General features: G+C 42.1%; 1 protein-coding gene and 1 long non-coding RNA gene across 4 annotated transcripts; one reads left to right on the plus strand and one right to left on the minus strand.

Annotated features, from left to right (window-relative positions):
* Positions 1 to 29929: 29929 nt before the first annotated feature.
* Positions 29930 to 56250, minus strand: TFAP2B (transcription factor AP-2 beta). Of its 3 annotated transcripts, XM_032864543.1 has the most exons (9): positions 56122 to 56250; positions 55785 to 55921; positions 52614 to 52640; positions 50914 to 51372; positions 46072 to 46132; positions 38273 to 38492; positions 36497 to 36615; positions 34159 to 34300; positions 29930 to 31152 (listed from the first exon to the last, which is right to left on the minus strand). In XM_032864543.1, exons 2-9 carry the CDS (start codon positions 55863 to 55865, stop codon positions 30852 to 30854), a joined length of 1410 nt encoding a protein of 469 aa, XP_032720434.1. In that variant the 5' UTR covers positions 55866 to 55921; positions 56122 to 56250; the 3' UTR covers positions 29930 to 30851. The 3 variants fall into 3 exon arrangements, with proteins under 3 accessions (XP_032720434.1, XP_032720436.1, XP_032720435.1); XM_032864545.1 differs by lacking the exons at positions 55785 to 55921; positions 56122 to 56250 and adding an exon at positions 52833 to 53802; XM_032864544.1 differs by lacking the exons at positions 52614 to 52640; positions 56122 to 56250 and having other exon boundaries at positions 55785 to 56092.
* Positions 39093 to 39685, plus strand: LOC116871710. Its single transcript, XR_004383487.1, has 3 exons — positions 39093 to 39392; positions 39499 to 39568; positions 39645 to 39685. It is a non-coding gene; the product is annotated as an uncharacterized LOC116871710 (long non-coding RNA).
* Positions 56251 to 68865: the final 12615 nt, after the last annotated feature.

Genomic DNA, 68865 nt, shown 5'->3' on the forward strand with positions numbered 1-68865 from the left:
CTAAGCACTAGATTCAAACATTCAAATATAAACGATTACATATATATGGTAATCATCCTATATGAAAGAACTGCAAGGAGCAGGGAAGGAAACAGTTGAGTACAGAAGTTCAAGGTTATAACTCTCTGGACATTCCACTATCTACAGAGCATGTACATTTTTAAAAATATTCTAAAGCTTCTGGTTAGCTATGCAATGACTCAGAATTGGCACACAACATTACTAAAACCAAAGGATATGCTTTTGGTTTGAAAATTGGGTTTCTTGTGTCAGTTAAAATTCAGAAACACATTTTCTACTCCATGCCAACATCCCTCTACCCCCCCACACACTATTATGTAAAATTATTTTAATCAAATGAAACTATGTGGATCAAGTTTAACTTTTCACCAAATTATAAATCCTAAATTATAGAATGGAAATATTGATATTCCACCAGGGAAAGTGGAAGAAGGAGTTTTTTTATTATATTATTTTAATGAGATAGAAAGAACTCCTGCCCCCAAAATATTAAATTTAGTTCAAATTCAATTTAGCAAACATACATGAAGTACCTACTACTTACCAAGTGCTGAGTTGACAAATGTGAATAAAACACGTTATTGCCCTCAAGATGATCACTATGTAATGGAAACAACATCTATGAAACAACGTGTTAAGTACCAGTAATAGAGTTCTATATAGAACATTATAGGACCAGAAAAAAGGGTTTCCTAAGCTTCTAGAAAGGACAGGAGTGTCAGGGATTATTTCCTAAAATGGTTATTCTTCAGCTGAGTCTCTCTCTCTCTCTCTTTTTTTTTTAAAGATTTATTTACTTACTGGGGGCCGGGGGGGCAGAGGAAGAGGGGCGGGAGAATCCCAACAAACTCTCCGCTGAATGCAGAGCCAACACAGGGCTTGATCCCAGGACCCTGAGATCATGACTTGAGCCAAAATCAAGAGTCAGTCAACCAACTGTGCCACCCAGGCACCCCCCATGAGCTGAGTCTCAAAGGATGAGCAGAAAACAACCAAGCAAAGAAGAGGGAAGACAGACTTACAAAAGGGGCCTTGTGAGTAAAGCAAAAAGCAGAGCCACCATCCTGTATTTAGGCTACTGTAGAGAACTCGGGATTGTTGGAGAGTGGGGAGACAAAGGCGATGAAGAGTAGCACCAATACACTGATTTAAGTCCATACTGAACTATACATATGATGGATAACAAAGCCTTTCTTGATAGGATAGATGAACTTGGCATCTCAGAGTGTGGAGAAAGGAAAAACCAGTACCCAAAAAGAAGCTGAAGACATTAAGAATAAACATTGCTCCTTTGTAATTTTGGTTAGGCAGGGTCCTAAACAGTTGTAGAGACAGATAAACAACTTCCCCACTAACATCAAAAAATACCATCCGCAGATGATTAAGCTTGCCTACAACATAAACAACAAAGCCACAAACACATGCAGGCAAACTCAAAAATATCAGCAACGTTATGATTAGTCAAAATATTATTTTGACAACTCTATTTGTTCTAATTACCAAAAAACCACAAAGGTGAGTAATATCAAATACTTTTAAATTATTATAATGACACATATAATACCTAAGCATTAGATTCCCTAGTTGTTTTCAAAAGTAAACAAACAAAAACAATGACAATGTGCTTAACAAGTAATGCCTTCTTTCAAGAGACTTTCACTGTCAAATCTGATGTCTACTAATCTAGGAATGACCAATGGCAGGAAAATCCATTTTTTATCACCTTAAATTCTGGTAACAGTCTAATGAGGGACAGAACTGAAGGTACAGTGATATAACAATCTTTACAAAAAGTTCCACTGCAGATCAAACCTATGTCTGATAACCAAGAACGTGTGATAATTTTGCTTTCACCCATCTTCTTCTGTTTCTAGATTGGTAGTTCTGAATAGGCACGATAGTATCACCAGACAAATATGCAAATCAGGCAAGCATTATATCCTGGTAGTTAAGTAAAAGGTCTTGGGAATCACACAGCCCTGGATTAAAATCCATATTTTGCCATTTATTTACACCTCTTATCTAAGGAGATGTACGTAACTTTCCTAAGCCTAAGGAACAATGAAGCAGACACGTTTCACACATTTCAGAAGATCTTCAAAAGACCTGGCAGGACTCTGGAAAACAGCTTGGTGGTTCTTCGAAAAGTTGAAAATAGAGCTACCTTGGGACCCAGCAATTGCACTACTGGGTATTTACCCTAAAGATACAAACATAGTGATCTGAAGGGACACGTGCACACGAATGTTTATAGCAGCAATGTCCACAATAGCCAAACTATGGAAAGAACCTAGATGTCCATCAACAGAGGAATGGATAAAGAAGATGTGAGATATATATATATATATATATATATATATATATATATATATATACACATACATACATAGTGGAATACTATACAGCCATCAAAAGAAATGAAATCTTGCCATTTGCGACTACATGGATGGAACTAGAGGGTATTATGCTTAGCGAAATAAGTCAATCGGAGAAAGACAACTATCATATGACTTCCCTGATATGAGGAAGTGGGGATGCAACGTGGGGGGTTTGGGAGTAGAAAAAAAATAATTGAAACAAGATGGGATTGGGAGGAGACAAACCATAAGAGACTCTTAATGTCACAAAACAAACTGAGGGATGCCGGAGGGAAGGGGTAGGGAGAGGGTGGTTGGGTTATGTACATTGGGGACGGTATGTGCTATGGTGAGTGCTGTGAAGCATGTAAACCTGGTGATTCACAGACCGGTACCCCTGGGGCTAATAATACATTATATGTTTATTTAAAAAATAAAAAAAAAATAAAAAAAGATCTGGCAAGATCAATCCAAACGCACACCCCCACCCCCACCTAATGTGACCAAACATTACTGCATCCTATTGCATCTTTGAATTGGCTCTCCAGCTCCCTGTACCCTGTTCCCCTCTCTTGAATTCCAGCTCGCAGAGATGAAAACCTCAAACTAACTCCATCCAAACTGTCACGGGCTCTTCTTTCAAGGGACGCCAGCGAAGACGATGCCCTAAAGTAGCTGAAGCCTGTGGACGCTAACTACAGAGTGAAATAAAAAGTTCCCGGTTTCTCACCAAAGCAGACAGGTCCCCAAGGAAATGAGGTCCTTCTTCAATAGGCTGGAAGGGAAAGAGCGCTTCTGGATTTGATACGGCTCATAACTTCTGGGACACTTTGTGTCCTCCCAAGGCACCCCAGGGAGGCAGCAGCACGTGCCCTGTTCCCTTTCGGTGGCAGCTCCATGTCCCGAGTGCCCCGGAAGCACGCAGCCGCGCTGACGCATGCGCACTGCTGGAGGGACAAGGCGATAGACACGGCAACTCAGGAACGGTGGGGTCGGGAGCAGGAGGATGCGCACTTCCCTTATCTCTAGATGGTGCGTACTTAGTGATCATTCTGTAACAAACTTCCTGATTGGCCTTCCCTCTTTCCTGGTTTGGCACCAGCCAGTCACTCCTTTCTCTAGGGTTCGCTTCCCAAGTTATATGACCCATACCAAGCCGTTTTCTCAGCCTCTTTCAGGGGGATCTAGGCTAAGAAAACGCCTGTCAGTAGATTAGACTACAACAAACACCCTGGGAGAAGATCGTGGCCTCGGACTGTCCCAGAGAGTTGGCCTGTTAGACAACTGGATGGAGCTCTAAAAGGGCCAAGCCCATCAAGCGTCACAGTTACTGTTAAAAATACAGTAAAATGCCAAACACAGCAAAAATCACACGTAACATTTCAAGCACGGCATTAGTGACATACTCAAACGCTTTCTTTTTATAATCAAGTTACATAAGCCAGATTTATACTGAAGGCCTCCAGCAAATCTGTGGACCAAAGTGGAAAGTCTCATGGTAAGTGGCATTATTTTGGATGATCCCCAGCCTCGGTGAGATGTCATCCTTCCCACCTATTATCAACTCACATCCCTACCCGGGGACCCATGTTTAAATGAAGTAAACAAGATACACAACTGAAAAAAAAAAAATTGATTCCAATATGATTCTATAGATTTTATAGTTTTTGTACAGTTATCGTTAATATCAAAATTGTATGAGACTAATAAAATGTTAAGTGAGTTAGACAACGGGGTGAAATAGTAACGTTGAAATTTAAATACAGAAAAAGTACAAAAAAGGAAATGGTTTAGCAGGTAGTGGGGTTCTATGTTACCTCTGAACCACCAATGGAAAGCCCCTCCAAAAAAGTAGTCCATGTTTATTTACAAGCCATAACCAACAGAGTTGAATGAGTTTACACTCCTCAGTCAGAGATCTGTGGTCCTTTGGGAGGAAGGAAGAGAACTTTGGAAGCCACCAAATCTTGGTTTCAGCTCAGGTTGTGATCTCAAGGTGGTGAGTTCGAGCCCTGTGTTGGGGCTCCCAGCTCAGTGTGGGGTCTGCTTGAGATTCTCTTTTCCTCTCCCTCTGACCCTCCCACTTATGCTCACACTCTCACCCTCTCTCCATCTCTCCAATAAATAAATAAATCTTAAAAAAAATAATAGAAAAAGGTGGAAGTTGTTAGAAGTTCTGCCTACCAACATGGAAAATGTACTTGAAACGTACATTTAGAAAAGTAGCTGTGTGTCTGAATTGAATTGAATTACATAGAAATTGACTGGAATAGGCCTGACTTACCAATTTTTGAATATATAGAATTTGGAATTAAAGAATTAAAGCTTTTAATTTTATAAATTAAAGAAATTCTTTAAAGAGGATATAATAGGCAGGGTTGATATGTATCCTTAAAAAAAGAAAAAGCAAACACAAAAAGAAAGGCACCATTTCCAGAGACTGAGCAGGGAATTAAATTTAAGCTCAAGGTCTTCAGTGATTCTAACTGTAAGACCACTCTCCAGAGAATGATCTGGAGGGCTCTCCACTCTGAGCAAATCCTTTGGAGACAGCTCTGCATCTTCCTGCTCAGCTTCTTCCCTTTCTAAAAATGTCTCAGCTTGTCTTTGAAATATCTGTGACATTAAAATTCAATTCTATCTTTCCTCTTTCCTTTTCTCTGAACAGTAGTCCATAATTACTCCCTCCACCACCACCCAGAAACCCCTAGAATGTCTGCATGTATAATGAATCATGCATGTGCTCAACAGAATATGTTTTTTCTGTATAGAGAAAGCCTTGAAAATCTGACAAAGTCTTCAAGTTTCTATAACAGAATTTTAAGCACAGAATCTTTTTTTCTGCATTAAATATTGACCCCAGGCATCTTCTGTGGCTTTAATGTCTACAAAATTATTATTCAATTTACATTCTTAGGGTTACATGAATGCCAGTTCTTCTCAGGCATTGTGGTTGGCTTGTGCTGGGCTACTTGAGTTGCCTTATGCCCATTCCTCTTGCAAAGTTAGTCAAGACTTTTATGATTTTTATTAACCTCTTGGATGTTTTGTTTCACAGTGTACCTCATCCCTGCTCTAGAGCTCTAGAGTTACATAGTCACCTGCATCATTGACAGAAGAAACTTTGCTTAGGATGTTATGCCACTTGGGAAAACTCCAGATAGAGAAGAATTTATCACAATAATAATAACATGTGAAGTTATTTGCAAAGAAATATATTACCAGATAAATACCCAGCATGGATATCAGGGTGGATTAGTCCTGCATGCCATTTAAAGAAAGACAACTACTTTGTAATAAGAAAATTATTTTTATATCTCTGATCTCACCTCCTGCATTTCCCTTCCATTCTGCTGATAATTTCATACACTTTTATGAAGAGCAATTCCAGACTCCATTATTGTTCCAAGCTCTGACATTCTCAGAGAAAATGAAAAACTGCCATAACCTTCCCTCCTGCTCATAAAGTCCTAGAAAAGGTGGATCAGACCAGAGAATCTTCTGACTTAGGGTAAATTTTTTATTCTTTTACATAAATCCCCCAGGCAGGAATAAGGAAGAAGTATTTCAAACCCAATTCCAAATATTTCCCTTGGAATCTCTCCCTGAGAAGAGTGGAGCAGCTGCCAATTAGCATATCTGTAGATCTCCTGAACAAACTCAGTAATATTTTCATTAATAAGTTGACTGAACAGAGCCCCAGCTGTCACCTGGGTACATACCCCAACAGGAGAATTTAAAAAATAAAAAGAAATAAAGAGGGGGAAAGGCTGAATGATTATTATTTCTTAAAATGCCTTTGTAAGGCATGGAGTCACCAAACTGAAAAGGCCTATAAATTCCAGTTGGTCTACCTATGCTCTCTACTTTTACAGGTGAAGAAACTAAGGCCCAAGGAGCTTAGGAGAGGTGTACAAGGTCATGTGGCTACACAGTGACAGAACATAGCACTAGCGTTCACATATCTTGACCACCGATTGATCCAGTGTTGTTCTCACACCAATAACAGTAATCTCTAATATGCTATTACATTATTTTCATAGTTTATAGATGTAACATAGTTGAATTCTTTTTTTTCTTAAGAGCTTAATTATGCCTGTTGATCAGATATCATTCTTTCAGATAGCAACTGAAAAACTGTAATGTTACTAAAATAGAAAGGCCGTGTGGCATTTCCTTTTTTATCTAAAATGTGTTTGTCAGGATGGTTTCCCACTCATCTCGCTACAGGTGCCTCTTAGTGCTGCTTCTGTGTGAAGGAGTATCTTCCTCTAAGCCTTGCTTTTCCTTCTGTAGGCTGGCAGAGGATGGTGGAGCAGTCAGCACACAAAAGTGCTAGTGGGAATGGCTCCTGAGGGTGGTGCTTTTATAAGCATTGTGGGCATTTCACATCCACCCAGTAGGAATTGGTATACTGCACTAAGCACTTCTTCTCATGTTACCTCTTCTCCTGTTCTGGAGTGGGAGGGGTGTAGGAGATCCTCTGTGAGAGGGATATTCTCTCAAAGGAGGTCATGACTGCCAGAAAGAGAGGAGTCCCTTTTCCTTGATGAGGAAGTGCTGACATCACAGTCGTAAGGCTTCGTCTGTACTCTCTCCCAAATTCACCCATGAAGGAAATGAAATGACATGTTGGACCATAACAGCACTAGTGTTCATTGCTTTGTATTGCTCTCTGGTTATCTCACGGAAGCAGCATGTTTCCTCTTTCATCATGTCTTCATTTTTGTGCATTATCCTTGACCTGTAACAGGCATTCTTTTCCTATTAAAATAAATTGAATTCTTATACAAGACTTCCTTGCTGAGCAACAAAAAAAAGTAAAGGCTCATATTCAAGAATTTTTGAACGTCTCTTGAATGTATGAACATCAGAATAGATAGGAAGGGGCAGACACAGTGCCACGAAAGTCTTCAGAGTCACCATGAAACTTCAGCAGCCTCTCCAGCAAGTCTTACAGCAGCCTAATTTGGGGAGCCCATTTCAGATGAACCAGGAAAAAAACAAAATGAAGATGGCTCAATGAAAGAAAAGCTAGCAATTGAGACAAGTTTTATTGCTTTGCACTACCACTGAAAGCCTTTGCAAGGAAAAGGAAAAGGCTGGCAGCAAAAATGTATGATGCACCTCAACATAAGTCAAAAACAACATTTTACCCTACCCAGAGTTGCCCAGGGCACACTGAGTGGCCACTGCTCCCTCCCTCCAGAGAGCCTGTGAAAGAGGGAAAAGCCGACTAACCGCGGTACTGTCCTGACTCTGTCAAGTACCCTCAAAAATAGTAGCTTTAAATTCCAGTATTCTGGGGCACCTGGGTGGCTCATTTGGTTAAACGACTGCCTTTGGCTAGGGTCATGATCCTGGAGTCCCAGGATCAAGTCCTGCATCAGGCTCCCTGCTCAGCCTGCTTCTCCCTCTGACCCTTGGCCATCTCATGCTCTCTCTCTCTCTTTCATTCTGTATCTCTCAAATAAATAAATATTTAAAATTAATTAATTAGTTAATAAATTAATTCCAGTATTCCTAGAACATCTGAAACTAGATTGGGGTCAAAATAGGCCACCACCAGAGGTGGCTTTATTGGTGGAACATACAACTCTTGATCTCAGGGGTATAAGTTCAAGACCCATGTTGGGTGTAGAAATTATTTAAAAATAAAAATCTTTTAAAAAAAATCCCCAAAACTCTTTAAATAAACAAATATGCTCATATTACAGGAAACCATCAATTTGGTCTCCAGGTTTAAAAATAAAGGAAGTTGGGGCACCTGGGCATCTCAGTTGGTTGAACGTCCAACTCTTAGCTCAGTCCAGTAGTGGTCTTGCATGGGGGGGCGTGGATGCAGGATCATAGGGTCAGACCCTGTGTGGGGCTCTGCACTTAGCGGAGTCTAGTGGAGATTCTTTTCCCCTTCTTCTCCCACCACTCCTCCCCCACCTACTCCGCTTGTGTGGGCTCACCCTCTCTCTCTCTCTAAAATAAATGATTAAATAAAATCTTATTTTAAAAAGTAAAGGGAGTTATCTCAGGGAGTATCTTAGCTCAGCCTGCTATAACAAAAATAGCTCAGACTGTGGGGTTTTTAAACAACACAAATTCGTTTCTCGAAGTCCTGGAACCTAGAAGCCCAAGATCATGATGCCAGCATGGGTCAGGTTCTGATGAGATTCTTCCAGGATACAGACAGCTGACCTATCCTTATATCCCCACATAGCCGAGAGCAGAAAGGGGAAGCAATGACTCCTGTAAGGGTGCTAATCCCTGTTCATAAGGGCTCGACCTCCTTGAATCCTAATTATCTCTCAAACTCTCTACCTCCTGATACTATCATATAGAGAGGGGGTACTCTTTCAACATTTGAATTTGGAGGGAGTGTTCACTCAATTATGCCTATGTAATATGAAGTTCAAATACTTCAAATGAACTTAACCTTCTTAGTCACTTGAGTTCTTTGGGTGAAAGGGAAATCTCAGGAGATAAATTATCACTCTTTGGGAAGAAAATATACCATTTAATACCTCTTTGGATTTCATTATGTTTCTGTCCATGCTGTTTACTTTAGTTTTAAAGCATGACCAGATACATCTTTATTAACCACTTCAATCTTGTGAGACTTCAGATGTTGCCTATCATCGGCCCTAATTTGAAATGCTTTTACTAGTACTTGTCAGTGTATCAATAAAACTCTATCAAGAAAAGTTTTTCCTTCCTTTTTTTTAAATGCATTTGCCCCTCTAGGATAGAAACTCTATTCTATGAATACCACAGAAAAATAAAATTAAAATATGATATGGCTAATATCATATTACCAAAACCTAGAAAAAGGAAATATGTTGTACCACATTTCAACCATTTTACCATGATCTGTATTTAAATTAAAAAATGATATCTGTGAATTCTAATAGTTTCCAAATTACCCTTTGATGACAGACTTCAGAGACTGAATCAATTGGATTTTAGTAGCAGTAGGGAGTGCGATGCTGTGTTAATAGGAACAGTAAAGTGGTCCCTTCCTTTAACAACATCCTCTCCTTTTAACTTAGTGCCAAATAAACACGACTCCTGGAATGAAGATTTAATAGGAAAAAAAGGGAAAATTTCCCAACAAATAATAACAGCAGCACTTAAAGCACATGAGGACTTAAGATACATCTCTGCCACCAGATTAATAATGAATAAATAGGGCCCACTAATTTTTACTGTGCTTGCAGTAAAACAGACCACACAGGACTTCTCTTGTGGAATCTGGAAGTAGTACTTTAAAATCCTTACATGGCTTTAGCACCTGTAATGACTTAGGATGTTCAGGGATGTCTAAAGGAAAAGGTACTCAGCATTTTCTTATACCTATAGTTAAAAATAATTTCTTGAATGTTAGCTACTGTGACCCAGAGGACAGCTTCAGGCCCAAACACCAGGGGTATTATTCTCTACTCACTTATTATCTACATTAGCTTTTTTTTAATGTGACTCATCAATTACCCCTATATAAATTCATCCTCCAGCCCTGATGATTGATATAAATGTTCCCCATCCATGATAACATAATTTACAGTACTAACTTCCTTTCATCTACAATTCTGCATAGGTTTTTTGACTCATACTAAGATCCCACATCACTTTAATTTTTCATATTGAATTCATTTCAAGAGCTGCACCCCGGGATCCCCTCACATGACATCTCATTTTCAGGACAATCTGTAAACACTATGGCAATCTGTAAGCCAACCTGATAGGAGGTTACATTTCCGGAGACCCCAAGGAACAGCCAGTGCTGAAGGGAGAATCTTAGCATGTTACTGCCCCCACATTTGTGACAGCTCCTGCTAATAGCTGTGTTCTGATGGATGCTGGTAGAGAGCTAACTCAGATTCAGCAGAAATCACTCTTGGGTAGAGGACTGGATGGTTGTAGACAGGGATCAGGGTGGTTATACAGAAGTAGAAACACCCCATTTCTCCCTCCCCAACTCCCAAATCCCCACTGGCATTGTACTAGACTGTGTCCTGTGCTATGATGGAAATTTGACAGTAAAGAATTTATGGTGAGAGACCCACAGATTCTGTGCATTTGCCACTTTCTTTTTTCCTAGAGTTCCACTCAAAACCCGCTAGTTTTAAAAACAGCCATGTCTTTACAGATTGTAATCTGGATCCAGAACCTATGTCGTGGGAAACCCCACTGAAATCTCGGGGAAGCATGTATATGTGACATATTTAAGTGGCCATGAAACAGTTAAACAGCAAAAGCCTGTCAAGGCAGCCAGTGAACAGCTTTTAACCAAAGGCTGCTGATGTCATGCGGGGGTCGTTGATGGCAAAACACAGGAAGCAACAATAAAGTAAATGACTTCTGAGTAGTGGGGAAGACAAATTTTTAACTAGTGTTCAGCCTGAAGTTTCTCTATTTCCCACCCCTAAAGGCCAATAGAATCTTCAAAACCTCTTCGTCGCTACTACAAAGGAGAGATATTTTTATCTAGGCAGCTATGGAAGGACTATACAATTACCGAATGGGAAGTTAATCACATTTTCAGCATTTACATGAACCCATATAGTAAAAGATAGGAAGTAAATAGCTAAAGCCATGAAAATCAGCATATAAGTTTGCACTTCAAATACTAAAAAAAAAAAAAAATACTAATACAAAACTAGGTTGTGGCAGATTGAGAGACTAAGAATTCTCCAGAATTGATATATCACCCTGACATAAGTAGATTGTGCATATACTGGCCACTGTAAAATGGAATGCGTCCACATGGGCATGCATGGATCAATGGGACACCAGGTGATGAGAACAAACAAACAAACAAACAAACTAATGGCTGGACCTGACCCAGGGCAGAGATGTTTTCCTACCCCTATCTGCTGCTTCTCCTGGATTTGGTGATAAGAAACGGAGAGATAACATAAAACTAAATCATTATTTCCAAATATAACTTAGAATTTGTTTCATCTATAGCTGTGCTTACATTCATGATTCAGTAAGCACATCTAATTCATTCCATCATGAGCACTTAATTGTCCTTAATTATTATGATCTTTCTAAAGAATCTTTATAAAGACTTTAAGTAACTGCATTTGATCATTTTTAAGGAGAGTAAACTCTACTAAAATGTCCCAAATTAGGTTTTCAATCAAGATCTTTATCTCCAGGGAAGCATGTTAAACAAAATGATGTCCGTTCTAGGTCTAGCCCTGTGTGAATATATCTTCTATTATACCTTTAGGTGGAGGACATAACTATTATTTAACATATCGCAAATGGAGGAGCTATGTTGTCTGACCAACGGGCATCTTCAAAATGGACTGTTTGAGCCTAAAGAAATATGACATAATCTAAGCCTGTTGCTCTTTCTCACCAGTGAGAGCTGCTAGGTTACCAGTTGCAGAAACACTGCCCAAAAAACAGCCCAAATGCATAATTTGATTTCCTCTCCAACAGAAGGAAATCTTCTTTGAAAAGAAAATGCTTTCTCTACTTTTAAAAAACTTTTTTATGTAGAAAGATTTACAAAAATAGAACCAAGAACTTCTGTATTCACCTAGATTCAGTTCTACTACATTTGTTACCTTCCTCCCTCTCTCCTTCTCTCTTTCTGTCCTGAACTATTTGACAAGGAGTTGCCCATACCACACCCTTGTATCACAGTACAATTGCAAAATCACAAAACTTAACATTGATGCAATACTATTTTCTAACATGGTATTCATATTTAAATTTCATCAATTTCCTCAATAAATCCTTATAGCAATTTTTTCTTTGGTCCACATCCTATTATGGGATCATAATTTGCATTTGGTTGCATGTCTCTTTAGTCTTCTCCAATCTGAAAGAGTTCCTTGGCCATTCTTCATCTTCCACAACACAAACTGATACTTTTGAAGACCACATACCAGTTGCTACATATATGGTCCCTACATTTGGATCTATAGGATGTGTCCTTGTGATCAAATTCAGATGATGCCCTCCCTTTTTTTTGCAAGAAATCAAAGTGCATAGTGACAACACAAGTGACATTTTCTTCTCAGTATATCACGTCAGGAGGCACACAGCACTGGTTAAGATGCTGCTAACCAGATTTCTCCACTGATAAGTTAAAAGTCTCCCCTGACGTCCTCCATTCATATTCAGTTCAATAACAACTCCATCCCATTCTCCAAGGGTCAAAGAACACATTAGTAGAAATACTTCTCCTATATCCAAACAGTAAATAAATTGAAATCATCCTTTATACTTTGATAAAAAATCATTCATGCTATGGACTATTTTACCAGTGTATTTGTTTTAAAATCTTAAATTTACAATAGAGAATTGAAAACTTTACCTGGTGTTAAGAAAATTTCTGGCATCAAAAAGCAAGTAGAAGAGTTATTTAGGAGGGAGGAAGCCTTCTCTTGCCTCAGTCTTATTAAATGTCTGCCTAACTCTAATGTAAACATAATACTTTAGGGTCCTAAATATCAGGCTTTAGGTGAGAAAGAAAAATGCCATTACTAGCCATTTTATTTGCTCATTCCTTAATTCATTATTTATTTCTTCTTTCTGTCTATCTATCTTACTTTCCTTTCTATCCCTGTATTCCCATCATTCATTCCTTCCTTAGATCATCATTCAACTTACTTTTTGTCTTCCTGTGCTCCAAACTCCTCATGGTTAGATGCCAAAAAGCAGAAATATTTCTCAGAAATCAGTGCCCTCCTTTCCTCTCCTGCTTCTACCTTTGACCTGACACACAACTCTCCTTAGGAACAAGGTAATTGCACACACACACACACACACTTACAAGTCATCGAATTCATTATTTCACTATTCACCTAATTTTTTATAGTCAAATTGGTAAGTGTGTATTTTCTGTTACAATTTAGAGAACTCTAGCATAGTAGGATGTCTGTTGGCCTCTAGAAGACTTCCAGAGAATCAGCTGAGAATCTCTTCATTCCTTGTTACTGGGCAAGCCTATTAACTTTCAAATCTCCCTTTATTTAACCAACCCTATGAGGTCCATAATATTCCAGAGAACTTGGAAGAGATCGAATGAAACAGAATATGTGAAGGCACACTATACAGTGTAAAAAACTAAAAGCTATTGTTTTCATGATCCTTTTCAACAAAAGAATTTACTTGGAGTTGGCTTAAAGCTCCAATCTAATACCCATCATGCTTATGCACTGGTTCTGAAGATATTAATTAAAGGAGAAAAGGTGTCTCAGTTGGAATGATAAAATTTCAAGATACTAAAAGGACATTGGATTTCCTCTATGTATATCTTGGGAGCCCTACAACCGAAAATGAAGATTTGGTTAGCTCAGTGGTTCTATTTAATGGAGGAGAAGAGGAAGAAGGAAATGGAGAAGAGCAATTTATATAACTGTGTGTTTATCTATCTTCATTTTTATCTATACCTATATCTATCCTGCTCTCTCTCTCTATGTATATATATATATACACATATACATATATAAACATATACATGTATATATGTATGAAGTGGGGGAGGAAGGGAGAGAGAGAGAGCAACTTGGTTTTATTTACTAAATCCCTCTCAAAGAAGGAGGAGGAGGAGGAGAGGGGGAAAAAAAAGAGGAGAAAGAGAAAGAATAAGAAAAATTTTAAGAATATCCCTCTGTCAAACAGTTCTGACTAAAAGCTCTGAGGACTTGTCATATAATGGACTCAACTCTACCACTACTTCAATAGTATATGTGATGACCCAGTGTCTTTTGATGAATGTTAAGCATTAAGTTGTTTGTTTTTCTTCCCTAAAGAAAGAACCAAACGCATTGCTGGTGCTTTGCTTTCCTTAATGCCACTATTGTGCAAGGATTCGCTCAGCAAGCTAGGGGAATAGCATGTGGATATTGAATACAAAGAGGCAGCAGGTTCCAAATGCAGCCTCGAAAAGAGGAGGTTGTCCCTGTACCCTGCATGGGATATAATGAAACTGTGTTTTGTCCAAAATTAAAAAGCCTGACCTGCGGGTCCTTCGAGGAGAAAAAGATTTCCTACGAAGGTGACATCTGGATTCTCTCCCTGCTTCTGCTACTGCTACTGTTTTTACCACCATTTTCCATATTCCTATTTTTTTCACTGCAACTGTCAAAATTTAAGTTTGAAAATATTTTATCCAGCCCTCTTGTACTAAATAGTTGGGATGAGGGAGAAGCTTATGATTTCCCAAGCAGATATATCTTAAAAGGGTTAAAAGGCCCCACTACTTCTTCCAGAAATTTTAATAAGCATATAGAAATAGCCAGCTGGCTAATCCTGGGAATATCCCTCCTCCCTGCTCATTTTATAGAAAGATCCTGTGGTCAGGAAATATAAAGCTTTCAACACATTGACCACAGCTAGGATTATAGCCTCATATGGTAGAGCTTTTTCCCACTGTCTTTTTCTGGGTGTTGGCAATCTCCTGCCACCCTCTCACGGGTGTCCAAGTCACCTTCACCCTTCACTCACCGGGGAGAACTTCAAGATTGACTGCACTAATGAGGGAGTATGGAATTGAGACATTACATGGAAATCCATCAGTGTGATTAAACTTAGCATGCACACTGTGTGTGTTGGTACTTTCAAAGAGCCTGGCTATTAAATGGCTTCATATTTTTATACCTTTTGGCACCCTCATAAAAGGACTTAAGGAAACAGAATTTTTCCTCCACTGCTACAAATGGACTAAGGCAAATCTATACTAAGAAGCTATAAAATAATTTGAAACCTCTCAGGTTCATTGATAAATCAAGTCATTAGCTCTGCAGAATATTTTTAAATGTATGAAAACATATATTAATAAGGTCATATGTGCATGTAAAGGCAGACATGTGGTGGGAAACCTATTACATTGCAAATAAAGTAAAACCTCATTAATTCAGAGTCACTTAAATCAGAATTTCTGATCTAACAAGGATCTGGGCTGAGCGAAGTTTGCCTTTACCATATCAATGGATAAAAGACTTGCTGAACAAATTGCTAGTGTAAATAAAGATTACAGAGAGAGTATATAAACTGTTTAAGAGAAGACACTGTTTTCAGTATCCTCCAGCACTTGGGGAGCACCCATTTACATACAAATAATTGAGAGTATAATTACAAGGCAATCTTATGTATTAATCAAAGTTAGTACTCTAAGGATTTCTTAAAAGGAAGATTTAATTATTGCAGGTCCACTTCTATATACTCAAAAGAGGTAATACTGCATCCTTTTAAAATACTCTATGGTTCAGACTTCTCACAAATGTATCACACCTTTGTCCAGTTGATGTACATTAGTACACTATTAAAATATATATCATGCTATTATACATTCATATTCTAGCTTTATTATTTTGCATTTTAAATACTATAAAAAAGTATGTGTGCATTTCTATGGCATGTATGGATACATACTTGGATTAAGTATGGCAGTATGGAATGATCTAGATAAGAGAATCAAACTTATGTGTTCTGCCACTTTCCTGCAAGAGGAACTTGGTTTCTCAACCTGAGCCTAGGTTTCCTACCCACAAAACCAAGAGAGGTGTTTTAATACCTATCTTACATCTCAGACTTGTTGCAAGGATCAAATTAAATCTTGTTTCTCAAGTTGATGAAAATACTTCAAAAAGTGAAATGCAAATGTAGTTATTTTATCTACATGACAGATACTTTGATTTAGAAGGAAATGTTGATGAGGCACATCATATTAAAATATCCGGATACAAATTTCAGTTCATTATTACCTGAAAAATATACTATGTCCTGGCTTGGGGCGAAAGTAAAGAAAATTGAAGCAAACACCTACTCATTCTTTTTATCACCTACAGTGCAGCATTAAGGATCAAAATCATAGGTATTTTAGCAATTTGTAGAAATCTTTTAGATTTTAAAAATCTGAGATTCCTTACATGGGTAAGTGAAAATCTCACAAGTGGACAGAGTTTGGGACACACAGGATGGGCCAATTCAAAGAGCAGATAAAACAGTACGCCCCAACCAATAGACTTTGCAGCCCAGTTCATCAACTGTAATGTAGCCAAGACCTAGCGTAATAACTAGGACATAGGACATAGGAAGCCCTCAACAATAACCTATTGTATGATGATGTCTCTTGGCCAGTTATCAGCTAATCCTAGATAGATTCACAAATGCAGGATCGACATACTTGCCTTCAAGAACAAAAGACCACAAATTTTACAAGGTAAAAGACCAGATCAATCTTGTTACTGATGTATCACCAAATCCTCCAACTTAGTAACTTCTTAATAAGAATCTACTGGATGAATTAGCAACTACTATATGCCATATTTTATGTAAGTTGATTGAAACATGCCATTTACCCTTAAAGTTTATAATGTAAGGTGGCCGAGAGAGATTTTTATAATGAGACAATGAGGCAAGTGCCATATTTTGAAGAAAGTACTCTGAGAGCATAAAGCACTGATTTGTTATCCTGTGCACATTAGGATCGCCTGGGGATCTTGTGAAGCCGTACCACTGTCTCAGACTAAATACATCAGAGGATGGAGCTTGGACATCAGTATCTTTAAAAACTGTCTCTAGGTCACTTTAATGTGCAGCCAGGGTTGAGAACCATGGGAAGAGAAGTTAAAAAGTATAACAGTAGATAAAGGAGTCAGGAAAGTAATTTTTCTCAGATGAGGTCATGTTTATACCAGGCCTATTCATCCCTATGACCCATCAAGATCAGAAAAATGCTAAGATAGCTTCTGCTTCCAAATTTCCAGCGGTGTCTCCTCTCCAGAGAGACCCTGTGAGGTTCTAAATCCCAAGGACCTAAAGGGGTAACAGAGGATCTTAAGAGTCCTAAATAGAGTTCACAAGAGAGTAAGATTCAATATCTCAATCTGCAACAAGCCTGAAAGAAAAGGGAGGACAGGGAACTTGTGATTCTCAAGTAGATGAATTGCCTGATATCGTCTAATTTCTTCATTTTGGAAGTTCTTTATATGTGGTCATATGCAAGGGAATGTGTTTTACGATTTAATGAGAACTGGTATGATCTGAGAAGTCAAGGTATTAACTTTGTCGTAAGTTTCGGTCATGTTCATACTTGATGTTAACTTACACTCACTTTTATTTAAAAGTGAACAACCTGGTCCACCATATTAGGAAGGAAAACAATGGAGTTCTTTATCTTATAATCTTGACCCTCCAATCCCAATTAAGTTGGAGGAACGATTTTGACCCTCTTCTTATAATTAATGCCCAAAATTTCAATGCCAAAAGAGCATTATAAGAGATGTGTTTTTCAAAATACTGTACTTTAGTCATAGGAGATCTGTATTTTTTTTTTAAGCCTCTTCTTCAAAACTACTAAAATATATGTAGAGAAAAAAATCCAACAATCTTATCAAGAATAAAAATCAAAGCCCAGGGTGCCTAGGTGGCTCAGTCCTTAAGCATCTGCCTTCGGCTCAGGTCATGATCCCAGGGTTCTGGAATCAAACCCCTCATCAAGCTCTGTGCTCAGCAGGAAGCCTGTTTCTCTCTCTCCTACTCTTGTGTTCCCTCTCTCGCTGTGTCTCTTTCTGTCAAATAAATAAATAAGTTCTTATAAATACATACACACATACATATATACATGTATACATACCAAAGCCCTAAGACCTTCTATAGAGGAAAAAGCACTTTGGAACTAATTGTGTTCTACCAGGAGCTACAAGCATAAGGTTGGATAAGCCATTCTCTAAGCATCTGTAAAATGAAGCGTTGAGGTTGATGATGGTAGGAGAATCTTTTCCATGCTACCCTCCTGTCCTACTTTAAATTTAACATATTAACAACAATTCCTAAATGCATCCAAGGCAGGCAAGAGAATATCCAGAGGAAAGAAAAGGACAAGTCTCCCTCTAGTGTTTTCAACCTTTGTTTATTGATTTGAACATTAAAAAAAAAAAAAAAAAAATCACTCCAAGTTTGACCCACCATCACCATCTTTGGATGACACATCTTCATGTGTCATTCTAAGTATCTTAGCACCAAGGCAATTCTATCCTGACCTGATCATGGAAAATCTTGGAAGACTATAACTTTCGATGAGTATAGGCAGCCCAAATGGACTTTCTTGGTTGCAAGAAATTTATTTCTACATAGCTACTACTCATCTAAATGAAGAGTTACAGCCCCTGTGCCCTATTTCTCTGCATAAGTCCGGTTGGGTATGGATAAAGTGAAGGGGCTGTTAGGTAGTAAAAGGCAACATACAAAAGGTACTGTTATTATTACTGTTTTAGGTTTCATCATGCTTATTCAAAGACTGTAAATCAATGAGTAAAATGGATACATGAGTGGAATGACAGGACAGGTCGTCCGAAAGGCAGTCATACTTTCAAGCCCCCCACCACCAATGGATCCAACAAGTGTGTTCAACTCATCTGTACATTTACAGACCTAAAAAAGCCTGAAAGAACTCATGACCACTACTGCTTCTGTAAACTCAAAAAGGGTGTTTCTGAGGGAACATAAACCCCTCCCTTCATCATTATATATTTCATAGGTCCTTCTCCCATGTTAATGAGATTTTAGATATTACCTACAGGATCCCAAAGGCCCTAGGTATGTGAACTTTGTAGCCAGGGGCTCATGGACCCAAAGTCTTATCCAGGAACCAATTGGACAGAAAAGGAATTTAACATGTATTTGATCAGCATCGTGAATTATATTATTAAACTAACCCAGGGTATGAATCATGGCAGGTCCAAAGGAGAATTAAAATCACCCAAATCTTCCCCATAGCTGGGTAGGGCCACAAAGGACCTAACTGATTATAAGGTTAGAAATGACATTTTCAAGTTCCCATCTGGAGGCATGTTTGTTTCTTGCTGTGTCAGTTTGCTCCTGAGTTCTTCAATGGTCTGTTTTGAAAGGGTGAGACTGACTGAAGTAAATGCCTCTGTCTTAAGGACTTAAAAAAAAAAAAATCACTGAAAACAATGTAGGGATATAAACGTCTGTGCCCACAGCCAAGATAAAAAATGCAAAGTCTGGGCCACCTTGCCTTTAATTTTCTAACTGCTGTTTTGTAAGGCTGTGTCATGCTTCTCAGTTCAAACACGCTTTGGCTCTTTATTATTCATGGACCTTTTTCTCAGTCAGTGGTGTTGAATAATAAAACAGCCCAGGATCAAATGGGCCAATTCTCCACGCCTGACACCAACTGCTACTGTTCGCTGGGCTCTGCCAAGCGTTGCCTCTGATAATGAGTGGGATTTGGTTAAACAGTAAATTAATGAATAATGAAATATCCAGGTTGATCAGTTAGAGAGCACGCTTGCTTTGCCCTGGGCTAAATGCTTGGGGCAGAAATTACTCTCAACCGGCACTTGCCTGGCTGCTGGTCAGGATAACTATTTTATAGCCTATTGCTTGACAGAATGCTGGGGAGGGGTGAAACCAGTGGGGGAGAGAAAAGGAAGAAGGACAGAGTTATTAACAGCAAAAAAAAAAAAAAAAAAAGAGAGAGAGAGAGAGAGAGAGGAAGAATAACCTAGTTATCACCTTGTAGGTTTCTAAACTGCATGTGTAAGAACAAAGTCACAAATATGATCTGGAGAAGTCAGTTTCCAAAATTCCCAACACGTGTTTAACATCAAGGAGAAATGGTGAATGAAAACAGTCTTCTGTGTGTGCCTATGCACATATGCGATTAAATGTAGAACAATTCCACTACAAATTCATGTTTCCGTGTGTGCATTAGAGTGATGATATGCAGAGAAGCCATCCAGTGTCCAGTGGATGGGAAAACTCGAGCCTCACTTTAGAGTTTCATGCTCTAGTTCTTAAACACACACCCTTCTACAAATTTGAGAACATTAAAAATGTTTCTAAATGACCTCCGTTTAAAAAAAAGTGTCACTGCAGAGGTGCCTGGGTAGCTCAGTTGGTTAAGTGTCTGCCTTCGGCTCAGGTCATGATCCCAGGGTTCTGGGATCCCAGAGTTCTGGGATCAAGCCCCGCATTGGGCTCCTTGCTTGTCGGGGTCCTACTACTCCTTCTCTCCCTGCCCACTTGTGCTCTCTCTCTGGCTCTGCTCTCTTTCTCTCTCTCAAATAAATAAATAAAATCTTAAAATAAGAATAAAAAAAATTTCACTGCAACTGAGATTCCAGGACACACATATATTACATACAATATATAATAGTCCATATATAATATAGTCTATCACATAGTCATTTTTTGACTTTAACTTCACCGAAGAGTTTTAAATTGTTATGTAGCAGGGCACCTGGGTGGCTCAGTCGGTTGAGCATCTGACTATTGGTTTCACTTCAGGTCATGATCTCATGGATTGTGGGATCGAGTCCCACATTGAGCTCCTCGCTCAATAAGTAGTCTGCTTAAAAGATTCTCTCCCTCTGCCCCCTTTCTTCAACCCCCCTCCCTGCTCACACACTCTCTTTCAAAATAAATAAATACATCTTTAAAAAATAGCTATGTAGTTTTATGCATGGAGATATATATATATATATATATATATAACCTGTTTGCTCATTCGTATGAGGACATTCATATGTCCTTTACAAGAAACCACTTTGCATTATCAAAAACCCACAGCAGAGTGCCAAGAAGACAACACATACTAAGAAAACATCTTCTTTCACCCGTGACATCTGTTTGGGAGATAAATTTCTCTAATTTATTATCCCTAGAATATCTTATTCTTTCAGAATGTTGACCCTTTAAAATGGTCTCAAGATTGGTGGGTTTCACAGTTTTACACACTAAAAGCTAAAATACTTTTCAGTCAATTAACATGTCAAGTTGTTTGGCTTTGGCTTGGTGATGGTTTGTTCTTAGGTGGAAGAGAGAGAAAAACCTTCACAAAAGTGGTAGGAGAAGGAGTATGTATTCAGGAACCTAATTTAACAGTCTTTACAATTGGAAGAAAACTCAGAACAAGACTAGAGAGAGGAGAACATTATTTTCTTTTTGTGGTAGAGTTGACAAATGATAGGATTGTTTTTAAAAAATTTTACACAGGCTAACAAACAGAGGGGCAATATGAATTACCTATAACTTCAATGTACATATTACTATGCTCAATTCCTTAGGTAGGTCCTATCAAGCAACAGGCCTAGTGGCTGGTATTCCCCTAGTTTCGTCCTGTAAAACAGTGTCATAGACAAAATCTTTACCTCTCCACACCAGCAACCAAACCTCTCTCCCCCAAGAAAAAATAAAATGCTCTAATTGTCTTTATTACTTTCAGACACTGGCCACCAAACACAGATGTTCACTATTGAGAATTAAAGGAAGGGTAAAAGGTCAGAGGGACCCGGATCAGCTAGATCCTTCTTTGGATTATTTGGCCCCATTGTCTTGAATGGCTCTTATTTTTTTGAAGAAGAAAAGAATATTTATATTGAACATAAACGTGAATGAATCACTCATGTGGGCCCATTTTGTTGGTAGGGCTCTTGCCTGTGCTCCCTGCTTCTTAAAGACAGCAGAAGGGAAAGTGTGTGAATGCATTAAAAAGAGTAAAGAGTGCTTCTGCTTCAACTCTTAGAAGCTTCCTATCTATAGGAATCTCTTGTCAAAAGAATTTGGTCCTAAAAACAAGAGCCCTAGAACAAACTTTCCAACACACGGGGGTTTCATGGCAAAGAAAATTCACACTGGTAACTGTTTCACTGTGGCTGTTTTTTGTTTAGTCCAATTCTTGGGGACTTCCCATATTGTGAAGTGTGTGTGTGTGTGTGTGTGTGCGCACACACACGTAAATAGCCCTAACTATAATGCCCCCTCCCCCCCCAAAAAAAGGTCTCTCATCTAGGTTCCTGGTAGAATGATGTATAAAGTAGGATAACATATACACAAAATTCATCCTGGTCCAAGATTAATACATTGATCTCAAAGTTAGTGCTGGCACCCTTTCTCCTCCTTTTTTTTTTTCCTTTTGTGAGGGCTGAGGGGACACTGAGTTTGATTTGGTTTTATATTGTTTTATTTGTCTTGGCTGTGATTTTCCCAGGCATTTTGTACAATCCCTCACTGCCCTTTCCAAACCTAGAACTGTTGACATTTCAACAGTAAAAAAAAAAAAAAAAAAAAAAATTGCTGTGTAGAAGCTGTCTAAAATCCTATTTCTTTAGAAACTCAGATTATGGTCGCACTCACTTTTGCCACTTGAACAGCCACGGGCCCTTCTGTACTCAGATGTTTCCAAGCTGCCCAGCTTCTAATTGCGCATCCAGATGCCAGGTTCTATCGGCTCAGGACCCAGTGGTTCTCCCTGTGAGTACTAAAACTCACTGGGTTGACTCGATCCTCCTTCACTTCCATCTGCCGCAGTACAGGTCTGACCTGGGTCAAGTTTCCACTCCAGAAAAGACTCACACCCCCAGTCTCAGTCCCAAGGAAGTTCCCCTTCCCACAGCTCTATACCCCACTGTTCTTGTGTCAGCTTCTTTTCTCTGGTCATTTGATAAATGTCCCTACAGGAAGGGACATTTGTTACAGAGAGCAGACTCTGGCCTCCCCAAAATATTCGCATATATGCCCTGCCCATGCCCGCCCTTCAGTTAAGTGTGTTGGCTAATGACATTCGACAGCCACATCCTAGAAACGCTGGCTAATATCCCCACTAACAGGCACGTCCAGGACGTTAACTGGTGGGCGACTTACAGATGACTGCCAGAGTTGCCCTTCTTGCGGTCTGGGCAAGTCACGCTTTGCTAAGTCCATTGGCTATTGCACTGCTTTTTAAATTTTTTTAAAAAGCATTTTTATGCAGAGGCCTCTCCTGGCAGCAGGTGTGACCCCTACTTGGGTCTGGACGCCTCCCTGCCTGCGTCAGTTCCAGAAGGCGGCAGACCTTCGGAGGGAAGAGAGAAAGCGAAAAGAAGCAGGGTGGGCAGAACGAATAAGGTTTCGAACAAGTGGGCAAAAATCACCGCCTGACCTTGCTAGCTTGTGACCTGCGTGGCACGTACTGAACTTGTGTGACAAAACTGAGCACACACACACACAGCCCACACTACAGCCGTTTTTTGCAAACTCGGAACCTCAGTCCCGAAGACGCACAGCAAAAACCCCTGCAAGCGTGTGCGCGTTCAGGGCAGTAGCCGGGACTGGAGTCGCGCCCCCGAGGCGCGGAGGCGCGTGTGTCCGCGCGTGCATGACTCTTGACACCCGACCCTGCAGCTGGGAGAGCGTGCCTACACCCGGGCAGCGGCGCGGTATGCGTGGGCTCGGCGGAGGCACGGGCGGCGCACGCGTGCTACGTGCGTGCGCACGCAGACACCTTGCCTGGGTGTCAGTGTCCCCCGCCTGGCGCCCCGGCTGAGCGCTGCTGCTCCACGCTGCGTTCTGGAAACGTGCGGGAAGGGCGGTGCCAACTAGTGACCTGAGGGAGGGCAGGGAATCGGAATCCAAGCAAGAAAGTGGACCCCAGGAGACGTTTGAGCAACCTCATCCGGAAGAAGCAACGGGGTTATTTATGAGCCCTGATTTAAAAGTAGTGGCTGCTAGGGAAGTGAAAAAGGAGCTCACCCCAAGCTATGAGAGAAGCTATAGTCTCACGAATGCTGTTTATGACGATATAAATCAACGTGGAGCTTGTGATGGGAAATATGGAGAGAGTGAGTTTGGGGTAGAAACGAGGAAACAAAGTCAAAAAGGAAAAATTAGTTTTCTCCTTCTTTTTCCACCCCACCCCCTCTCCCTCTGCCTCTGTGCCTTTCCTTCCTTCCCCAGGAGCTTAGGATTCCAACCAGGAAGCTAGGGAGGGTGAGCACACCCCATCCCGGGTGGAGTCTGCTCGAATCTTCCCCAAGTTTAAAGGAGGCTCGTTACAGGGCGAGGGAATACATGTAAATAAACAACTTGGAAGATTTATGGGAAGGAGTTCAATTTTATAGGACTGTATTTATAGAGCCTGCGCTGGTTCACTTATAAATAGATTAATGGGGAGCTAAAATTAATGGACTTGTGAGCTGCGCATTTAATTTCTGTGGCTTCTACATGACAGACAACCGCCCTTTTGAAGTTCAAGCATGGAAGGCAGCTTGCTGTCAGGGAGCCCCAATCTCCCTCAGGAAGGGACACATCCCTTTGGGCCAGCACCCCACTAGGGGCGCTAGGCTCTGGTTGCCCTGGGTTTTAGGGGAGGGACCCCACCGGCTGTTATTTGCAAATGAAGGAAAAGAATGTGGCCTCATTTAAAAAAAAATAATAAATAAACGAGTCTTCCTCCTAGCATTATTTTTAATCAGGGTCCTTAAGCCGCTAATACCAGTGGGGAGGCGGGCTTAAGGGGGCACTGTAAGCCGCTCAACCTGGCTGGCTGCCTCCTGGCAGAGAGGGCAGGCAGGGACACTTCCTCCAAGGTTACCTAGGGTCCCTGTGCAGGCCTTGTGGCCAGGGTCCCTGGCCTAGCGATTCCAGCTGTGGCTTTCCTTACTCCCTCCACAGCCTGGTAAAACAGTAACAAAGAGATTGGGGAACTGTGAGAAGGCCATTTTGTTAGGCAAGTCTGTCTCAGGCTCCCTAACCCTTTCCTTCTCTTTCTAGTTCTTCCACGTCTTTCACAGTTCTTTTCTCACATTTGGGCCCCTCAGGATCCTGGCTTTTACCTAGGAAAGATGATTGTCTCAGATACTCTCTTTGTCAAATGGTGGTGGCAAGGGCGGGGTGGTCTGGAATTTACCTATGGGATGATAGATGACAGGTCTGTTTCACCAGAGTTGGAGCTGACGCTTCTGCAGGAGAATTTGCCATAGGAGATGGATATTACTCACCACTACTTTTGTATAATCCCAGTGGTAACCAAGCCCTCTCTCCCCCAAAAGTAAATGAAAAGGGAACTCAATGCAATACAGTTGAGCCAGAGGTAAATACAAATACGTATACCTATTTTCATTATAGATAAATGGATTGAATGCCCTCTTAATCACATTTCCCTTGCAATTCTTTTCTTGCTTCTACTTCCCTTCCTTTTTGCAGGGAGAAGAGGAGAGTTCTATGATTTGGTCATTTATAGTTCTAGCCATGGTACCCTCCCCCACCTTTCTTTAGTTAATAAGGAAGCCAAGAAGTGGAAGATCTCACATAAAGCAGATTCCATTGTCCCTTCTGTCTTTCCCTATAGGGAAGTCCAACTGGGAATGATTCACCTGAAAAACAGAAAATTGATATGGGAGGCATATTATTAATTAACTGAGCACCAACTACATGCTAAGTACTCTCCTAATCTGGAGTTATCAAGATTCAACTTTGCTGGTTATCCTTAAGTGTATATACATGCTACTGTTTCTGCTTTTTATAATTAAACCAGGCAGTATTTCAATGTTGGAAAGAACCCTAAGAGGCCCACATTTTACAGATAAAGACCTTGAGGTCCAAAGAGAAACAACGACTTGTCCAAACTGTGTAACATCTTGGATGACTTTACTTTCCTTGCCTCAGGGAAGACACCCAAGCCTTGAGATGAAACACAGATTGAGAAGATCACTGCAGCCCATTAGGGCTGGGCTGCAGCCCATTAACCCAAATGAGAAAAGCTCTGGCTTCTCTAGGCAGCCTCTGAGCCTAAGGTAAGATCCAACCTCCTAAGACAACTATGTCTTTTTCCTCCTCTGGGTCAAAGGAGCTGTTCCTCATTTGTTTATGGAGGGCCTTGCACAGCTGGTGAGGTCAGGGTTGGGTTCAATCCTGAAATAAGCCAGTTAACTCCTCCAGATCCCCAGGTGTAGGGTGCAGGAGCCCATACCTGGCCCTGTGGGCATCTCCTGCACCATTTCCTCCAAGGAATACCATGCCAGAATGGAATCCTATTAGCAGTGGGAGGAGAGCATCATCTTTGACTTGGACGCAGAGCCCTTTAGTTACTGAGACACAGAGTCTTAGTTACCTGGGAAGTAAATTTGACACCTCATTTTTTTTAAAGGCCAAAAATGAACCAAGAGATGCAGTGAACATGAGCTTTTATTACAAATCTAGTTAGAAATAGGAGAGAAGAGTGTCAACTTGGAATTAAGAAAATAAAAAACACCTCCTAGTGAAAACAAAAGTATCTGTTCTTCTAAGAAACAAAATTTATTGTGTTTATGCTATAACGAAAACACTGCCTGCGTTTCGGTGAGAGAGGACAAAAAGGAAAAATTTCTTGGCTATACTTTTTTTCTGTCTGTGGAATTGAACAATGTCCATATTCAAGAAACTGAAGATGAAAACACAACAAAAACACAACAGTCTTTTTATTTGTGTAAATCAGATCAACACTGGACAATAAACCAATTTCTACCCATTACCATAACAGCTTGTCTATAAAGAACAGAAAAATTCAGATAGGATTCTACCTAAGGTCAAGCGTTATTTTTTTTCTCGTTTTTTTTTTTTTAAACCACCCATTCACAGAGGTATAGATTCACAGATAAATAATCCCAAACTACTTGCCATATTTACACATTCCCATTAAATTAAGCATAAATAAATATATACAAACTTAACATGGATACCCTCCAGAACTCTTCTTCAGAAGAGTCAATAGATTGATACTTCTCGATTGTGTGGCAAAAACAATATTAGTGGATTAGAGACAAACTCAACAGTGGAGTCAATTTTGGCATTTAAAGAATAGTGTTCATTCCACTTTTTGAAAGAAAAGGAAAATGAATTTTGATATTTTGATATTTCTTCTTACTCTTCTTTCTTTCTTTTCCTTTCTTTTTTTCTTTCTTTCTCTTTTTAACCCCGATAATTTAACATATATTGGCACAGGAGGGGAAACACTATTTGGGCTCTTGAGGCAACATCAGATGGTTTAAGGTTATTATTTCCTTTCCACATAATGTATTATGCATACAGGATATCAGATGTGATGACAAATTCTCTATAAACACTCTAAGTAGGAAGGAGTTGCCCTTTTAAGTAAGGCTTTGTACCAGAGGAACAGTGTGTAGATAAGTCTGGGACTTCAGGTTTTCTATTCAACCAAAGTTTTCATAGGATATGAAATAATTGCTTGAGAGAAAGCGGTTCCCTTGGCCAAAGAAAATAAAACAGCCAGGTCTTTGAAAGCCTCTTCGGTTCTTTATGGGGGTGTGGAGAAAGCTAAGGATGTGGAGCCAGAGAGAAGGAAAGAAAAATGCAAGATAATTTTTGTGCTGGGGGTGGTGAGAGAAAGTTACTTTCCCAGTTTGGGGGAGAAATTAAAAGAGCATTTTGATGGTGGAAACTGCTCCCAGAGATCTCCTCCGTCTTTTTCCCCCCCCTCCCCTGAGACCCATAATACCTGTAGGAGGAGGCAGGATTGGACAGAGAATGGTCAGGAGACCTTTGGAACCTCCAAAGGGAACTTGGAAAGTGGAAAGTGTGAAGGCAGCGCTGCCACATCCTGACTCCCTTTTTCTATCTTTAGCTATTTTCGTTTGGGAGTGCGCATTCGGGAGGGGCATGCGGCACGGATAAAATGTCTACAGAGTGCAGGGAGGAGGAAGAGCCGCAACTCACCTGTTTGGTTTGAAAACAAAACTCAAAAGGGCTTGTTTTAAACGTTTCCCTTGACTTAAAAGGCAAACTCTTGAGTTAATCCTACTGTTTATTGATTTATGGGCCCAAGGAAACCAAATCTTTTAATAACTCAATTATCAGATAAACGTAGCGGGCCTGGCTAACGAAAGCAAAAGGGGTGGGGGTCGTACAGAGAAGGAGAGGGGAGACAGTGGGCTCTCTGCACGCGGGGTGGGGGGGGGGCAGGGGAAACGCGCAAGGGGCTCTACTTAACCGGGGCGCGGGAGGCACGCTCGAATGAGGGCGAAGGACGGTGAAGAGAGCCTGCATAGCCAAATAGGACAATTCGTACCCCATCACCCGCCTTTAGGAACGTGAGGAGGGGGCGTTTTTGCCCTGCCAAAGGCTGGGGAAGCTTCCGATTCCACCGGACATTTCTAGGCCACTTGCCCTCCGGGAGCAGGCGCCCGGAGCGGCCGCTGGTGGCAAAGGGCATGGGCAGCGCAGAGACCCCTCCCCGCCTGCAGCCCGCGTGGCGCCGCCCCATTACCTACTGGAGAATGGGGCTTTCTCGGTCGCCTTAGCCCTTAGGGTGAGACCTAGAGCGAAAAGGGCCCGCGCGGCCCGAGGCCCCTGCAGCGGCTGATTCTATGTCCTCAACACGACTGGGCGCGAGTGGCCCACACGCTCTCAGGACCTGCACAGTAAGAGCAAGGCGCGTCCATCGCGTCTCTCGCACGTCACACGCGTGGGGCGCGTTGCCCTGCAAGGAAAGGAGACGATGGTTTTCAGTGTGGTTTCTCCTGGCCTTGTGCAATCAGAATACATTCAATGCAAGCGGCCAGGCCCTCCGACAAAGGCGCAGGCTTCTGAGCTGGGAAGAGATGGAGTGTCTACACTCTCCATAAGGTTTAGTTCCCAACCTTTGTATTTAACCTCGTCTTGGGCTGAACCCTGCACACCCAGATGGTCCCAAAGGAGCTAGTGGTAGATGGGCTGGGATGTGACATAAACTGTTGCTTGGACCTTCCTGGTGACCTGAAACCAGCTCCCTAACTCCCTCCCCCATAAAAGTGTCAGCGCAAAGCTCCCAGCAGGTGCCTAAACCCCAATCCTCCAACCTTCCCCCAAAGCCAAAGCCCATGGGGTGGCAGAACTGAGAGTCCCCGTGGTTCCTATGTGTAAATCCTGCAGAACAGACATCTGGATCTTTATCTTTCAGGGGTGTTGCAAAGGTCCTAAGGTCTACTTTGTATAAAGAGGCCCGTGCATCAACACTAAGTTTAGAGACCACTGAGGGTGGATTTCCCCACTGCTTTGGGGAGGGTGGCGACAACAGGTTCCAGATCTTATGTCATGATAATGCTCAGATGAAGCCCAAGAAAGGAGTAGAGCTGCCAGAATGAGAAACATTAAATGCAGGAAACTTTATCTACTGGGAATAGTCTCAGTGTATACAGACGGTAAAATTCAAAGCTGAAATACATCTCCTTTCACTCTGCATTCATTAGTTTGCCATTATATGCCAAAAGAAGTACGCATCTGGGAAGGGGGGAGTGTCTCATTCATAAAGCATCTTGTAAGAAAGCAATTGTGGCTGAAACACGAAAGCTTGCAGCACCCTCCTACCCACAACCACTGGACAAGCTGCTTCTTTACGCGCTAGAACAGCAATCACCAAAGAGCCCAAGGAAATGGAATCTATTTCAAAAGCAGGGCAATATTGCTAAAATATTGGGCTCCAAGAACCCTTACTCTTCTCCCCTAAAATTCATTTTTCAGCTCCCCCTCCCCTGGAATTCCGTGTTGAGGTATCTGTTAGCAACTAGACTCAAAGCAGCTTCAATCTCTTATTGGCCACTTTCTAAATTATTCCCTTTGAGCTTCTTTAAAGAAGTGCACCTGCAGAATTCTGACACAGAGGCTTTGATTAAAAAGGGATCGGATTTTTTTTTTTTCTCTGTACCTTATAGATTGTGTAGGAAGCCCAAGTCCTCTTTGAAGAAGCTCATAAACCATGCGGGCAAAGCTTTGGAAAACAGAAGAGAATGAAATGGTACATACCCCTTCGAAGGAATTACATACTAATCAACGTATTCATATTGTGCTTTTTTTTTTTTACTATGGTTCTTAAAATTGGTAGATGACACAAATAAAACAAATTCAAGATTCTCTGTATGCAGATGCTGGCCAGGCTGGGAATTAGTAACATTTCTGAAAGGAACTGATGATGAGTCTGAATCAACTTAATCTGGATTTTCCTCAGCCGCAGAAGCCTCTGCTCCGCTGGCTGGTGCCCCACCGGCATCACCGCGGGCCTCCCTCCCCGCCCGCCCTCGCCCTCCCAAGGGTGCCAACGGCCCGGGAGCTGGGCGCCGGTGAGTTAAGAACGAAGGGTGGGGCGGGGGCGGGGTACCGAGGGGACTGAAACAACGCAAAGGGGCTAACCACACTCATTTTCATCCCGGAAAATTCCCGTGACAGCTTGTGGGAAGGAGGGCGGGCAACGTAGAAAAGAGTGGCTGGGAGAGGGGTGAGGTGAGGTGAAAGGGTGGGGACTGCGAGAGAGTTTCCTAAAAAAATATTAAAAATTAAAGAGTTCGTGCGTCTCAGTCAACCAACTCTCAAAGCACTGACACCAACGTTTCTCCGATTTTCTTCCAATAAGTTAGTGTTTTCTCATGTTTAGTCTTATGTTTATTTTCCAAAGGGGGAAAATCATGGTTTTCTTTTATTATCAGTATTACTAAGCTCGAAAGAACCGAAGTGGAAAATCCAGACGTTTGTCTCCAAGTGTATCTTGAAATAGACACTGAGAACCGATATTGTTGCTCCGTTGTACGCCTCAGTTTTTTAAGTTATTTAGCTCTTTTTTAAAATTTGATTGTATGTGTATTCTACCTAATATAATTCTTCCAAGCCAATCCAACATTTTAAAGCTAAAATTAAATTTTTTGTTTTCCTTTTGTATTTAAAACATTTTTCTTTCTTTCTTTCTTTCTTTTTTTTTTTAATTTTTCATTTCCTGTGTTTCTCCTCCTTGTCGCCAGTTTTACTACCTGGGCCTTCCCCAGACGTGTGCCTGTTAGTGGTGGTGTTGTTCAAGAACATCTTGTCCATGCCTTTGAGCGCCTCGGTGAGATAGTTCTGCAGGGCCGTGAGCGCGGCGCAAATGGCCGGGGCGCCGAAGCCGTGCGTGATGAGGCTGAAGTGCGTGAGGCAGCTCTGGATCCCCGGCTCCAGGATGGGGCTAGGCCTGCTGTTCCCGATGGGCGTCCGGTCCTGCGCCAGCAGATCCGTAAATTCTTTACAGAGTTGCCTGCGAAGAAGGGAAAGGAATGGGGGGCGGGGGGGGGGGGGAATCATTCAGTGTCGTTGTCATTGGCATTAGAAAGGAGACGCTCACACAAGCCCAGAGGCGCCCGGTCACCATAGAGCCGGAGAGCGAGGCTAATGTGGACGATTCCGCTCTGTTTCCCTTCCCAGCGCTCTCCCTTCTGGAGCAGCTGGGACTAGAAGGAAAGCGGGGGTGGGGAAGTTATGCACCCCTTCTATCCCAAAGCCTTGCCTTTTTTTTTTTTTTTCTCAAATCCAATCTTTCCCCCCATCATTCCAGGACCGCTTAAAGTCTGCGTGGGAAATTCGCTAGGCTTTAGCATTTGGATTTGAATATTCAGTAATTTTTGGCTCTTACCTGGCAGTTTTGTAAAAAAACAAAAACAAAAACAAAACCCTTCCCCCTTCTCTCCTCTGCCTCGCTAACCTCTTGGTGATCAGACTCAAAAAGCCCTGAAAGATTTAAGCCCCTGAGCCACAAGCCTGTCCCTGGCACAGAAGCAGATTGCCGGAGACTTGCATGGCCCAGGGCATGCAACTGTTTATTCCAGGAGAGAATGCTGATTCCATTTAAAGCAAAAATCTGTTTACCTGTAGTATTTGGGGAGGAAGATATGTTTTCCCCCCTTTTCCCCTTTTCACCCTTTCTTTTAAGCACAAGCTACTGAAAATCATTGTACAACAGGATTGTTGTCAATATAAAAGGATTCCTACATTGTTTAAAAAAAAAAAAACCTTAACCATCTACAGGTAGGTGTTTAAGACACGGGAGGGTAGATTTTTATTTGTTGAAGGTTTTTATTTCCTCAAGGCAACTACAATTTAGAGGAATCTTTCAGCCTTAGAAATCCTGCGTGCCTAAGTATGAATTAAGCTTATTTGAGAAATTTTTAATATAGGAGGTGGACAAGAGGGTTAATATAGGAGGGTTTTAGCCCAGAAGGTCCAATGGCTTGGCTCTGCTACCAGTCAGAGGAATGACATCCCAAAGGCCATAGCCTTTCACAGACTGGCAGACATCTCCTGTCAGTCTGTTTCCACTGGTTGTGGGAGGGTGGGGGGGGGGCGCGGTGAGAAAGAAGAAAAACTACAGAGTTCCAGTCCCAACCCCTCCACTCTCTTCATGGCCTGACATTTGGGGACATGTGGAGCCTGGACAACAGGTAAACAAGGCAGGTACCTACAGGCCCATATGAGTGACCCTGGGGCATCCTTTGCCAGGGAGATTACTCCCAGGAGGAGTAATGGCTGAACGAGACAGAGAATACATCCCCCGACTCCCACCTGCAGCAAGAGAAAGGGTTTTGGTTTTAAGACTGGCGGGTAGAGAATCCTAACAGACACCATCTCTCTACCGTCCCCACTACTGGTTTCTCAACTCGAAATGCACACCTACATCCTTAAAACCAGGAAAAGATAGGTAAGGGTTCTATCTATCTAAATAGGTTAGCTCTTAAGCCTGGGGTACTTCAGAATCACCTGCAGGGCTCAAATGCGCATATCCATGCCTCTGCCCCCCCCCATTCCAATTCAGGGAGCTTGGGACTAGGTCCACAAATAAATACCTTGGAAAAGCTCCCCAGATGATTCTGATACTGACCCCAGGTTAAGAATTGGTGTTCTAAGTGAAGTTACAGGATTTCAAGAGGTGATGAGGTGGGGGAAGTTACAAGCATTCCTTAGGGAAATCCTATTACCTGATTTATACACTTTAGTTTTATTTTTTCCCCAAAGTACATTTATTCTTTCATGAAGCACCAACAGTTCCCCGACCATCAGAGAGAGAGGCAAGGGGCAGAAGGGCAATAGATCTATTACATTGCTAGTTGGTGCGTCAGAAGGAAACCTTCCAAAAAAGAGGATGGGTGCCAGGTTTTGATCGTTGGAAGAGATGGTTAAGGAAGTCTCTCCTTAAGTCTGTACTCATTACCAAAGTGCCAAAAAGGAAATTCTGAACTGGGGAGAACAAATGCTTGGAGTCAAACATTCTAAATCTTCAAAGCCCAAAGCAGGGTCTGTAAGCAATTAAAGTTCTGGGACATTAATATTTTTTGACCCTGCGGAAAGGGGCAATCAAATTCCAATCACGTCTCAAAAACATCTGGACAAATTTGAGCAAATGATTTTTCAGCCTTCCATATATTTCTTTAAATTACGCTGTCAACGGAACAAACCGCGTCCTCCAGCACTAAATAAATGAGCGCCGCTGTTTGGGCCCAGCCTGCGAGAGAAACGTGCGGGTGCACGCAGCGCCGCCCACTGCAGGCCTGAGCCGGCCATAAAACACCAACAATATGACACCGAAGCCAAAGACAGGAGTAAATCAAATAAATAGAAAACCCACTGTAAAAGTTCAAATGAGCTCTAGACCTAAATTTAGCCAGAGATTTACTATTTTCCCCTCTGGAGTTGTAGTAAATTTTGCGTCTGTGGAAGATGCCAAACAGCAACGTCGGAAAGAGAATAATTAGAGCTGTGGGTAGAGATGGGTGCACGTGGGTGACATAAAGACACCCGGAGCATGCATATGACAGAGAGGGGTCAACCTTTCAGAAATGCGCACCTAGGGATCTGGGGAAGAACTCGAACAAGGACCAACCCAGAGAAAGTCTGCCTGGTCTCCCCAGGGTTGGGGAGAAGAACTATAAAAAGCCTGGATTCATATTAATAAAGCCATTCTCCCCCCCACACACAAACTTGGTAATAGAGCAGACCCAGATAAACCCAGAGTCCATAATCAACCTGGGTAGGGAGGAGGGAGGAGAGAGGAGAGAGAGAAGGGCAGCAGGGTGGAGCCCGGAGAGCTCCTTGCCAGCAATCCACAGGCTGCAAAAGCTGCTTCTACCACTGAGCTGCTTCCTTGCTCCACCAGTGGGGGCTGCATTGCCTCCCCAGCACTTACCCCCCTCCCCGCCCCCCACGCCCCCTGCCCGAGGAGTTGATGAGGTGATGCAGCAGGGTGGGAGGGCTGAGGGTCTGGGACACTCACTTGGTAGCCAGCAGCATATTCTTTCGGGAATGCAGGTCACTGGGGTCGGTGTGCTGCCGGTTCAAATACTCCGAAACAGCTTTAGCAGGAAACTCTGTTTCACAAATATACCCAAAATCCCGAGCTAAGTGAACAGCTTCTCCTGAAAAGACAGCAGCAGAGGTAATAATCAGTCCCCATTTCCTAATCATCCCAGGCTAAGAGATCCTTCCTAGTCAACTGTTGGTATTTACAGAAGAGACCAGCTGTTGGGGGCAAAAGCAAAGGTGAGACTGAAGCCCAAATAAAAATGACTCTCAGGCCATAAAGTTGATGGAAGAAACTTTGCTCCTGCTGCTCTTTCCAGCCTCTCCTTGATGATCCTTTTAGCGAAGTCCTAGGACATCTACGGGATAGCTTCGGGCTTCCTACATCCCATGCTTTCTCTTAAGAGAAAGATGGGCAGATGTGTTCAGGAGTCACCTTACAATTGCACCTAGACAGTTGGCTGGATATTGGAGCCAGATTTCCCTCCTCCTTTTAAAAGCACCTGTTGCACCTGCTTTAAATAAAATTTAAAAGTATTCCTATCTTTTGTATTATCTTTTGTATCTTCCTATAACTGCACTAGGAAAAAAAACCCCTCTTATTAATAACTAATATACATATAACCATAATTCCATGTGTGTACATGCCCACATATATTAAAGAACATATGTAAAACATATATGGAATAAGTGTTTCTGTCCAGCAATGAAGTATTCATTCTTTGTCAGTTCCCTGATAGGTTTCAGGTTTCTCCTTAGAGGGTCCTGTCATCATCTTCCTACTTAAGGACTTTCCACTGAACAAGATGACACAGCAACTACAGAAAACCCGGACACCTGAGAGATTCCTCGGCTAATGTGGAAGTCCATTTCAAATAAAGCATTATTACCCTTTAATGCACAGCCTTAGGTGTTCAAGGGATGATACCAAACATGAAAAAGAGATATGTTGAATTATCCCATAGTTACCATATTTTTAAGGGGCATGGCTTACTTTTAATCATCATCATTACAGTAACAAAAAAAAAAGACTTCAGGCATGATGCTTACAATGATCTAGATCCATAAAACTGAAAACTGCCAAATGAATATTGGAATTTCAGTAGTTTTCCTGTTTCGTCCCTTCTCCACCCAAATTCACATCTTGGACAGAGATTAACTTGACTGCTTTTACAAAATAAGGACAGTGATATTAGTAATTCCCTGAAGGGCAAAAAACAACCTCCCACCCCACCCCACCCCACTCCCAGGGGCTGAGTCAACTGCTAATAAGTGTGATAAGGAAATTTGGTGACTGCTGCCCCTGGAGGGTAAGTTTGGGCCAGACAATTTTGCCTTAAAGATGGCAAAGTGCAAAGCCTATGAATGTGATGACTTTATGGTTGTTAATTGCATGTTCTAAGATCTCCAAAAATCAGTTCACCATAGGAGTGTCATAATATCACATCCATAAAATAGAAAAAAAAAAGACTAACATGTTAGACTCTAGAGAAAATTCTACTTCCTTCATTAGGACCATCTGGCTGTATTTCCTATCCCTTCCCCATCCTGCAAATTAACTGCAGATCCTCTTGTTCTCAACTGTGTAGAAGATCCTGTTTATTATATACCATAAATATCATTCCCAGCCCCAAAATGATGAGCAAATTAGAATGTGCTTGTTTTAATTATGGGCCTTTAATTCACAATCAATGAATCTTCACAGAAGGTCCTATGTGACTCCCCTCCTTGTTTCCTCACCACCACCCTCGATCCCATTTTTTCCTAGGCCTCATTGGCTTCACTAAGCCAATTTCATCAATAATAAGTCCCAGGTAATCAGTAGGAGATAGGACCCTGGGAGTGGCATGAGATTTAAAATAACCATAGGGGTCACGAATGCAATAATAGTTTGATAAACTGACAATGTGTTTTCTACTACTGACGATTCAGAGGTAGAACCTGGGAAGGAGAGAGGTCTAGAATGCATTGCTGCTTCCGGAGTTACCTTGCAAGAGTTCATGCAGAGGGGTTTCACACACTGCATCCTGCACCTGATGGCAGAGGTGACCCCTGCACTGCTTTAACGCCTGGACCTGAGCACTCTTCAGAGCTTAGGGACCCTCACACATGTCCCTTTGCCTCTCTGCAATTGCCAGCTCCCTCTAAGTAAAAGGACCTTTGAACTTCTCTCAGGCAGCCGCTTGACATCAAACTCATAAGGGCACAACAATCGCAATGATTTCCAGTTAATCATGAAATGTGTAAAATGTCAGCCTTCAGCCAACAGTTAAACTCAGCCACTTCGTGAAGTGGCCACACGTCTTGCTTACCTTCCACCAGGGAGGTGAGTAACGTGACATTTGCTGCTTTGCGCCTGCCCGCGGGTAAATTCAAACCGATTTTTTCTAGCCTTTCTCGCAAAGATCTCCCCCCATTTTTCGATTTGGCTCTGAAATTGCAAGAATTAACATTCTGATTAACCTCAGAGTGTTCCCGAAACAAAGTTTAGACTTAGCAATCTAAAGCCCAGTGGAGCTTGAAGAGGTTTTAACTCGAGGTTAGCACATTTTCCCCCTTTCCTTTTGGTTATTTGCTGATAGTATGCTGAGGTTTGCTTAATTTCTGCAATACAGAGCATAAAAAAAAAAAAAGTTGAGTCTTTTTTTTTTATCTCGTGAGGAAAAAAAAATGATACCAGATGGGAATAATTAGGGTTTAGGTTGTGGGTCCAGAAAAGGTAGAAGTTGCATAGGCAACACACAAGCTCTTTCCTTGTAATGGAGCCAGTTAGGTGAACATAAACTGGGCAAGCACAACCTTTCTGAAAAGAGGGAAAGAACTGGGTGGTTCAGAGAGAAGGCACTAACTAGCTGAAACAGGTGGGGTTTTCCAGGAAGGAAGGGGTCAAGAGTCGATATAAAATGGGAGTTGGGTTAAAAGGGGAAGGAAGACTGAAACATGAAACCAACATGATGATGGTAATCGCAGTAACTGTTAAACTAACACTTTAGGGAATTTAGTTATGCGATAAGCACTGTATATTGATTATCTCACTTAATCTCATAGCAAGTTTTATACACACACGCTCAATGCCCAGGGGTGATTGAAAGAAACTTCCACACTCTGGGGCTCAAAGGGCTCACTCACTTCAGGAGAGCAGAGCAAGAGGATTCAAAGTGAGAAAAATCCATGAGTCACACATTTACTTCCTCCCCAAATTCTCCCTCTATGTGTTAAATTCTGGGCAAAAATACAAGAAAAAAAAGTTACTCTGACCTCTCTTGTGGTACTGTTCACACAGCCACTTTCAGGGAAGAAAGGGACTTTCAACTCCCCAAAGAGGCTAACTTGAAAAGTTCATCTCCTACAGTGTTACCTTCATATTAGAGACACTACCAAATTGCCCTCCCACCAGGCACAGGCAGAAATTCCGGGGGAAGGCTGTAAATCTGAAGATAAAAGCCATCTCTTCCCCCATTTTCCCAAAGGAGTCTATGGAGTGTCTTCTTCCCATATTAAGGAGCACTTGAATGCCCCCAAGAAATAACTATTCCTATTTCATTGTTATTATTGGTGGTGTTCTTACTGAAGACAGGAGGTCGCAAGTCTAGCATGGAATTTTTCAAACTGCAGGGAACAATGCCTTGGTGGGCAGTGAGTGACCAATTTAGTCGGCTGCCAACCATATTTTAAAACAAAACAGAGCAATATTACAGTACATTACTGGTACAAAGCAGGTTACTCCATGAAACGTCTGTTTTAGATAAGTGTGTGTAGGTTCTGAGTCTCACTCAGGCTACAGAATGCCCTCCAAGTGTCCCGGGGAGAAAAAGAGCCAGGCGCCAGGCACAGGGCAGGGAGAGAGGGAGGTTCCCAGCACTGACAACAGCGGGAGAGCGAGCGGCGCGTGCTTGCGGCGCGTGGGTCCCAGGGCGGCGGCGTCTGCGCGCGCGGCCCCCAGCACGTGGCGGCCGTGGCTCTCTGCACGCTCAGCGCCGGGGCCGCGCGCTGGACGCCCGGTTGCTAGGCAACTGCGTCCGGCTATCGGCTGGTTTCCGGGAGAGCCCTCTTCCTTCACCCCGTAATAACCGGTTTGGGGGTTTTACCTTCTGAGGACGCCGCCGAGGAGAGACGCGTTGAGGCATTCGGGGGGCGAAAGCCGTCTCTGAACTTCCCCCACAGTTACTTTGTACTTTGAAGTTGAACTGAGCAGAGACAGACGGCCGGGGACCGAGCAAAATACCTCGCCGGTGTTGACGGACATGCCTCCCAGGAAGCCATCTTTATTCATCATCAGAGAAGTCACAGATTTGGGAGGAACCGGAACTAGAGAGGAAAAAAAAAAAAATGCCATAAAGGTGACCGGGTTTCGATCCTGGTGACCGGCTGATAGAATGTGTCGGTGCGTGCGCAGGGGCGAGGCCACAGGACAGGCGCCAAGTGGAAAGCTGGAGGAGGAAGTGTTTGTTCCAGTAGGGCTGCCGTGCGTTCAGAGCACTGTGTACAAACAAATGGAAAAGCCATCACTCCTCTGGAAACTTACCCCATGTGTGTAGACCTATGCGTGTCGCTTGCCACAGTCCCGCTCACTATATAAATCAGGAAAACTCACGGCCTAGAGTTTGGATTGTGCTGCGAAACCCGGCGAATCCTATTTCATCATGTGCTAGCTTGTGACCTGAGACATCTCAGTGAACCTTTCTGAATCTCAGATTCCTCAACGGTCTCCTAAGGCTAATAACCACATTTGGTGCTGAAGTCTGAAAGTGATTATACTATAAATGATATAAAATGGTAATATCGGTGTTCTTTATGGGAACCCCTCCCTCCTTTCCTATTGGACCCATTTATGTGGTCATCACTGGAGAGCACAGGAGAGTGGGCCCTATCAGAGACACTGTGCTCAAGAACAGCCAAGTAATACCATTATGCTTGGGCTCAAAGGAGATGCTCATTGCTCCAGAGTGGATCTCATTCTTCTCTACATCATAACAATACATTCATTTAGAAGTGAACCCAAATGCTCCTCTCCAGTGAAAGCAATTCCACAGTGACATGAATTTTGTTTACAAATTAACTAAAGCGCAGGCTGGTGATTGGAGCAGTTATGATTTACAACAGGTGCCCTGATCAATCAACCAATCACTCTAATTCATGTGAGCGGAGGTCTTGCCTTGCCCCAGTTGTTTCATTTCGGCAAGTAATTGATAACAAACCGCACTCAAGGTATGTTTTATGCAGAAGTTAATAAGAGCTGACAGCTGGTTGCCACTGCTACTACCCAGGCTCATTCAGTCTCTCCAGCCTGTATGTCTGTTTAATTGTGTTTCAGTGTCATCTGTACCTCAGGAAGAGGCGGGGCTCAGTAGAACCAGAAGGCTGGGAATGAGGAATAATGAATGGTCAATGTCCCAGTTCTTGCTGGCCATCTTACTCCCTCGGAGTTCTACACAGCTGAAGCCCATTCTCTTTCTGCAGGTTCTAGAAGCCACAGGGCAGGTGACTTTTCCTGACTTGCCTCACACCTTAGCTACTTCCAGTGGGATATGAAGCTCCCAAATCTTCAAACAGTATTTGTTGAACATGCATCTGTCATGAAAAAGGTTTCCACTCCTTCTCTTTAATAAACACAATGTCTCATCCTATAATCCTGGTAGGGGAAAGATCAGCTCTTTCCACCATCTCGAGCCTAGAATACTATATATCAAACAAGGTGCACAACCTCCCTTGTATAGAACAGAATAACCAACACTGAGTATTTTTGTGACAGCTTATTCTCTCTACTACAGATTCTGCCATTCAGACCTCCATGATTGTCTAGAAACTGCTGAAAGCCAGGTAGGTCCCAAATTTCTTATTTATTAGGAATTGCATTTGGCCCTTTAGAAACTTCTTGTGGAAAAGGATTTTCCTAGGAGAATGGATGGGGGTTCTGGACCATTCCCTTTTGCTACTTCTTAGTACACATTTTGGTATATCTGGATCTGTCTACAGAGTCCAAAGCCTTGTCTCAGGGCAGGTGAATGATGTTAGGTAACAGATTGGATCTTCTGCACAGCTGTGATGGTGGTGGGGCACAACAGAGGGTGCTTTCTTCTTTCTGATTCCCCTCATGATATTCTTATCAGTGAAGCTGCTTCCCATTTGAGAGTGAGCCAAATTTAAAAAGTCCAAGTGCAAGTATTAATTAAATTTGAGTAAAATATGGAGTTAAAGTTATTTAAAAGTGAGTGATTTGGGTGGGAACACCCTGTTATTTAATTCTCTTATACAACATCTACATCTGTTTTGATCCGTCTTATTCTTTGCAATACTCTCAATTTTCATCTTTCAGATTCATATTCAAAAACTCTAAGCAAATAATTTATGATCATAGGAATTAACATCAGATAATCTTGGAGAAACTTTTCCCCAAAATACAGATGATGGCCTTTTGTAATTTTAACATGGTAAGAACTATAGAAATAAACTGCACAAAAATCTACCTTCGACACTCAGCAATGTTTTTATATTTAATATTTAATACTATTAAATATTTTTTAGAAAGAATATTTTAACAATAAAGAACCTCGCTAAGCTGAACATAGTAAGTTCAGTTCCAATTTCCCATATTGGACAACAAAATATCTCCTTAGGTGTGTAATTTATCTGCTTCTGAGAGTCCCAGTTGTCAAATCTCTTGAAGAGCCAGGCCTTTAGAGACACTTTATAACCTGCCCTCTAATTTCACTATTGTTAATTGCCTGATTTACCTGACAAGAGCCATTTCCTATGGGGAATGTATATTGTTCCCTCCTGTGGGCTGTACCTTTCACAAATGCATTATCACTTAAATATCACAAATCCAGTTAGGTTCTGTCAGCACACCACTGTTCTTCTTTTGTTGTTGTTGTTTTCCCCCCAAAGAGGCAAACTATTGGTGCAGACATGCTTCAGGTTATATTTCCATTTTCTTAATTTAAGTATAAATCATGTTCCTACCCTCTACCCTCTCATCTTTAGGTTCTAACCCTCTCCTACTCTGGCCTTAAACCTAGACCCTAGACTAGGTCTAGGTAGAATAGATCCTACCCATTTCTTGTCCTAACTTTCCTTAAAATCCCTAGCACTATTATCTACCTTCCCTTCCACTCTCACACCTGCTTAGCTCAGCTGATTAACCCCATATTTTATTCTCTTTGTCTTTTCCCTTCTGCTTTCCTCCAGCTTATCAATAAACCCAGAAAGCAACAGGGCCCGGTTGATTTGTTAGTAATTATGAGCACACTGTTCCTGCTCATGGAACCCAGAGATGACTAAGATAGGTTTAAAGCGACAGCAGGAAATAGTAAGGAAATGGAGCATAGCAAAACTCAGCGTGAAGCTTTCAGTTCTTTACATGTTTACAATTTTCTGTGCATATATTAAAACCGGTGGTTCCCCCCCCCCCGTTTGGTTCTCCATTGCATATTATGACCAACTCCTGGATGTCACATCCACAAAACTTGCTCCCCCCTTTTTTTTTTCTTGCATTATATTGGGGAGAAGAAGAAAGGTTTAAAACTGATCAATGTTTCATTACAGTGACTGGAATTTTATTTAAGAGAGAAGAAGAAAGACTGATTAGAGAAAGTATTATTCATTAGTGGACTACAGAGAGCCAAATGGTTAATAGACTAGCACTTAATCTGTATTCTTTAAACTTAAGTATGAAATTGGAGCCTTGATATCTTTGTATTTGATTGCAAACAGACCCTCTATGGCTCTGATTTGCTGGTGGCGAGGAAGGGAAGAAATGAACCCATTTAATAGATTCAAGGATAAGTCCCCCCTGAAAGATACTCAGACTTAAATATGTCTGCTACACCAAGAAGCTACCAAGAGTTTGAATATTGCTTGAAATAATTACTTCTCACTAGCAGAACATCCCCTTCCTTTATACTTGCATTGTTTCTAATCTACCTGAGGGCTAAATGTTATTTCACATGGATATATAGCACATCTATAAATGTGAGCACCAAATTCCTGGAAAGAAAAATAAAAGGATTCTTACAAAGAAAGCTGGAATATAAAGAACTACAAACATCCAGGGTTAACATCCCTCCAGGGACAAAGTCTAAGAGTCTAGAAACTGAATTGGGTCCCATCACTTACTCTGTGTGTGGGACCTTGAGAAAGTCATTTATCTTTTCTCTGTCTCAGTTTTTTCACTGGGAGTGGAGGGGGGTGGGACTTGGAGAAGAGTGACTCACCTTTCCAATTTTGAAATTCTGTGAACTCTGATTACTCCCTGGGTGGCTGGAATGTATCTTAGAATCTCCAGTTGAATAAATACCTGTTAGGATCCAAGTCAGCCCTGGAAATGCGAACTTCTTCCTTTGAGGGGAAACTCATACCTTTTCAGAGGCTCTGACACACTCTTGGTGCTTTTTACCTTCTAGGTCAGAAGGAAGAATCCTAACATTGTAATGAAATTGGCAATTTCTTCATAACCCCTCCCCCACCCCAAAGAAAATCCACACTAACCAAAGTGTTTATATGGGGAAGGGGCCAGAACTAACGGGAAAAAAGTGGGAGAGAACTGAGGTTGAACTGAAACTAACCAAACAGGATATCCCTAAGACCAATCAAAATGCCCCACAGTCACATTTGAACCTTGGATTCCAGCCATGCAAGCCTTTCCAAGAAATCCCAGCATATTTTCTGCTCTCTAAGGTGTCAAACCGATTGCATATTAGCCTCTGATTGCACCGAAAACTTTTTCTTAAAGCCTAGGTGAGCCTTTTTTTAATTTAAGCTATAGGATGGTGGCAGTGATCATTTGTATCAGTTGGGCACTAACCTGCCCCCTCCCCAGCCCAGATTCCTAATCTTAATGGAACTGAGAGTTAAGAATGATTTTTTAATGTCTCGTTGGATTTTTAGACTGTTAATGTACCGAATCCTTCTCATTATTACTTTATTGATTGCTCATTGACCAGCCCCCTTCAAATCGTATTAACCACCCTCTGCCGGTTTAGATTAGGAGAGTTTAAAAAGTACCTTTCATTACTCCCTCCACTCCTGCCTTGGAGTTGAGACTCGGCATCTTAATGGGAGCTCTAATGGGGCAGCTAAGAGGAGAGGGGCCACGGTCCCTGCCGATTGCATTAATAGCTCAAAGGGGGCCAATACAGAAAATTAGCCGTAAACGAGCTCTGGAGATCTTCAAATGAAAGAGCCATTTATCACGCTGGCTACCTTCACTCCACTCGTTTGCTCTCTCTACTGGGAACAACTCATTTCCTCTTAACTAAATTACTTCAGAAATGTCAGCTAAGCCCAGATAGCAAACATAACAAGAGAGCTAGCTTATAATCTATAGGGTGATATCAACACGGGTGAAAAATTGGACTGGTTAAATTTTAGGAGGGAGCCCTTCAATAATTAGAGTGAGAGACATAAAGATATATATCCTTTATGCCCAAGTCTTCTGGCTTCAGTATACATAATGGCAGACACATCCGAACCTGGATCAGTGGCTGCACTTTTATTAACGAGGCAGACTTTTAAAAATCTCTCTACAAAACATAATTTTTTAAAAAAAAATTGCTCTAAAAGCCCAGTAGAACATAAAGTAACCAAGTCCCTTGCTAGTTGTTGAAATTAAGAAAATTTAGTTCAGAAACTTTCTTACCTCCTTTTTAATGAAATTAATCTCTGGGAGAGATCCCTTAAAGGCGAGAGGAGGGGACAAAGATGAGAGACCAGAGGGCCAGGAAGGAGCAAGTGAATCCATACCCTTAAGTGGTTCATAGTTATCTAGAACAGTAAATCAACCACTTATTCCTATTTTACCTATGCCTCTCTAAATATAAACATATATTAGGATCTTTTCTTCATGTAATAAAGCAAATATCTGAAATATTAAATAATGGAGTTAACCTAACACTTCATATTCATACCTTGCCCTCTAACTCAACAAAGTGACTGGGATGCCACTTAGTTGTTTAAAGCTGCACAAAGTCTTTTTTAAAAAGGCTTTCAGAGCCAGAAAAAGTACTCCATGTTTTCAAAATAGAACCAGCAACTTCAGTCAATATTCTCCTTTTCTTATTACTGGAGATACCTTCTACATAGATAATCACATTTTGCTGACAAACATTTACAAGCCCTGAAACCCAAGCATCCCACATCTAAGAACATTTTCAGCTCCGTTTTGTTAAGCAAGCTAAGTTCCAAATATTTTTATTGGCCTACCTATTAATAACATTTCTGATTGGTCATCTGTTGGGCATGCCCCACTGACAGCCCAAATGTTGTTTCTAGGATACAGAACCCGTAGATCAGGGGTTCAAGTCTTCCATGAAAAGGGAGGGGGAGCTGAAACAAAAAAGCCAATGGAGAAGTGCCTCCCCACCCTCCCCTACTCACCCTCATCAACCAGCAATTAACCAAAAGAGAAGGACCCCAGAGGAAATGGTGAAAGTGAGCTGTCAGCACAGTTGCAAATCTAAGCACCAAGACTGGGTGTCTGAGCAAACCCAAAAGCTGGCATTAAAAACTGGAGTGATACTATCTAAAATAATAATAATGATAATAATAATAATAATAAAATAAAAAATGAAATGATACTATCTAAAGCAGAGAGGGAGGGATGTTTGGAGCAACACTTAAAATAAATAGTTTTGCCCCAAATCTTACTATTTCTTCTTCAGGATATTACATTCCAAAGCCAAATGGCATTATTCCAAGTACAGCTCCCCCCCCCCCCATCCTCCACCTCTTAAAGCCACTTTTTCTGTCTGTATAAAAGAAGATAATTTAGAATACCTAACCCTGTTTGGAATTCTGACTTCACAGCGCTCCTACTGTAACAGCTTGACTTTGGGTTACTTTCCAAAGCACTTTTTCTTCAATTATTTTTGTGAGTGTTATGTGGCTCAAATTAATCATAAATGACTGAAGCTAGAGATTGTTGACACCAAATATAAGGACAGGCCTTTTTCCAGAATCGATAAGCAAGGGTTACAGTAGTTAAAATTTTATCTCCAAATACCAGTTCTTGTGATAATTAAAGATTGCACTGTTTACACATTCAGGCTCCTAAATAGTGGCATGTGAGTGACATTTGGGCCTTCGGCAGCCACACTAATCACCAGGCATTCTCTCAGTGACTGTCAGAAGAGAGGGGGAAAAATTAAGCAGCTGCAATACGCCCGAAATGAGTTATTGTAATTACATTTAATTAGTTTAATTAGTTAATTATTTTGCTTACAGCTGTACAAGAGACTGCAAACATTTGTTAATATCACATGCCCTTTAACAGTATGGGGTGATTCCACAGTCACACTAAATCATGAATGCATATGTAGAAAGATTTAGGAATGGGCATAGGCTGTCTCAACGTCTTAGGATGTGCATATTTAGCAACACATTTGGCACAATTTTTTAAAACATAATAAGAGACAACTCCTAAAACACAGGGAACTGGAAACAGAATTACCACACACACACACACACACACACACCAAATACAAAAACAAGAAGAGGATCTATCTCAACAACTTTGGGTTTAGCCCAGCAAATTCCAGTTATCAATGAAATAATTATAGCACATTTTTGAAAGCAGTGTTTCCTAGTCAGTTTCATACATGATGGTAGTTCAGTTATTTAAGATACATCTAGAATTGTTACCAAATGTACCCTGAGAAAAATACCAATAGTCTCTGTCCCTCTGTGTCTTATCTGGTCTTCTGCCTTTGGTTGCCCCCACCCCCAAATTTCCTTCTTCCGGACATGCCTTTTTCATCTGGACAGCCCCTGTCCTATGACTGTGAACAAACATTTCTGTCTTCTAAAATAACTAAATCCCCCAAAGTGAAAACTCATAAAGACATGACTGCACAGGAAAACTTTGCTTACTTTTGGGAGGGATAATCCATACCTTTTTTTATGACAGACTGGTCCAATAGATTCATGCCGCTGTTATTGGCATCTTCAACTGACTGTGAATATAAAAACATCACTATTCAAATTGACTGGATATTAAAGAATTGCACACATAAATCATGTCATTCCAAACTGGAGTTTCTGTTATTTCCATTTATATTAATTCACAAAGGGAGGTTTTATTATTATCATTATTACCTCCAAATCAACATGGAAATGAAATTCACCCAAATTATAAATTCTTCCAATGGAAGCAGAGGAAAAAGGAAACTGTGAGAGACATCTGGGATGCAGTATTGGTTTAGTTATTATATTAAACATAGATGTTACACAGACATATAAAATTTTATATTATTTGCTCTTATGAATTGTGAAAATTTGGCAATAGCTGAAAGATTTTCACCAATATTAGTAAGAATAATTTCTGTTTTCAATTCTATCCCAGCACATCTTAACCCTAGAGTCATTTTACAAATACATAATAGTTTACATTATGGGATTTTAATTAAAGTCTGAGCAATTTGGAATGGAATGCAAACAGCAACACATAGGAACACGTTTGCAAGCTGGCAGGACCGCACACCCATGCAGTCCATACATGTCCTTGTGTGCTATGAATTTCTTGCTGCATGATAATCCCTGAGAGGAACCTGCACAATTTGTTCCCCACCCCCATCCTGCTGCTGCTACTTCCCAGCAAGAAACACACCTGTTAGGAGGGAAGTAACTACAGACACACAGATACAGAGACTCAGATCCTCCCAGGCAGCACCTAGGTAATGGCAAAGAGCATTCATCTTCTGTGCCACAGTCTTATCCTAAAAAAGGGAAGTTTCAACCCTGGGTGTTGGCAGCACTTCTGAGGGGAAATACCTGTTAGAATGAGTTTCTTTTCTTTCTTTCTTTTTTTTTTTTTTTGGAATGAGTTTCTTACTGTCAGGATGCACAAGAACAGAATTCTGGCTGTGTATCCCAGAGCATCCAAAAGTATTGTACTCCCTCCTCCATTTCCCAAAGAAAAATAAATACTAGGTCTTTCTAAAATGTACTGCTGCTTTCCCTGATTCTTAGAAACCTAAGTTTGGACCAGTTTGTCACCCACTCTACAGGGAAGTAAAAAGCAAAGGGCTTGAGAGTGAGGCTATGTTTTCACAGCACCTTCCACCCACTCACGCTGCATCCCCAGACAGGGCGTGTGTTCATCACAAGGAGGAGACTGTCTACCCTAAACAAGCAGCACATTAGAAATGAGATGATCTAATCGCGAAGGGAGCATGTTAATTTGTTTCTTTTCGTTTTTAATAGTCACTCTTCAGTTGTCGGAAAGGTGAGGAAAATTGTTATTCTCTGTAAGAACCGTTTTCCATGTTGCAACATGCCATGTACATATTAAGAAATAGTAAAAAAAATTCTTTTAAAAAAATACTTCATATAACTTGTTTGAAACTCCTCAGGAGACCCTGCCCCCCCCCCCCCCCCATTCCCCCCTTTTTTTGTCCTTGTGTCTACAATGCGAGGTATCCATTCAAGACAAAAATAATCGCCTGTGTCTGGGGGCGGGCTGGCCAGGGATCTGAGAGGCCAGGACCCAGGCGCCCCCACACCTCACCCTCACATCGATACGTAAATATGTATATACGCCTCATCAGCGACGTGGGGTAGTTGTGGTAGTTAATGAGAAGGCTCTTGTCTGATTTTCTATCTAATTACGGCCGCCTGCTGGGTTTTTGCACAGGATATTCACGCAGCATGCTGGCGCTTAATCGTCACAGGGAGGATCGTAAAGATTTAATTAGGACTGCATGCGGAAGCGCGGAAAAACAACTCAGACTCGTAATTACTAGACTTCTTTAGTTAAAAGTGATACCAGGGGTTGCTTTAAGATACTAGAATGTGTTCGAGAGAGAGAGAGAGAGAGAGAGAGAGAGAGGGTGTAGATTTGACAACATCCTGATATGTTTATACTCAGGGGTAGTAGAGGTGAGAGATTAGAGAGCAGACTGGAAAGAAGAGGTGTTCACGACAACTTAACTCCAAACTAGGTGTCCTCTCACTCCATCTTTCTTTCTGATGCTGTTCTTCTGAGTTTTTAACACTGCATCCCCCAACATACATACACACAATGGGTGAAATGTAGCATACCCAGAACCCAAACAGCGATTTGCTAGTTTAATAGCCCCTGCGAGTAAATTGAAATAGAAATTGACAGGGTTTTATAGTTTCGTTTAAAAAATATTAGAAGCATTTGGTTAATTAGTTCCCGTCCTTCTCTTCTCTCACGGTCGGGGCGTTGGCCCTCTGCGTGTGTGTCCGGGTCACCCAACACACCCCCACACCAAGCCTCAGCCAGGTGAGTACCCCTCGCTAGGAAGCCCATTGGCCCAGCAGCGCCCTGGGGATCTGTCTGGTCTGCCGCTGGGGGCCGGGGTTGGGGGGAGGGGCGGGGGGATGGTGGATCCGGAACACAGAACAGGTTCTTGAGATTGAACAGTGACTGAGGTCCAGGCCGAGGCACTCTCTGGTCCCTTCTTAAAAGACTGGTCGGGCGCAGCCAACCCAATCCGTTGCTGCAGGAAACGGCGAGATCCCCACAGACTCCTGTAACTTCAGCTCCCCCCACCTTGCCCCCATGCGGTCCAGATCCCTAATTCGGAAGTGGATCCTCCAAGATGGAGCAGATGGGGCACAGCCTCTGCATTCGGGGCTCTGGTCCTAGGTACATCTTCTACCCTTTCTTCGTCACCTGTCCCGTGTCACGTCAAGCACACCCGGGCCTCGGAAGGCCTGTCATAGCCGCGGAAGCAGAGATCTTCCCTGCTGCTTGGAACAGGCGTGGGGTGTCTCCCCCCGACCCCCTGCACTGAGGGTCGTCCAGATAAAGTCCGGCGAGCCACCCCACCTCGCCAGAGGAGAGGCTGCGAAGCTTCTGCGGAAGGAACCCGGCAGAGGTGTGTGGGCGGGGAGCACGCGTGGGCCGGGGCCTGAGCCTTCTCTCCTCTCGGCTCTCTGCACCTCGCTGTCCAAGTTCCGACGCCACAACTCAGCCTGCCGCGCGACGCCTGGACAAGGCTGTTCTCCCCAACACACACTGAACTGCTCATGTTCTCTCGTCCTTTGCATTTGGCCAAACACTCAAAACCTCTCTTTAATCTAAACCTAAACTAAAGAAATATATTCCCTCTTTTAGGACAGTTCAGTTGACTAAGTCACTCGGCTGCGGGGTGATGGTGACGCGGCTAGTGTGTTGGCATTGCCAACAGCATTGGTGATGAGTTGATCCACTTTCATTATCTGGCACTTTGAGCGCACCCAGGAAGGTTAATTTAAGAACTTACGCCCCCTTCCCCAAAACACACTCATTACCCCAGTACATTTTTTAAAAAGCTATTAAATATTTCTTTCTTGTATGGTATTCCAAAAAGAGCAATCCCTCCAGACAGGGATAATAAAGCTTGATTAAACCAACAGAACTATCATTCTTATTACTACGGGCAAATCCAACCACAAATCAGGTGATTCCATCATTTTTGGAAATAATAAATAACTGAATTTCCTCTGAAACAATAAACCATCATTAACTGCACACAGGCCGCATTTGATGCTGTTGCCACATTTTAACTCTTCAAAATACATTCTTTTTCAAGTAAGGTAAAAAAGGACTCAAGTACTCTTTTTTCTTCCCCATTTCATTTTTCTTTGCTTTAGAGGTATGTCTAAAATGATGCATAATATACACAACTATGCCAATGAGATGGAAGTGTCAAATACCTCTCAACCATATTTATCTTTTCTGCAGACTATTTAAATTAGGGAGCAAAGGGAGACCTGCTCAGAATCACCCAGACAGTTTTTAGAAATCATTTCTTTGATGTTTCTTTGTTTAGTTTAACCAAGTATTCTCAACCAAATCAGGCTCCATTGTGTAGGTTGCAGATGGGTTAGGGAGTGGGTGGGGGGGAGTGTTTTGAGCCTTTTGTTTTAAGAAACAAACACGTGATGCCTCTTTAACTGGGATAGTGGCTTTCTGGAGAGGAGAATATTAACGGAGGGGGAGGACTGAGGAGGGATGTGAAGAATATTGCTCCACAGTCATTTAATGGATCAAAAGGTGAAAACAATCTCCAAAATGGTATGTGTCCTCTTGGACTCCCAAGCAGAATTATGGCTTTCTGGGTCTCTCCCCACAATTATTCCATTTCTCAGGAGATGATTCTGGAACTCAGTTATCTTGAAAAAGGGCTCAGCAGCTTATGAGACATTCAAAATAGGACCCAGTTTGGACAATCATAGCACATGTTTTTCTTCCCATGTGCTTTGTCATGCTTAACATCCAGCAGGAACCTCTGGAGCCCGAGAGGACCCTGTACCTCTCTGCTGAAGCTCCAGACTCTAGGCAGCCCAGTCTGTCACCTGCCTTGTCAGGAGGCGAGGCCCACTAAGGCACATGCATGGGGAATTGGTTGGGAAGGGTACCCAGCTGGGTGGCACAAAGTACAAGGGACTAGGAAGTAGCTAAGGCAAAACAAAAAACATCTAACCTTAACTCTAATGATGCTAAACTACCAACACACACACAAATATTTTTCTCCTTCGTGATTTCATTTCAAGTGGCTCCAGCTTTCATAATCGGACCTCCAGAAATCGCCACTACAGGGCCATACCAGTACAACACAGAAACAGTTATATATGTGGTGTCCAGCTATTCCTGTTCTAAAGAGGGAAGCTACCTCCCCCAGAAGACAGGGAGCTGCCCCTCCCCCACACCTCCCATCTCCCAGGGGCATTCGCTATTTATTTATTTATTTATTGTCCTTTTCATTTGTTTGTTTGTGGTTACCTGGACGTCTTCCATTCCGGGATGGCCGAGGCCGTGCAGCGAGAGGCTGTCACCCATGCCCGCGTCCAGGCCGTGGTGCGCCGAATGCAGCAGCACGTCTGGCCGGCGGACCGAGTGGTAGTCCCTCCGGGGGTCGAGGCCCGAGAGCTGGGGCAAGGCTGCCCGAGGCTGGGGCAGGAGAGAGCCGGCTTCCGAACCCACTTCTTGCCGCTGCCGTTGTCCCCAGGGATGCTGCTGGGGCTGGTGCAGTGGGTTCAGGGAGTAGGGGTCGTTGACGTGGGAGTAGGGATCCTGGCTCTGGTGGTAGGGAAGCGGTTGGTAGGGAGGCGGGAAGTAGGGCGGCTGGAAGTCTGACGACGGGGTGTGGGACAGCGGCGGGGCGCTGGAGTAAGGTCCTTGGGATACCGAGCCCAGCTGGGAGAGCCTGGAGCTGTGGCTCGGGACGCCATCGTGCCGGTCCTGGGAGCGGAGAGAAGAGAGAGAGAGAAACAGAGTGACAGAGAGAGACAGAAAGAGGGAGAGAGAGACAGAGAGAGAGAGAGAGAGAGAGAAAGAAAAAAAAAATACAAGCGACTAATGGAGAAGCCCGGCTTCCGTATATTCTTCCCAGGACAGGGAAAGCAAAAGTCTGAAACTTATACTCCCAAGTTGACTCAGAGGGCACATGATTTCAGCAATTCCAAATGCCAGGCTTTGGGGGAAAAAATGGGGAGAATCACCACTCACTTAACCAACATCTGAGCCTTGTGTTGGGAGTGTAAAGCGGGCAAAAGGAGTGAGGGTAAAGTAACTGTATGGGGAGAGATTCTAAATTCCTTGGTTAAAAATACAGTAGCCTTATACAGAGCATTCATTTCCTCTTCTGGGTATTTTAAACTATTTTTTTCTAACTCTTTCAGAGGTCCAAAGCATAACAAATGAAACTCCATACTTTTGCTGTGCTGCTCCTCCGGTTCAAAACCAACTTCTGCCCTCCATGGCAACCCAGCCGGCTGACCAAAGAGCTCCCCACAGGACCTGATAATTCAGGAGCTCTGAGGAATCTGCCTGCTCAGAGTTCCCAGTCACCCCTCCCTCCCCTCGAGGAATTAAATAATTTAAATAGTATTTGATTGGAATGACTCTCATTTGAAATCCTATCCTGAACCCATGTTAAATTAAGTTGAATTGTGGTCCTGAGGAGTTGTTTCTAAGGTTGCTTTTCTGTATTTAATGCTATTAAACTCCAGGGTGTGAAAATGAAGGACCTGGGGTTGGGAAGGGAAAAACAAGAAAAACCCAGACAACTTACTATTGGGTCTATCTGGAGTGGCAAACTAAGCGGAAGGAGAAGGGGGGAGGTGTGTGTGTGAGGAGTGTTTAAGTTTCTCCCTCTCCTCTGTGGAAATGCCTTGGTAAAGTCCCTATGGTTCTTTTTGGAGAAACAGTCACCTAAATTTCCAAACTGCAATGGCAAATAAAAAGTTTTTCTCTGAGGCCTCCCCCCTTCCCAGCTGACTCATGGAGCTCAGACGGAGAACACACAATGCAGAGAGAAGCAGCTGCAGCCTCGTCCAATTATGGTGCTAAATTACCAAGCCAAAGGCGCTCAAAGGAAGACAGAGACAGAGAGAGTGAGACACACGCACAGAGACGGAGAGACAGAGAGACAGTGAGAGGAGGGAGCATGCAATTCTGGTACAACGTGAATCCAAACTCACCATGGATGAATAGGTGTGGACTAACATCTGGAAAAAAAAGCCTGGTTACTGCTCAAAATCAAACAATGATTAAAAAAAAAAAATCAAGGAGTCCAGCAGAGAAACGAGCTGGACACAGGAGCCGAGCTTGAGGGGTTTCCAGGACAAGCCATCAAAAAAAAAAAAAAAAAAAAAATCCCCCCCCACCCCCAAACAAGATTGGCGATGCCTGTCACACACGGACAGAACTGTTCATCAGTCTCTTGCTGTCTTTTTGGCCTCTTTTCTTCTGCCGCTCTTTGGGGCTCCAGATGCAGTCCTCTTCCACCCGAAGCTGGGCTCAGACTGCTCGGGCGCCCCTTCCTCCCTCCGCTTGCCTACACCGCCTCATAATAATTGATATTCATGACTATTAATATTACACGAGTACTTTAAAGGGAGAATGGAGGACAAATGGAGCGTGAAGCAGCAGTGAGCGCAGAGCTCCCCTACTATTGTAAATGACGTTCATTCAGTGGAGAATTACTAGATGTAATCAGACGAGGGGGCTGGCAAAGGCAGACTGGGGAAAAAGTTTAGCAGGAAAGAGGCAGAACTTCAATTAACTGAGCCGGGGACACGCGTAAAGCAGCCCCTGCTCCTTTGGACAAGGCAGTGAGGGAGAGCATCGCTGGGGGCTTCTACAGAACGTAGGTGTCCTTGTTCCTGGAGAGGGACTTTCCTAATGGGAAGAGCTGATCGCCCTAGGTGCTTTGTGTGCAGATTAAAAAACAAAATAAAAAGGCGTTGCCTCATCATTTGGAGGGGAGAGGAAAGTAAACCGGTGGGCCTGGTTGTTTACAGTGACGTTTAAAGACTTGTACTGAATACTGGAGATTATGCTTACTTTCTAAAGGACAGGGGCGAGATGGGGGCTTTTCATCCCTTGTGTAGACTTTCCCTCCTTATACTGCTCATTCGACCCGTGATTTTTACCTCAGTTTAAAATATATGCAATCAATCTTCAAGTACACTAAACTTATCCTTTCCAGGCAAAGCCAGGGGCAACAGAAAACCTTTTTGGATGTTTCAGGAACCCGTTCAACTGGCCTGACTGCCATTTCTGTTAAAGTTCAACCTTCCTCCCGACTTAAAAAGGTTCCTTCCACAGGCTTGCGGGTTCTCCTATATTACTGAGCAGAAAATTTAGGCAAATAGGGATACCTGCAATATTCTCTCACCTCTCTCTTCTCCCTCCCCCTCCTCTGTCTTCTCCCCTTCTCTTCACCCCTCCCTCCCATTTTATTCTCCTGTCTCTACCCCTCTTCCACTCCACCCCCCCTCTTCCTCTCTCCCTCTGTCAGTCCTTTCTGCTCTCCCTCCCTCCTTCCCCATTTAGCCACTTACTTTTTCATAAACTAAGAACAAGTTTCATCCTGCTCACTTTTGGGAACCCACTGAAATCCCTGTATGTATATCCCGAACTGTTTACACACCGTGCCCCCGTCTCCGCCCGTCTCCTGCCCACTTCGGGCGCTTACATTCTTTAGGATACTTCTAGCGACTTCGACTTTACCATTATCCCGCCTGTTAGAGAAAGAAAAGGAGGCCGAACCGAAACAAACCCCACCAGGCGGAGGCGCGGCTCTTCGTTACAGTCAATACACAGCCACAAAAGAGGAAAGGAAAACCCTAATCATCGTTCCGCAGAAAGACGAGTCTCCTCAATCTCCCCTTCTGTCTCCGTATCTCTGTCACTCACTCACACACACGCACACACACACTTAGGAGCTGGTCGAGCTGGGGGCAGCGGGCTGCCTGCGGGACGCGGCGGCCAGGCGGCGGCGGGCCTCGGAGCCCGGGTCCGCCGGCTGACACGGGGCGGGCGGCGTCAGTCGGAGCTTACCGGCCGCTGCAGTGCGCGGCCCATTATCCGCCAGGCGGCTCCCCGCCGGGCTTTCCGGAGTGGCCCCGGCGCGGAGGGGTCGCATTTTCTCCCCCACTGGTTTGGGGGCGCGTCTGTGCGTCCCGCCGCGGCCGTTGGGTACGGCCGACCGAGCGCTCCTGGCCCTCCCAGCCCGGGACTTTGCTTCCCGTCCTCCCTCCTCGCTCCAACTTTTCCGCTTTACGGTCTCCGTCGCCCGGCTCGCCAGCTTCGACCTCCCCCCGCCTGGACTCGGCGGCGCCCGTCCTCGAAGCTCTTCTGTCTGTCCTGCCTCCCTCGACGTCTCCTCCAGCCTTCGCTTCCCTCTTGCCCTGGCACCTAAGTCCGGGTCTGCTAGGCCATTCCGCTCCGAGCGAAGTTCCGCGGGCCTCCGCCGACGTGCCCTCCCTGTCCCGCCGCGTGCCCCGCCCGGACGCCCGCCTCGCCCGCCTCGCCGCGAGCCCCGGAGCTGCCCCGCCGCCGCAGCGGTCGGCGCCCGGGACCGAGAAGGGCAGAGGCGGGTGCGGCCACGGCCCCGCCGGGCGGCAAGCGCCCACCCAGCGGCGGGCAACTTCCCCGGCCCGAGGAGAGTTGCGCTAACCCAGCGCTGGAGAGCCGGGCACGCTGAACAAGGGCAGAACATTGAGTTAAAAATGCCCAGACGCGGGGTGGTTGGACGCACTGGCCCCCAAGAAAGCAAAACACAAGAAAAAATAAAAATAGAAATAAAAGATCTGTTAGGGCTCCTTGGCTTGTGCTCTGTCTGCACCCGTCTAGCCGTCTATCTACCTCCCTCTTTCTAATTTTCCGTCCTCTACTTGGATCCGTTGGTTATTGGTTTCAGAAATATTATTGAAAATAAAAATTAAAAGCCCGAGTCTGTTACGAATGAGGCTTGAAAATCTAATGCTCTCCCACACTCAAAACGAGGAGAGCCTCTGCCTTTATCAATCCCTATTTCCTCTGCCCACATTCAGTAGCATCGCCTTCCCCATCAGAACCTTAAAGTGGGGGTGGGGGGGCGAGGAAGAGAGAAAGAAAAATAAAAGAAAAAGAGAGCGCGCGCGAGAGAAATCTCCTAACTTCAAGTAGCCAGATTTCAACCTTAAAGTTCTTTTTCCGAATAGCGAAGTCTCCCCCTTGCCCCTTTTCTAAAAGTTAGAGAAAGCTGAGAAAACCGGCCGGAAATCTACGACTAAACGCCGAAAAATATATATCAGTTGGGGTGTCAAGAAGCTCAAATTCTCTATCTGCAAAGCTCTAAGATGCATCCGGGGGTGTCGGCTCACCTCATAGATATCTTCGTACTTGACATTCTCCACGAGCTTCCAGAGCATGATGGCAGCCTGGTCTCTAGGAGGTGAGTGCATTCATGTGAGGAGCAGATGTCTGGCTTCTCAGGACTCCGCTGTCTGTAATGATCCATCTATAATTGGAAATGGGGGATACACACCAAATCCGACGCTCCTCTCCCATCGCAACTTATATCTGTTGTCTCAAACAATAGGCTGGAGAAGTAAGCCTCAGCAGAGAGAAAAACATTATTACACACACAGGAGTTAGATGCAACCCACAGACATATATATTATAAAAATCATAAACACGTATTTACACCCAGACACCCACATTGAGTTATATAAGCACCCCTGGGTCACGCAGAGTCTGCAGGCTCCGAACATGCGTTTAAAGGAGAGATAGTCGTTCATTGTGATTAATATAAATATACAGATTTAAAAACCTCTAGATGGAAAATGATGAATCATTGTAGCCACTGACTGAAGTCTTTACAATTCATAATGAGAAACCAGGGGGCCAAGAGTCCCCCATTTTCTATGTAGATTTTAAAAGCGGGACCATTTCTGAGATTTTTATACACAAAAGCTCCTATTCATGTGTGTTCAGCAGGAGGGTATTTTGAAAACTGGATTTGGGGATTTTTTAGGGCAATCTCTCTGTATTGATGTCTACAAACTTTTTTTTTTTTTTAAGCTGTACCTCTGTCAGTGTAGAACAACAACAACAACAAAAGCCAGCTCATGACGGTGACCATGTCTAATATTTTTTGGCCATTTTGCCCTACACATTTGGAAACTTAAATACTGTATGAACACCTCAGTCTGTCTTGTTTGTCGTTTCAAGGGTTGTTTTGTGCATTTTCAACGAATTCCTTGTGCCTTGGCTAGAGTCTCCAAATTATGAAGTGGGTTTTTTTTTCAGATGTTGGGAGCAACACATGCACACATTCACACACTGTTAATTCCAAGCCTTCTTTGCAGAGGCATAGGACATTGTATTTGCACAGTTGCCTATAACTTTTAAGTGGTTTTAATCATGGACAGTCAAGAAATGTTCACCTGAACCTGTAGAAGATTTAAGCAGAATGTTCTTCAAAGAGATAGTGAAGATATTTACTACGTACGAATTTTGTTTTTGTTTAGAATGTATTTTTCCCCCCTCAGGTGAATTGTGTATTTTTTTTTTCCCAAAAAGGAACAGATAAACAATAACAAAGTTAACCAAACCTTGCAAATGGGTACCCTTTAAGGCACAAGGTTTCCGAATTTCATCACGAAGTGAATACACTCCATTCCTCTTTTTCCCACCCCCTCTATTTTTCTACTCCCTTTCAGGGCACGGAAGGATTCCCGCAGCCAGAAGGGAAATCCAGTGGAGGATCTCTGCCCGTGGGGCAGAAAATAAATGACAGGAGGGAATGAGGAGGGACGGGACAATTTGGGGTGGAAGTTATTAAACCTGATAAGAGTGAATCTGCAAAGGACGATTGTCTGTAAATCTCACGACTGCTGAGCGCTGCCTTGTGCGCGCAGGGACAGACGCTCTTCAGGACAGGGCTCCGGACAACCGCGGTGGACTCGATAAAAACCAAGGAGAAGCTTCATATAACGCAGAATGAACAATTCTGCAGGCTTTTTATTTGATTTCTTAACGATAAGAACACCAAAAAATGTGCTTCAGAATGAACTTCAGGAATAAACCCTTTTTTTCTTCATTTCCAGTTGTAATTTTCGTGGTACGCCTCTCCTTTTCTCCCTCCCTCCTACACTTCCTCTCTCCCTCCTTTCTTTCTTCCTTCCATCCTGTTATCCTTCCTTCTTCTTTTCCCCTACTTTAAATATTAACACCCTAAATCATACAAAATCTATAGAGATTTCCCACTGGGAGCATGAGCAAAGATTTCTTCTTTGCCCCCAGAGCTGGTTTGGACATGGGAAAGCATTCTATCTAATTTCATTGTGTGGTGGGACTTGGAACGGGTTTTACCATTCCTTCCCACCTTTTCCAGAATTAAAATCAGTCCCAGATCAATATTTTGCAAGACAATTATTACAGACTTGGAAATTCAGATGCTTTGGACACAAATTTATTAATGAGAATAATTGTCTTTTGCCTTTCAAGTCAGTAACTCCATTATCTTTTTAAATCTAAAGATCATTCCAACCCAAATAAAAAGCATTTGAAAAAATTTTAATTTTTTCCCTCTAAAATCCTTTAAATCTTTCTGGTATATCATTGATTAGTTTAAAATAAACAAACTCTAGAGCTTAAAACAAGAAAAAAACCCATGAAGATACTTTTGTATGTAAAGCTATTTAAATTATATCACTAGCATAGCTATTTTATAGTCTTGTAGATGTATAATTTCAAATTTTGCATATGTAATTTTACTTTTTGCTAACATTAGGTATTTTTAAGATTAGAAACATCTTGAAATATTTGGTTAAAATTTATACACATTCTTTAGGAAAACTGGAAAAAAAGAGAAAACTCCAAATCTAGTTTTATTAAGAACGGAGTATAAATTTAAAAGTATACACACATATATAAAGAGATATGCAAAGAAATACATAAGAATAATTAAAACCCGCGTCGATTTTTCCACATGGGCATTATTCAAAAAAAATCCTAGAAATTGCAAGAGAAATCTTTCCTTGGGAGGCCGACGCTCAGTCATCGAACGGGCAACAGCGCCCTCTGTCGGGATTTTAAACAAGCAAATCCTGCAGGGCCGCTGATTTCTTTTTCTAGCTGTTCAGTTCCATTCTTGAAAACCTGTTTTCGTTAAAGGCGTTTTAAAAGTTCAGTTCTTATTACATGTACTAATTTTTAAACGATTGTTTCAAGATCTAAAATGTTCACTTAAAAACTCAGTCTCTACTGAGAAAATTTTCCTCACTTGAGCCTGCTTTGCTTTGCTCTTCACTTTCTGCTGCATTTCACTTTAACCTCCAATCACATGATGTGGGAAAAGAACCCCGGGAGGACTTAATAGATGCCAAACAAAGCAAACCTAAAGGCGAAACAAATTCTGGTTTGAAAAGGAGGATAAACGGGTAAAATATGCATTTGCATAATTTCATTTTTCCATTCATCCTGCCTTATGCCTGTATTTCTTTTTCAGGGCACGCACACAATCGCCTAGGTTAAAAGCTTGCTGGAGACATTCGAGATAGTCATATTATTATTTTCCCTTTTCACTTATATTTATTTCCATTTACAAGAACAGAAAGGAGAGTTAATAATGCCCTCGTTTTCTCAGTCTCAAATGGAGGGAGTATTTTCTGATAAACGTAGGCCACAGCACCTAGGATAGAGCCCTCTGCTGGTGGTTTTCGGAGTAGGCTTATAACTTTTCATTTAAAAATGTTACTGAAAAATGCCATTATATATTTTTTAAAGATTTTATTTATTTATTTGACAGAGAGACACAGTGAAAGAGGGAACACAAGCAGGGGGAGTAGGAGAGGGAGAGGGAGAAGAAGGCTTCCTGCTGAGCCCAAGGTGGGGCTCAATCCCAGGACCCCGGGATCATGACCTGAACTGAAGGCAGACACTTAATGACTGAGCCACCCAGGCATCCCTGAAAAATACCATTATATTAATTCAAGATCAACTGTTAGCACTGTCAAGTCTCCTTTTTTCTAAAAATCTAATTATGAATTAACTAATTTTCTCAGACTTCCTTCCTTCCGCTCTTGGCACCTATGATTTCAGGTCATAAACGAGCTCCCTTTGCAGCTGCTTGATGGACTACCTTTTCTTTTATACATTACATGAGACGCCTAGGTTTCCTTTTTATTTTTATTTTTATCATCCACAAACACAGGAATGATAAAATGGAAAAAGCCAAGATTTAGAATTAGGATTATTGTGCCAAGTCAAGACCCTGATCCTCCTCAGTCTGGGTGCAGGAGCTCAAATGATCTCCTGTTTGGAAAGTGGGATGGAAATACCAATTTAGGTCTTCCGCGTACTGAGCACTTTCTTCACAGCACCATGATGTTGTCTTTCTTCGTTCCTCCCTTCCTTCTGAAATTAAGATGATAGCATTTTTGGATTAAGTTTTTCCAGAGTTGTTTTTGTTCTGGATTTATAAGCAGGCAAAGGAGAAGGCAAAAGGGAGCACTGACTTACTCTGACATGTGCAGATTCCACTCCCACATTTCACCCATCAGAACCATTAATTCTCCACCAAGTTGATTAATAAGACATGACAGTTGCCCTTTTTATTGGTGACAGCCTGACTCTTCTTTTCTAACACAGTTCTATCTTAAAGCTTTCTCGTAATCATATTTTTTAAAGAATCTTGATCAGATATACATATATATATGTACATACATATATATATGTATATTAAGATTTTATCCATTTATTTGATAGAGAGAGAGTACAAACAAGAGGACCAGCAGGCAGAGAGAGAGGGAGAAGTTGACTCCCCACTGAGCAGGGAGCCAGCCTTGGGGCTTGATCCCACCTCAACCAATGGCAGATACTTAACTGACTGAGCTACCCAGGAGCCTCCTGATCAAATACTTTTAACATTGACTTGGAAAAATTACTATCAAATGTGTAAAAACACAATTCAAGTACCTATCCTTGGCTATAGAAGACTTTGCTACTACATAGGTTTCAGTGGTCTGGGTCTGAGGAAACAAAATAGGAGGAGCTAATTACACAGGAGTGTTTACAAAAATTAAACGAAGATGAAATGATCTCTTTGTGACTATACAGAGTGACTATTGATTCTTTGTGATTATATAGAGTGAGACAAACACTGGAAAGGAAATAGCATTTATTATTTTAACTGCAATCTTCAAACAGTTGGGCACTTGTGAACTTGTAAAGTGATATTTAGTTGAAATCACTTGTAAGAATGAAAATCTCTGTGCCTGTAGAAACGACTTTCTCTTGGACTTTTGAGGAACAGTAGTAATTTTATTACATATTTTAGATGTTCTGATGTTCTTAGGCTTTTCTGTTTAATTTCAGGGGTATGAAGTTGCCCAGGGGACAATTTTCAAATTTCTATCTTCTGGAGATAAAGAGGTTAAGAAATGGAAGATGGGGGGTTGGAGTAAATGATGCAAACAGCCACAGCACAGTTGTTCCCAATACCAAGGGATATTTCATACACAAAATGTGAGAGGTGCGCGCTTTCCCTGGTGTGACTAATGCGGGAAGACAGGTATTTCCATCATTGTGGACATTTTCCATATTATTGCTTTAAGAAGGAGCAATCTCAAAGGGTGAGAACACTAAACAATTTGGTTTCAAAATGCAAGCAATAGACCAATACATATCTGTGAGTAAAAATTTGCAAATAAAGACGTGGAAAGATGTAGAGCAGAAATATAACCTTTAAAGCATGAATAAACACATACAATGTATAACATCAGGGCTGAAATGTCTCTTAAGTACGAGGGACATTTGGGAGAAATTAACATTACCATGGAACTACTTGCTAAAATTCACATTTATGCACTTTGATAAAAACAGAAAGTGATATTCATTTTATGACTTTTTATTCCCTTAACACAAGATGTTTCTTCCACTTATCAGGTATGTCACCATGGGCATGTCCTTTGACCTTTGCAGATCTCAATTTTCTTATCTATAAAATGAAGCAAATTTACTGGGTGATAGCCAATTTTCTTCCTTAGAAATGGACTTTATGAGATTTATGAAAGCAGCAAATAGGAATGAAAGAAAAGTTTAAAATGAAAGTATTCCTTTTTGAACACATTACAGCAAAAGCTCAACTCTCTGGGACTCTCTAGGGAAGAGTTTAAGAGAACTGACCCTGATCTTTTGATAAATACTAATCTCACACACACACATCCACACAGTTTTTAGGAGTATCATCTGGGAAGAAAGCAAAGAAAGAAAGGATAAGAATACAGCTCTAGGAAGAGGATGTAATCTTAACAGTACCTAATTGGCACTTTGAAGGAGGTCAAGCATCTACGTCTAGAAGAATTATATCCTAATGTACTAAAAGAGTTTGTGGTTGTGATCTTGAAATTATGGTCAATAACCTTTTGATAAAACATGCAAACGGGAAGGAATGGCTAATAATAGAGGCTGGAAAACACTCCATTTTTCAGAAAGAGGGAAAAGCACAGGTAGGGACTCATACTATTGTTTAGCTAGAAAAATGATAGTTTAGGTTGTCAGAGTGGTTAGCCATGTACTCTGGAAGGGGAAGAGGAAATCCCTAGGAACCAACATAGATTCAGGAAGAACAGATTGTTCCATACATTCCCATTCCCTTTTGCTATAGGTTTAGTAGACTGAATATCAGGAACATAATATATCCGGAGCTCACAGAGATGTGTCAAGAATTTCTCATTGGCTCCCCCATCTGAATTGAGTGATGCCCTGGTATATAGAAGTGGTTTGTTTTTTGACTACAGACATGAGCTTTTGGAGTGGGACAGACCGGTGTCAAGTCCAGATCTGCCGCTTACTCTCCTGGATGGTAGGAAAATTGCTTAACCTCCCTCAGCCTCCATTTCCCTGTATGGAATATTTGAGATACATTTCCATGTAGGAGACTTACTAATTATATGAAACTTGCACATAGCAATAACGATTGGATGAGGGTTGTCATGATGATTAAATGAGATAATACATATAAAATATGTATCTTGGTCTCCAGTTTAAGGAAACCACTTGGTATGTTCTATCTACTGTTACCATCATAGATTTACAGCTATTTGAATAATTCTCTCGAAGTGATTGATTGATTAATGAAAAACAATTTGAGGCCATTTTTTCGATAGTTTCCATGGGAGGTTGTCTTTAGTCTTATTCTAATATATTTTTTTAAAGATTTTATTTATTTATTTGACAGACAGAGATCACAAGTAGGTGGAGAGACAGGCAGAGAAAGGAGGAAGCAGGCTTCCTGATGAGCAGAGAGCCCAATGTGGGGCTCGATCCCAGGACCCTGGGATCATGACCTGAGCCGAAGGCAGAGGCTTTAACCCACTGAGCCACCCAGGTGCCCCTTATTCTAATATTTTTTGAAAAATTGATGAATCAGAAGATGAAACAGGAGAAGAATTTTGTATTGCTCAGGTATTAAACACTGGGGAGAACAGTCGATACACCGGATTATAGCATAAAGAATCAAAACATTTCAACAGGATGATACTCTGGAACAAATCCCCCAATCTATAATTTTAACAAACACAAAAGTAAAAGTAAAAATGTAAGTGTGAAGGGGAGAATCAGAGACTGACAGAGGAAGATAATAAAATACCTACAGAGGGGGAACCTGGGTGGCTCCGTCAGTTAAGTGCCAGTACAGGTCATGATCTCAGGGTTGTGAAATTGAGCCCTGCATCAGGCTCCACGCTGGGTGCTGGGCAAGGAGACTTCTTGAGATTCTCTCTTCCTGTCCCCTGCTCTTCCCCAACCTCAAAAAAAAAAAAAAAAAAAAAAGAAAGAAAGAAAGAAAAAAGAAACAGCTATAGTTTTCCACTGCTCAGGGTCTTTATGGTATCTGGAACACAGTAATCACACTGGCATTCTATCCAACAATGCACTGAGACTGGTAAACACAGATAGTGAGTGACCTCCTAGGTTACATTAGTCAAGGTCCTGTGTTGGGTTCTGGAGAATTTGCAATCCCATAGTCCTAAATAACGGCATTTTAGGCACTGTGTTCCACTCAAGTAGCCTGCTTTGAGATTGTCCTTGATAAACTGAATGGTTCCTGAAAGAAAGCAATCAGATTTTTAAAGAAAAGTATCAGGAGCCACATCGAAGGACAAAGAGTTGAGAAACCTGGGCTAGTCGTCATAGACCAGAAGAAGTATAGGGATGTGAACTCTGTCTTCCAATATCTGGGGCTGGTCTTGGGGAAGAAGGAGTGGATGGAGAAAAAAGTTGGTATTTGTTTTGTTCATTGCTCTATAGCCAGAGAAGTGGCTAGCTCAAATGTGCTCGACGCATTTTAGGTGAAATAATTCTCTTCCTCTAAAGATGCAGAACAAAGATCAGTAGAGGGATGCTTCCCCAGGAGGTTGATTTAACTCAGTGTAAGAAAAAAAGCATTTTTCTAAAAATTGGATGTACTGGACAAAGCAGTTTTGATTGTGGTGAACTGCCAGTCCCTACAGGATTCGAACAGAGCCTGGATGACCTCTGTCAGGGATGTGGTAGCGCTAGGCAGGAGGTCTGTGGGTGTAAGCCTGGCCGTGAGGTCCTTTACGAGGGACACCATATTGTGATTCTACCCCATGTGCTCAGCTGGATGCTGCATTTCGAGTTTAGCAGATTAATAATTGTAAAGGATAGACATTGAGAGGTATATGTGGAAGATCCCATTATTTCTGCATCTGTGTAAGTATTATCTGATTGGGGAATTGTGCACATTTACTGAACCCATGTTTCCATGTACTGCATATGTTATCTGATTTCTATTAGTAGAAATAACATCACAGTAATTATACTCAATAGCCTTATTGGTCTGTCAGTCTCTGATTGTTTTGCTTCTGTAATTATCATGCTCCCCCCATATTTAATAGAATTTCTGTGGGTGCTTTTATAGAACGAAAAAAAGGAAATTTATTTATTTGGAGTATGGATGAAAGACGTTTTAGGCATTTGTTTGCGATCATTTTTGAGAAACAATTGTTTCATTCCTAAAAGAAATAAATCCTTTGGTAGAGGGTTTATCCAATGATCACACTCCAAGCCAGACTCCCTTTGAGCAATTTTCCAAAATCTTTAAGCTATTATAAGTTTGCTTTTGTAAACAATGTACGCTAACTTTTATTTCCGGGTTCTTTCTATAAGCAAATCTTTTTGCTCTCCGTATTACAGGAACACTGTGTCATCTTACCTCACAGAAAGGTATATTAAAAGAGTAAATAATTTAAAAAACGACAATAAAAGCAAAAAAAAAATCTTTAGGTGATTTAATAAGTGCACAACAAATAGAAAAGCAATCGTTTCCAAGACTTTTTTTTAACTGCGGAAGAATGTGAAGATTCTTCATAAAACTCCCACAGTTACTTATAAAGAAATCATGAAGCATGTTCTTTTCCTGCTCTATTGTAAATATTTTTATTAACTCCAACATTATGATCTAAACAAAGAATAAAAAAAATTTAAGACCTATTACTTTTATTTATTAATTTTTATTTATTTATTTATTTAAAACATTTTTTAAAAAATATTTTTATTTATTTATTTGACAGACAGAGATCACAAGTAGTCAGAGAGGCAGGCAAAGAGAGAGGGGGGAAGCGGGCTCCCTGGCGACCAGAGAGGTGGATGTGGGGTTGGATCCCAGGACCCTGAGATCATGACCTGAGCTGAAGGCAGAGGCTTTAACCCACTGAGCCACCCAGGTGCCCCTCTATTTATTTATTTGAGAGAAGAGAAAGAGAGCATGACGGGGTGGGGGAGATGGTCAGAAGGAAAGGGAGAAGCAGACTCCCCATGGATTGATGAGCCCGATGTGGGGCTCCATCCCAGGACCCTGAGATCATGACCTGAGTGAAGGCAGATGCTTAACTGACTGGGCCGCCCAGGCCTGCCAAGAATGAGCAGTTTTTAGTCCTTTTTCTCTGACTTCCTTCAGAATTTTGGTCATTATGTGAAATATGCATTTTCATTGTGAAAACTACCTAAAAGCTTCAGGGAATTGAAATGGGGACTTGAGTGAGGTCATATTTGTAGCTTCTGAAGCCATTTGATGACTTTCTGGGGCTCATTCTTTCAAAAAATATGTATTCAGGGCCTATATTCTTTACCATGTATTAAGTACATATGAAGATAAATCGGAGAAGGAAATGGTTTAGAACGTTTTGCTGTCTTAGTAAAGAAAATGAAATATTATGGGATGAGGAGCTTGCGATCTTTACTATGAAACTACATACATTTAGTGGTATTTTGTTTCTAAGTTTAAGTTTCTAAGTAACTTATAATTCTTTTTTTTTTTTTTAAGATTTTGTTTATTTGACAGAGAGAGAGTACAAGCAGGGGGAGTGGCAGGGAGAGGGAGAAGCAGGCTCCTGCAGAGCAGGAAGCCAGACGTGGGGCTCCATCCCAGGACCCCAGGATCATGACCCAAGCCAGAGGCAGACACTTAACCAACTGAGCCACCCAGGTGCTTCTCTCCCATTTCTTAATAGGAGAAACTTCTATATTCTGCCAGTCCTGACTTTGTCCCATACATCCTGAGTGTCCCCAGGTCTTGATTTATGAGTCACCAGTGAAGCCACATCTCTATCACTTCATAGCTTTTAGCCCTTGACCCTTGGGCAACAAAAGCATTGGCTTGTGTACCTATAAGGGGGCAAGTCTTGGTCTGGACACCAATGTAGGCTGTGGTTTTGGCTGGTCTTCCTTCTCTCCTTGAGTCTCAGCATCCAGGAATGAGATTCTGTGAGTGAATACACTGGCATGTTGAATGACAGCTCATGGAACCAGCCGGATGAGGCAGCAACTAGTCAGATACTTGGAGATGCTAAAAAGGATCTGTTTGAGGACTTACCTACAGACACCTTAGCTCTACCTGGCAGGCATCCTTCTGATGTTCACGAATCTATAATGCAAGTTTGACCATTGTTTATTCTTAACCTGGCATCTTGGGGCAAGGGCTCTCTCTCTCTCTCCTCTCTCTAAATCAGTGAACTTGATGTTATTTTTGCAAATACCTTTCATTTCAGATCTAGTTATGAGGACAGTACCAGAAAATGAGAAACACAATTTTAGAGACTTTGATGATGATGCAAAGTGGCCTTTTGCTCAAGTGACTCCAAAGGACAAAGTGACTTTGGCTACAGAGACAAGAGGTCTAAGGCTTTCCTAGTCCTATTAGATCTGTCTGAAGGGTAGAAGTATACCAGCTCTAACCTTTCGGAATCAGAGTGTTTCAAAACTTTTTCTCAACATAATTTGGTGAGTTGAATTATTGTTCCAGCCAATGGTTATTTTTTTCTTCAAAAGAAGAAGGGAGCCATAGCTTTTGGAAGGATTATTATGAATAAATTCTAGTACCACCAGCTTACATTTGAGGATAAATGCAGCTTTTCCTCTGTGAATTGGTCACATTACAGACACTTCAATTAAATTAGCAATTTGTGGATTTAACTGGGCAGAAAGACTCAAAGCATAACCATCATTAACTTTGCCTTTAACATTTATTTTCTTTAGACTGATTAGCTTCTACAGATTTGACGACAGACAATAATAATGCTTCAATTTCTATTACGAGCTTTTCCACTCTTAAATTTCTTCACTGTGATCAAAGCACAGCCTCCCTCTTTCTAGTAGCCTAGTATGACTCAATAACTACCACCGGTTGAAATCTCACTGTGTCCCATGCTTTAAGCTAAACATACTAAGTACTTGAGCTAACTTTATTTATTCTTTGCAAGCCCTATGAAAAAGGCATTATTAATTGCAGTTTTCAGATGAGGAAACCAAAGTCCAAAGAGGTTTAGCAACCTTCCCAGACTGTCATAAAATGGGTCAATTACAGAAACAGGATTTGAGCCCCACTTTGACATCAGAACTATCCCTTTAGCCTGACTGCTCGTCTATTGCTGTTCATTGAGGCCCAGAGTCAGCTTTTCTCTGGCTTCCAAGGGCCAGTGGTATGCATGATGGCAAAACCAGGTCTTACGCATTAGAGACAGAAAAGAGAAAAGGAGAATAAAATGAGGAGTAAAAAGGAATCAAATGGAGGAAAGGAAAGAAAGATGAATGAAGAAAGAGAGAAAATGAACATAAAGGAAAGAAAATGGATACAGTGTGTGGTAGGCTGTTGGCTTTCTGTCCAGGCAGTGAACCTAATGTTGGGGTAACCTTCACCCCCATGAAACACTTGGAAACATCTAGAGACATTTTCTTCTTTTAAAGATTTTATTTATTATTTATTTGAGAGAAAGAGACAGACAGACAGACAGACAGCACAAGTGGGTGGGGCAGAGGGAGAGGGAGAGAGAATCCCAAGCAGACTCCCTGCTGAGTGAGGAGCCCAAGTTGGGGCTTGATCCCAGGACCCCAACATCATGACCTCAGCTAAAACCAAGAGTTGAACACTTAACCAACTGAGCCACCCAGATGCCCCATCTGGAGACATTTTCTAATTGTCCTCATTAGGGGTGTGGGGGTGCTGCTACTCTAGTGGGTAGAGACCAGGAATGATGCTAAACATTAAACAACACATATGACAGGCACCTGGGGGGCTCAGTCGCTTAAGTCTGAATTGTTGAATTCTTGGTTTCAGGTCAGAACATCATCTCCGGGTCGTGAGATGGAGCCCCGAATTTGACTATGCACTTAGCACTCAGTGCTCAGTGTGCAGTCTTCTCTTTTCTTCCCTTTGACCTTGCCCGAGCTTGCTGGCATGCTCTCTCTCTCTCATTCTAAAATAAAAAAATAAATAAGTAAAATACTGGGGGGGAAAAAAAACCCCACAACACATAGGAGAGCTTCCAGAACAAAGAATTAGCAAAATGTCAACAGTGCTGAGGTTGAGAAATGCTGGTCTAGGATTTGATGGTCCAACCATTAAGATGGGACATTTTAGAATAACTGTAATTCTCAAAGAAATCTTACATCAAAATCTTCAAACAAGTCTGGAATATACAAAACATGAGAGAAGACTTAGTACGGTTAATCTCTTTCTTTCCCTGAAGGTCTGAGAGAAAAAAAAAATCTATAATGTAGTTTTGGAGTGGTACATTTTATATCCTTAATATAAATTGGATCTAGGTAATGTTTTTTAATATAAATTACAATTCAACTAAATGTAGTCAACTCAAAGGAAGCAGAACCAGACTGAACAATGCTCTAACTGTTCTGTGTGGGGAATTTGAAGACTGGTGTTAGAACTGGGAGGAGCAGAAGGAACAATTACACCAGGCCCATCATTTTACAGAGGAGGAAGTTAGGGCTCAGAAAGGTGAATCACTTGCCTAAGGTCGTAAGTGGCTAGGCTGGGACGAAACCCCAGTTCTTCTAACTCTTAGTTCTCCCCCTCCACCAAATTTGCTCCTGCAAGTCACAACTAACACACATCATGGAAACACTTAAGCACCTGCCCTT

The sequence above is a fragment of the Lontra canadensis genome, unplaced genomic scaffold (genome assembly GCF_010015895.1).
Source record: "Lontra canadensis isolate GAN:19392208 unplaced genomic scaffold, GSC_riverotter_1.0 scaffold27, whole genome shotgun sequence".
Taxonomy (NCBI): Eukaryota; Metazoa; Chordata; class Mammalia; order Carnivora; family Mustelidae; genus Lontra; species Lontra canadensis.

Bases quoted from the DNA above. Each gene is read 5' to 3' on its own strand.
- TFAP2B (XM_032864543.1), bottom strand. From the start codon at position 55,865: ATGCACTCACCTCCTAGAGACCAGGCTGCCATCATGCTCTGGAAGCTC. The intron at 46,133-50,913 runs GTAACCACAAAC...TTATATTCACAG, and splicing joins CCGGAATGGAAGACGTCCAG to TCAGTTGAAGATGCCAATAA. The intron at 34,301-36,496 runs GTAAGCAAGACG...CTGTCTTTTCAG, and splicing joins ACTCACCTCCCTGGTGGAAG to GAGAAGCTGTTCACTTAGCT.